At 41.9% G+C, this 72,089-nt stretch overlaps 1 protein-coding gene across 4 annotated transcripts; it reads left to right on the top strand.

Annotated features, from left to right (window-relative positions):
• Positions 1-23,074: 23,074 nt before the first annotated feature.
• SEMA6D (semaphorin 6D) lies at positions 23,075-54,691 on the top strand. 4 transcript variants are annotated; one of them, XM_072871214.1, is made up of 19 exons: positions 23,075-23,174; positions 39,777-39,933; positions 40,293-40,404; positions 41,004-41,064; positions 41,176-41,238; positions 41,329-41,430; positions 41,651-41,741; positions 42,019-42,138; positions 42,595-42,683; positions 43,449-43,666; positions 43,775-43,906; positions 44,103-44,258; positions 44,342-44,515; positions 45,263-45,403; positions 45,505-45,582; positions 46,423-46,484; positions 46,827-46,883; positions 48,744-48,911; positions 51,035-54,691. In XM_072871214.1, the coding sequence occupies exons 2-19, from the start codon at positions 39,825-39,827 to the stop codon at positions 52,336-52,338; spliced, it is 3,237 nt and encodes a 1,078-aa protein (XP_072727315.1). In that variant the 5' UTR covers positions 23,075-23,174; positions 39,777-39,824; the 3' UTR covers positions 52,339-54,691. The 4 variants fall into 4 exon arrangements, with proteins under 4 accessions (XP_072727315.1, XP_072727314.1, XP_072727317.1 ...); XM_072871213.1 differs by having other exon boundaries at positions 46,393-46,484; XM_072871216.1 differs by lacking the exon at positions 48,744-48,911.
• Positions 54,692-72,089: the final 17,398 nt, after the last annotated feature.

The following is a 72,089-nucleotide window of genomic DNA, read 5'->3' as shown; positions in this document are numbered from 1 at the left end:
CCATAAGCAGATCACAGCTGCTTCAGAAGTGTTTACTATTCAAAGCTATTTTAGAAATAGGTTTTTTTTTTTCCCCAATTCTTAGCAGTTTGGATTGATTGTAATTTGTCTTTGAGGCTATAAGGTACTTGTTAGTCATGTAGCATTGATTAGCTATAGTTCATCATATAGGTATATGATTATCTGTCTCCCTCCTAGTTGGATGTGTTTGCCTACTTTTCCAGAGCAAATATCAGCATGTACACATGCAAATGTAAATTTTTTCTTCACCAAAATCTCTTCAATGACACTTTGAAAGTCATTTACCATGAACGCTGGTGCCAAAAAAATGAGGTTCCTTGAATTTCTGTGAAATGTAAACAAAAAAATCTGGTGTACAAGTAAATGCATTTGAAATAATGACAATATTTGCAGAGTATTTTTGCAATATTTCACTTTCTTTACTAGGTTGTGTCGATGAATATTCAAATTTGAAAGAAATTGGATAGACAAAGAAGCCAAATAGTCGAAAACAGTAAGTCTGACATGCAAGATATGCAACAGATAGCAAACATCTGCATTACAGTTTGCAGTGCTTTGCTACAAAAGGCATATTTTGAATACAGAGACCATGACGATATTTTTCACAACACTTTTTTGTGTTTATGGCTCCACTGAAGTCATTTTCCATTAAGTGCAGTGAGATCAGTATGTTACCCGATACAATTGACCATTGTCCTTTGTAACGGCCCAGTGCACAGTGTTCTGCAGGCTTCCTCCTTCAAATGATAGGATCCCTCATGCCACATATTTAGCTTTCCTCTAGTAGTAAGTGCTGGTATCTGGTTTGAGATCAGTGGATTAAAAGCTTTACAGGAGTGCTGAGAATTATTATTATCTTAGTTATCACTATTTTTCAGAAGTATTTCCCAGGAGTGCAGAAACTCTGGGCCTCTAGATTGTAGGGTCAGACAAAGCTGAGTGCCTGACACTATAATAACAAGAGAATTCATTCAAATAGAAATGGTGGTTGCCTCCTACTAGTTCTGACAGCACTCAGGTAAAGGAAGGATGTCAGAGGATGCCTGTGGGAAGAGATCCATCTCTAATAAAAAGCCATCCAAAAAATCAATAAAATTAATTTCTCATTCATAGCTGATAGAGGAAAAGGTGCGTTTACAGTAAAATAGAGATATGGAATCCCACTAGCAAAACAGCACACGCCTTGTACTTAAAAATATATAAAGCTCTCTCTGAATGCCTTTTCAGAGCTCATGTTGCCAACAGTTATGCCTTACCTCTTTTACGTGACAAACATGCCTGCACACCTGGCAAGTAGCGAGCTGTGCTCTTAGGCAGAGGTGGATTGGGTTACAAGGAGGGGGCAGTGCTGGGAAGGTCTCAGGAGGGATGTCTGAATTATTTTTTAAGAAGAAAAGCTTCAAATGGAAAGTGTAACCCAATACTTTCTAAATGTGGAGGCATGCTTAAAGAGCAGTGCTATTTGGTTTCTCTCTACTTTAGAGAAATTTAAATCCTCAGTAAATAAATCCTGCTCTTCAAGTACTGAACAAATGAAAATCGCCTGATCAAAATTTAGAGACGCTCCTGCTGCACTTTCCAAGAGCAGGAGGGATGGGGAAAGAGCCAAACTTGCTAAAGGAGAACTAAAGCTCAGCCTGTAGCACCAGAGATTACAAGGAGCTAAATTCTGTCCTTGGGTCAAACTCAGTGGAGCCAGGATAGCCTGGGTGTAAGCTGAGAGCAGAGCCTCACCTTCCTGGAGGAAGATCACAGCCAAAGGCAATGCGCTTTCCTGTAGTAGGAACAGCTACTTTCAGAATAAGAGTCTTTCTCACTTTGAAGCCTACATGCATGACAAGCATAGGCTTAGCAAAAATAGACAAGGAGAGAAAGCCAGGAAAACAGAAAACTATTGGAAAAATTTTAAAGCACCTGATGTATGTAGAAAAATTCTTTCATGTTCTTGTGCAGTTGTGATCTCTAGGCACAGGTGTGAGCACAAACACATTCCCCCGCAGTGGAGGCTGTCAGCATGGGAGAGGAAGTAAAACTGTTCAGGCTGATGAAAGGCTCTTCTAAAACATTGCTGGCTGGGACGCGTTCTTATAATATTTTTGCTTGAGTATGATCAGGTCTGTGGTCAGAGAAGTAGCAGGGATGTGGTAGGGCTCGTGCAGAGCTGGTCAGGCCTCTTTCAACAAACAGTTTGGTTTAGGGTTTCTTTTTTTTTTTCTGGAAAATGTCAGTCAAGCAAAAGCAATCCCAGTCCGGCAATTCAGCCATGCCTGTTCACTCTGAGGAGTCATTGGAGCAGAGACTCAAACCTGCATCAGTGACACGGAGGTGAATGCTCAAACTTGCTGGACTGTAGAATCCATCTCTCATTAAGTTTAATGAATATTTAATTATTCCTACAAATTGGAACAGCTGAGGAGTGACAGAGAAATCCTCCTTTCGAGCAACCAGTTCGTAGTAGTTAGAACACATATGTGGGATGTAAAAGTTCAGGTTTTGAGTCTTTGCTTTGACTCATTCTGGGCAGACTTGAGACTATGAGGTGGAAGATCCTACCAATGAAGCTTACTGGCTAATTCATTGTCAGGCCTTTTCTCTACTCTTTTAGGCAAAAAAAAAAAAAAAAAAGGGCAGAAGATGTAGTTCCTCCTCATACAGTAGAGGATCACTTGGAATCTCCCAAATATCTGATAGGTAGAAAATCTTTTACACTCCTCTTGTTGTAGGCAGGAGCACAAGTACATATTTATACTAAGCACAGCTAAGTGCTTCAGGTGCCAGGTAGCTAGGACAAATGCAAGGTCCCATCTGGCAAAAACCATACTTAAACATCTGGGATGAACTCAGCCTTGTGTAGAGGGCTCAGAAAATGGCTTCTATACTATTTGCTTCATCTTTAAAGCCAAATAGGGGTTTAATTTTTTCACAGCAATATCTTTTCCCCCCATCTCATGCCCCATTTTACCTTCAATAGCAATTCTCTTCATTATTTTATCTGCTATCACTGAAAGTAGTTGGGGATTAAAACCGGGAAAGAAGATGCAGAGGTATATAACATTGCTACAAGGCACACACAAACTAAACTTATTCTGCATCCTCTTATGGCCCTTAGAGACTGTTGAAAGAGGGCCAAAAGAGGTCCCACAAGAGCAAGGGGCCTTTAGTGTATTCTTCATGTTTCCTCCACAGATAATTTGGAAGAAATAGTGTACTTTTGTATGCCCCCAAAGTAAACTTACAACCAGCTGATGGAACTATCTCAGCAGCAACAACGAGAGTCAACTCAGAAAGGCAGGGTTTGTTGCCAAATAACACAGATTGTTTATAATGAATATAAACAATTACACTACTGACCAGATTCCCAGTACACTTCCATCCACAGAATATACAAAATACTGCTCTGGCACTGGTCTCCCAAATATTTGCCATATATTGAGCATTTTCAATGAATGAAATTCAGTGGAAATGTAACAGAGGGAAATCCACACCACACTGTTCCCATTTCCCAGCATTTTTTGTTCCACATACTTATTTTTGCCTTTCACATTATAATCCTACATAAGCAAAATGCTTCTTGATCCACCATGATCTCTCCCTAATTCTTTGATCCCACTATGATTTTTCTTGTCTTCCCACATAATGACGTTAAGATTGAGCACAGCCAAGAAGACAAGGGGGCATGTTGTGGGAGCAGATTCCATCACACTGCAGCTTCCTCAGCCTGATAAGTCTTGCTGTTTTTCCTCTTACCTCTTTCTCTGTCACTTCTCAGTGCAGATCTTTACAATGTGACTCATCTTGCCAGAGCTGAGACCATATGTAAACTGGTGATAGTACAGAAGAAAGGCTTTCCACAGTAACATCCACCCAAGTGGACTGAGCCTGGACACCACCAAGCATTTATCTGAATGTAGAAATTTAAGAGGTTTCTAGTGCGCTGTAAAATTTAAACCCTTCTATGGGACAGTATTGAGGGAACAAAAGTATCCACAACAGACAAGAGAAGAATCTGGCAAAAGAAAACTCCTTTCAAAGGTCTAGTGATAGAAATATATTATGTATGATGTTAACACAGGTAATTTGCAAGAAAGGTCCATAAATCATCATTTCAATGGGTCATGAACTTCAAACTGTGCATTCAGCTCAGCAATTTCATTAGAGCAGAATAACCTTATTTCCATATGAAGAGCAGTCAGGGTGCTAATTGTAAAGTAACAAATTGTTCTGTTGTTTCAAAACTTATTAGTACTATCACTGACAGATGTGGGGGAAAAAAAAAAAACAAACAAGAAAATCTGGCCTTTCCAATGTTGTCCACAGAGGGGAAGTTGAAGAATGATGAAGATGATGGCCTACTTACTGCAATTTTCTGTTGGTGTCAAAGGAATGTGTTTTGCAGGGAGAAGATAAGTTGCATTAGTTATTACTGAAGTCAAAGGCAAACTCTACATGTACCTGTTTGGAGCACAACATCTATCAGCTGCTTACAGATTTCAGTACTGTAGTTCCTGAATCACATTGAGATGCAGACACCTATCAGTCAGTACTAGTCCACACAATGCCAACTTGCAAAAATAATATTCCTTAGCCATAAATGCCTCTGACAGAGTTTTATAAATAATAAACAAGCTGATGTTTCCCAGTTGCTCCCTATATAAAATAATCACAGAATCACACAGAATAGCTGAGGTTGGAAGACACCTCTGGACATCATCTAGTCCAACCCCGCTACTCAGAGCTGGATCAGCCAGAACAGGCTGCCAAAGGACTGTGCCCAATTGGGTTTTGAGTATCTCTAAGGATGGAGACTCCACAACCTCTCTGGGCAACCTGTTCAGTCTTTGACTATACTCACTGTAAGAAAAGGTTTTTCCTTATGTTTAAATGGAATTTCTTGTATTTCTATTTATGCCCATTGCCTCTTCCTTGGGCACTGCTGAGAAGAGTCTGGCTCTGTTTTCTTTACATCTCCCCCATCAGGTAATTTATACACATCGGTAAGATCCCCCTGAACCTTCTCTTCTCCAGGCTGAACAAACCCAGCTCTCTCCTTGTCTGGCAGGTGCTCTGAGACCTTAATCATCTTCTCAGTCCTTCACTGGACTCAGTCGAGCATGTCTATGTCTTCCTTGTACCCGGGACTCCAGCACTGGATACAGCACTCCAGATGTGGTCTCATCAGTAAAATATAACTGTTAACTACTGTGTCCTTATACTGTATTCACATATAGTCCCACATATCTTCCTTTTTCTTCCTTAGAAAGCTGCTCTTATCTCCAGAATGTTTTTCTTGTAAGAAACAAGAATTAGTGTAGCACAATTATGCAAAAGATAGGTTTTCTCTGTGATTTCCTCAAACCACTCCCACCAACTTATTACGAGTGTTAGGAAGATACCTGATGGGTGAGTTGTGGATTAAAGCTGCATCTGTCTTTCTAGAAAGCTGTATTTCTGATGCTGCCCCATCATCTCACTGCTACCGCTCTCCTTGCCCATTTCCACCTGCCATCCCATTGGGGTCAGGCAGTCAGCAACAGGCCCTGAAGTTCTGACCCTCATCTCAGCTAAACTCACTCTTAATATTGAAGAGGTTTCTCAGTTTTCAGTTTTATTGAGTGCAGATCCAGTTGTGCACTTACCAAAGCTGATGACATTGACATTGACTTTATCAAAAACAGGACTGGGCCTGTGATGCTGTGATTAAAGTTTCAGGTGAAGATACAAACTCTCTTGAAAACAATGAACTGTCATACAATATTGAGTGCCAACCAATCAGTCAAGTTATTTTCTTGGGCTCCCTGTAAAACACTGTACAGCGTTGGGTAGAGCAAATATGAAAACTAATGATAAAGTATGATACACTTGAGTCTGGCCTTGAAAATCTGCAGCTACTGCAGCTGTGGGTGCCTTACACTAACTACATCTGTTTGTAAACAGCCAGCACAAAAATGTCATTTTTCTGATTTGTAGCCATTTGCTGCAGCCAAATATTTATTTCATGGTAACAAAAGTGTCTTAGCCAGTTAGAATTCATTTCTCTCCCCCTGCAAATAAACAGTAATCAGGTTGCCCATTGGTGGCTGTCCTGGTTTCAGCTGGGATAGAGTTAATTTTCTTCCTAGTAGCTGGTATAGTGCTGTGTTTCGGATTTAGGATGAGAATAATGTGATAACACACTGATGTTTTAGTTGTTGCTAAGTAGTGCTTACACTGGTCAAGGACTTTTCCGCTTCCCATGCTCTGCCAGGTGCACAAGAAGCTGGGAGGGGGCACAGCCAAACTGGCCAAAGGGCTATTCCATACCATAGGACGTCATGCTCAGTATACAAACTGGGGGGAGCTGGCCGGGGGGCAGCGACCGCTGCTCAGGGACTGGCTGGGCATCGGTCAGTGGGTGGTGAGCAATTGCATTGTGCATCACTTGTTTTGTACATTATTTTATCATTATTATTATTATTTTCTCTTCCTCTGCTGTCCTATGAAACTGTCTTTATCTCAACCCATGGGTTTTATTTTTTTCCAGTTCTCTCCCCCATCCCACTGAGGCAGGGCGGGGGGGAAGCGAGTGGCTGTGTGGTGCTTAGTTGCTGACTGGGTTTAAACCAGGACAGTGGCAGTTGCTCAGTTTGTATATGCAGCTCTGTCTCCCTCCTGCTATAAATATGCAGATCTCTCCACTCTCGTTAGTTTCTGAAGTGCCTCTGCTCACCCTGCTTGCTGTAGTTGGCATTTTTGAGCCGTTTGGGTGACAATACCACAGCTTATCACCCTCTGCTGAAGACAAAGATAACTTTAAAATGTATATAAAAGAAAAAAAAACATACCATGCTACAAATCAAATAAAGCTGACTGTTTAATTTTGTGTCTTAGCAATGGATTTTCAATGCTAAGAAAGAGTGGTAAGAAAACACCTCTTGCAGATGGGTGGCTCTTATCTGTAAGGACTGGATCAGGCAGTAACTTTGTCCCATGCCAGTAAGCCTGGTGGAGTGTGTTTGCAGGGCTGGGTCCGAGTAAGGCGCATTCTCAGAAACTAAGTTTGGTCAACATATATGTTCTCAATATAATAGTCTGCCTTCACAGCACTGGCTGGTGCTATACTTTCTGTGTTGTTCTGGTTTATTTTTTAATGGAAGATAGTTTAGCAGACTGCATTAAGTTCCAAAAAATATATTTGTGTTATTAAAAAAAACATGAATCAACAACTTCTTGTAGGCTTACAGGCAGGCTGCATGAGCAGGTTTGTGAAGGGCATGTACATGCTGATCTTGCAGAGATTTACATCTGAGTGTAACCTCTCTCTCCTCTAGTAGTCCCAGAGAAGTGGTTGTGAACCCACAATATCAGTTAACAAACCATTACTGTGGTTTAAGACATCACTGCTTTACTCTCCCCAGTTACCAGTCCAGTGTCAGAAATTTCCCCACATTTATTCAGCAGAATGGTCTCCAAGACTTCTCCCTGTTTTTCCTCTAGGCTGTCATGGATTTAAAACTACCTTAGGTTTAAATAGTTTAAGCAGGCGGTTAAGCCAGCTGCCTGATTTTGCCCAGAGAGCACAGGGAAGAGGCACGTGATCTATTCTGCTGGCAGAGTTACGGGGCAGCAATGGTTGGCAGAGGCGCGGTAAAAAGCAGCTGGGCCTGGTAATGAGCATCAGGACGCAGGAGGGGATGTGTGTGCTCAGCCTGAGCACCTGGTCCTGCACCAGCACTGGTCCTGGCAGACTCCTCTGCCCAAGCAGAACCCCAGCAGCAGCCTGGGACAGGTTTGGAAGTCCTCTGGTGTATCTCATCACAGGACTGGAAACTGGTCTCAATCAGGAAAACTGCTCAGATCATTAATAATTCCAGTCTACGTCAGTGGGCCTTAAATGCATGTTCAAGGCTTAGCCATCTGCAGGGAACATGTCCAGGGAATTTAACTAAGCCACAGGACTTTGCACTGAAGCAGCTACCAAACGCTCACACGGTCTGCTCCATCCACTCCTTGGTGGGACGCAGCGTCTGACAAGCAGGTGGTAACAAACAGCTTGAGGAAGTTGCTGCATCTGCTTTGTTAAGTGAGCATGTGTCTGAGCCCTGAATCCATCTTTCAATCAAGCCTTTAATAGGAAAATGTAATCCTGAAAATGATATTTCTGAATGGGACCCAGTAAGGAATAGATGGACATGTAGGCATGGTTTAGAGTGAAATCAAAACAAAAAATCAAAGTGCTGTAAAAAAGTCACACAGTGCTGAAAGAAATCATAATTGCACAAGTCAATTATGAAACTGTAAATTGAAGTTTGAAACTGGCCAATCTCCTGTCTAGTTTCATTTGCAAGGTTGAGTCTAGCTTGAACAAAGAAAATCAACAATAAACCAAAGAAAAATAATGGGGTGACATGGATCCAGTGTTTACATTGCCATCCCTTTCACTGGGCTATGAAAAGAGAGAGACTAGTAAAAAACAAATTGTAACTACAATCTTATCTTGCTTTTCCCCTTTCAGGATTGATGAGTAATAAAAGCAATTAGCCAGAAATGTTTTTAAAACTTGACAAATATATTCATAAATCATGTATCTAGTCACAAACTGTGTGAGCTCTGAAAACTACCTCATCATTTTAAAAGAACTTGAAAATCTCATTTCATCCGTTGATGAATCACCTGCCCATATTAGCAATAAACTTGCACAAGCAAGACAGAGACATTTTTACCCTTCACATCATATAAAGTGCATTTCAGGACACTTACACTTTGCTGAATTTGAGCAAAGGCAAAAAAGGCACATGTGTGTGTTTTGAGAGAGTGGATGCACACGCATAGGTTTAGGGCAATTCTCTACATCTGTGCGAGATCCCACTCTGGTTTCTCTGCAAGGATTCTCCTCTGCACAGGGAGCTGTGGAGACCCGTAGGCACAGGGAAAGCTGAATCTCTTCTCTCAAGTGATCCCCAGCCAACCTGCAGTTTCTGAATTAGGAAAAGACCCACTTAGTCCTTTAGGCACCCAGAAAAAGAAATTATTATAGGCCAAACTTTACATTCTTATAAACAGCAACTTTAGTCTTAAGCGGTCAGGTAGCTCCATGCAGACGGCTCATGCAAAGAACCTGTATCACCTCCAGTGACACAAACGCATCTCTTTAGAAGGCCCTTTCTCCACCCACCCAGATGGCACTCATTGGGGTTGAGAAGCTCATTGCCCCCTCATTCACCTCTTGCTGTAGACCTTGACAACAGCTGAATTTGATAAAAGTGGGAAGAACTTTAAAATCGATATTTCTTTAACTGTTTGTGTAATTGCAAGAGTGCTTGTCCTGCACAGTTAACTGACAGTGGCTTTCAGACCGGCTGGACGCTTCATCTGGCAACTGGTTTTTGCCTCGTATACTGCTCATGACCATGCATTGTCACTTAATTAGGCTGAAATTAAATAAACAGATCCAATCCAATTCTCCAAGGTCAGGGACTCATATCTGTGTGCTGGACTGTAGTAACTGGTTGCTTTGCACTGCCAGGGGATGTAAATTGTGTGCTTGGTTTGGTGCCTACCCAGCATGTACTGAACTCCTGCATACTCCTCAGGGAGTCCCTAAGCTGTGGCCAAACCCAGCTTCACCAGGTACTTCTCCAAAAGAAAAGTTAAATTCTCAGTTCCTTGCAGTCTAAAATACAGTCATTTATGATACATCTCTGAATCACGGTCAGTTCATGATGCTTCTACTATCCATTATCAGTACGCTGATTATACTTTTGTGCTTTTTTTGTCATATACTCAGTGACATTTGCAGATGAGCCGGGTAGAAGTATGATGTTTTGGTGAGGGAGAAACAGTTCACAGATATGCACTGGTTTTCACAAAAATTTCAGCTGGAAAAGATTTGGATCTAGGAAGAAGGGAAAGAGAGGAAGAAAAAAGAAAAAGAAGTCCTGTATTCAAAATTAAATATCTGAAAGCATTTCTTTTGGTGCAGAGATGAGTGGGAACCCAGTACTAAGCCTCAGAAGTTGCTGCAAAATGGAAGTATTGCCTGCTGCATCATTTTCTCCATTTCACAGACTGAGAATGTCAGGTCTTAGCTGAAAAAGGAACCCAAGTCTTCCCATCTTGAAGTCAAGGTACACACTCTCTCTTGCTTTCTCCTGAGCATTGTTCCGGCTCATCTCTATTAATTCACAAGAAACCATACCATATATTAATAGACAACTTGGCCTTGGAATTTATTTTGCAGGAGATTTTGTTACTGCCTCATAAACATAGAGCTCCCTTAAATTGTCATCAAAATACATCACCATGAAATTACTGAAGCAATAGAAGAAAAAACCTACAGCATTGCTACACCAAATTCTGCTTCAAGTATTATGCTGCTTTTCTGTGAAATTCACTGTACTTGCAGGGATCTAACAGCTTTGCCATATTCTTTCACTGATACGGGTAGTCCAAAAGAAGCAATCACATTTTCAGCAAAAGATGATTTAATTTCCATGGACTGTGGGCTCCAATCTAGTAGGACCATCTTAACTCTTCTTATATGCAGCCAGCACTAACTGCTGTTCTTCACTACTTTGGACCTTAGATAGACATTTATGTCTGAGTAAAGTAGCTGTAATTTATATCTAAGTAAAGCAGGGCTCTTGATTTGAAGCACTTTCCACGGGTGTAAATGACAAGCCCAAGGCAGCAGCAAATCCAGCCCAGGAGATACAGTTAGTCCATTTCAGGGAGGAGGGGAAATGAGACTTTGATTATTGTGATCTGTACTGGGTAGATGTTAAAGGCTGTGTGACACTTTGCAGGAGAGGAAAATTTTGGTTTTGCTGAGCCACGGTGCCTCGTTTCCCACACTTGGTGTGCAACGTGCGGTGCAAGCAGGGAGCCCTGCGCACACCGCAGGTGGAAGCATTTCCACGAGACTTCCTGCACCTCACTTTGTGAAGGGTTTTGGGAGCCTCCCAGATGTGCAAACACAGATGATGTTATGATATGAGCACTGCACTTCTCGGTAAATAAACTGTTGGAAAATGGCACTACCAAATTAAATGGCAATAAAGCTTTTGTTGTTTCAGTTTTATGCAGGTTTTAAGACAGAATCTGTGATGAACTGCATGGTGTATGTTTGCACCAAAATAAAGAGGGTAGCATGGCATATAAATAAGTTTAGCATTAGACCGGTATCTTTCTCCAATTATGACTCACTAACAGAGTTTTACAGAAATTTGATTACAATTTTACTGCATGGAGGACTCTTTTGCATCTGTTTCACAGATACCCACCTTTTAAATTTTATTTAATTTGTATTGATTTTTCCTGCACTTTCATAAGCAGGCATCGCACATCTGAGCACACACAAAAATGATTGCTTAAGTGATGATTTAAAAATAATGGATGTACATTAGCACATAAATGATTAATTCCTTTTTGTGAGTACAAGCATCCAGGCTATGGCTGAGTAAAATATTGATGGTACAAAGGAAATGAGCTGTTTCTTAATTTAGTTTTGTTCTGGTAATGTGTAACTAATGTTGTTTCCTTCTAGCAGTATGCATTTAGTGACCCTTTTAAATTTTAATACCTAGTGATAGCTAAACTAATAGCTTCATGGGACATATAAGAGGGGATTTTGAAAAGATGCAGAAATAGTTTACATGCATTAATTTGAGACTCTGTAACACATTTAATACAAATAGGTGCTACAGAAGAACCTAGATAAAGTCTCCACACACAGGCTGGCATTTCACTAGAAAGCTGAGGCTTTTTTTGCACAAGACGCATTGAAAGGTGGAGATTTCATTGTCATATTAGTCTCATGAGGCTGTGGCATATGAATCCCAGTTCATCAAGGCCTGATGCTCCTGTGACGCACTTGAGAGTGTGGGGATTTGTGAAACTAGTACAAAATGAGAGCAGGACTGTTCTTACCACCTGGTACTTGGGCATATGTTTACACTAAATGTAGGGGGACCTGAGCACTGAGATTAACCCTGTGCTGGACTCCTACAGCCCGAGTCAGAGATACCTGCTTCGTGGTTTCTCACTGTTCCCACAGCTGTTGAGGTGTTTCTGGAAGTTTTTGCCATGACTACAGCATCCTGAAGTGTTTTCCCACATATTTGCTGGGAAACGCCACAGCAGGGAGAAAGGCACTGAAAGACAAGCACTACTCACATGGTCCGGCCCACACCTTCATTGCAGAGCACGGCAGGCCAGGCTCACCCATCCAAAACTTAAACCTGGTGCCCGGTCGAGCAGAGCAGTATGCGCTCAAAATCAAATAGAAACGTTTTAAATACTCTGTAGATGTGGCTGGGCAGCAACACATGTAAGGACACAGGTTATGGTAGAGCACAGCTAGAGGCTTTGATGTTCTCAGATGGGAATACAACCTTGTTACTCAAGGTTGATATACAGACTGAATCACTGGCACTGCCCATCTGTTAGAATGGCACTTTGCCCACCTACGTGGTGACACGCCAGGTTTCATTTGAAGTAGGTGCCTTCTAACAATGGGTTTAGAAAGCAGCCTGTTGAAGACAGCAACTGACACTTCTTTCTTCAATAGGCTATTTTTGGAGCGGGAACACTTGCTGGCAGCAAGTGCAAAGGGCCTAAATCAGCTTCTGTTTGTCAGCTGCAAAAAAATCTAATTTGCTACAGTAACAGAAGGTTTGGGCTAAAAAGTAAAGCGATTGCTTCCATTTGCACTTGCTGGCCTCACATGGGTATGTTTATTGTGGCTACTTAATCCCACTTTACCAAACTGCATGGCAATTTGCAGGTGAGAAAGGAGAAGGAGGAAGAGGAACAGTGTATTGCTTTTGAGACAAGAAAGGGTGCTTTTTGTTTAATTTTAAACCATGATCCTTTGATATTTTCCACTGCTGCAATGGATATTATATGGTAATCCTGCCAGGACATTTTATATGTGAGGAAGAGTTTGAGGGTTGGTTCCCCAGCATGACATTTGAAAAATATAGTTCATATTTTTTTCTTTTGGCAACTGAGAGAAAAGAGGGATCTTCATGCAGTCCCAACAAAAATCAACAGGCTTTCTGTCATCAGGTCTTTTTGAAAGGGTTTTGAAGATCCTAGGGAAAACACAGACTTTGTCTCCGTCAAAAGTCCATGAAGGGGTGTAGATCAGAGAGCAAGTTAACTCATGCAGTTCTCCCTGGTGACGTTCTGGATACAGGATGCCTGAAACGTGGGCAGGGTGTAAAACCACACGGCTTTAAGAGCAGCCCAGATGGCCAGCAACCCCAGGAACACATGAACACGTGCTACCCTGATCCTTCTAGGAAGGATTTTGAATCTAAATTGTCAGCCTGACATCAGCGCTGTGACATTACTGATGGGCAGGAGTGATATATGATCCAACCTGCAGACAGCTACTCACTTGGGTATGTAGTAAGGAGTAATATGGCCTAACATCCCTCTTCTGACACGTCCAAAGCTCACTTGAGCTTGAGTCCTGGCAATGTGATGTGATGGGAGTCCGAGCTTGACCATGGCTCTGACCTGCTCACCTGGCTGAGCATTGGACAGTCTGCTTTCTCCCCCCTCTGCCTCTACTGTCTTCCCCCAGCTCCGCTCCCCTCTTCATTGCTCTGCCAGGACAAAGCGCTGTCCTACCTGGCAGCGCACTCCGAGCCTGGGGCAGTGCAGGGGGACTTGCCAGGTGGCAGGGTGCCAGCTAAGCCTGTGCTTCATGCAGCTGGGTCCCCCATACCACATATGGTGAGTGTTTCTCTATGGTCTGGCTACATGAGGAGGTGGAGACCTTTCCATCCCTCTCTGGTTCAGTGTCGAGCTCTTGGCCTGATGCACATATATGGCTAATGATGACAGGGAGAGGAAGGACCAACTAGGCATTCTCCACCAGCATGCAAAGTACATATGCACAAAATAAACAATTATCGAGAGTCTTCTGAACGCAGGAAGTTATTCAGGCAGCATCTGAAGTACTCAGATAAAATATCCAACTCTGAAAGAGCTTTTGATAGGAAAGCTGAGAATAACCTGTAGTTATCTTTGGCTACAGGACAGTAGAGACTTTATTATAAAATGATTTATTTGCTATAACATGGCTGCTAAAATCCTGGCACCTTGTTATGCAACTTATTAAAAAAAGTCAAATTTATAAAAGGAGCTGGAAAACTTCGGCTGGAGCCACAAATACTGTTTCTTCTATTGCTTCCCAGATAGAGAACCACTTTTCGTGCCCTCCTTTTATCCACAAAGACACAGAAAAGAGGAGATCTGTAGCTAACAGCCACAGCAGCTATGACTGCATCACTCCAAGCAGCAGAGGGAACAGAGTGCCTGCAGCAGTCTCTGTGCTCTGCCAAGAATGGAGATGTCATGGCTTACTTTTTTTTTGAGCCACGTCAGATAATAGTGTTGGCATTCCTACCTGAGCCTGTTTTTCCAAGTCAAGCACCGTCCAGAGGATTTAGTAATAACTTGATGATCACTGGTTGCTTCTTTGTTGTATATTTTTGCTATATTAATTCTTCTAGTATGTGCTGCAAATAGGAGATTTTGTGGGATAGAATAGGTGCCACTGATAATTTATATTGCCTTGGATCCAAAGCGCTTTCTACACTTTTGACCCCACACACACCCCTCTTCTAGACCAAGCCTCCTCCCTGACAGCTCCTTTGCATGACTGTTTCCTGCATGACTTGTCACAGACAATGGTATTTCCCCAGACTCCATGGAGCTTTGCATCACTCAAGATTAGTGGGTTGACATGCACAGTCATACAAGCAGCTGGCAGACTGTGATCAGTGAAACAATGTGGGGATGAAACAGGCCACCTATCTCATTGTCACCTACTGTCACCTCAAAGGTGAAAATATGTCATCTTCCACCCACCAAAGAAAAGTAGTAAGATGTGTCCCAGGATCAGTAATATGAGAGTGGCTCTCGGACATAGTGCACCATTTCAAATGTTGCTGGGCAGGAAGGAGTAGCAGTAACTCCAAAGGATCAAAGCCACCTGCACTCACTTTCGACTCTTAGTTTTGATAATGTGGTATATAGAGAATAATAATTGTTTGTTCTCACTCACCTTCTGTATGTGGAAATTTTTCTTCTGCACTAACATGCAAAGCACAGAACAGAGAAAAGCAAACCTTTCACGGATGGCTGTTACGGCTACTCAGCAGAAAGGATTTTGCAGCCCACAGCTAGCACACAAGAAGGAACACTGAGGTACACCAAAACTAGAAGTCAATTTTTCAAACAAACTGTAATATTAGATAAGGCCATAAGTGTTGAAAAAATAATTAAAGGTATCCACCTATGCCTCAAGAACAAAATATCCTAGGCTAAAGTCTGAGATGTCAAGGGGCATACACTAAACAGAAACTCAATTTAACATGCCAAAGGCAGCAACTCCTGTCATTACTGATTGTGTGTGGGCTACGAACTTTCTGCATGTGTCACAGAGGTAAAAGTAAATAGTTTGATCATCTTTCTTCAAACCTAGGATGAGAGTCTACCCTTTTGCTGGATAGGAATGCAGTGGAGAAATGTGGTAAGGCTTTATTTCAGAGTTCAAGCAGATACAAATTTACAAGCAGTTTGTTTACCTTTCTATTCTTAGTGATTACTGGTATTAACTATTTTCTAAGCACCCTCCCTACATCAACCGTGAATAACGTCTGTCTGATCCTTTACAACTGTTTTACTGTCACCCAAATGAGGCAGGTTTTTGGCTCCCGAGTCAGTGTTAGGCTGGACAGCTGCTTAGCTGTGACAGCCCGAGGAGCTACCTCAGGCTTGCCCAAGGGATATTCAGACTGTACTAAATTACATTCTTAGAGCCTTATTTAAGGCCTTAATCCATGGAGTTATATTTGGTGGGACAGTGAAGGAGCAAGGTTTATGTGTGCCTGTGGATGTGTCTGTGTGAGGCTATACATGCACACATGCCTAATTGCTTGTTTTCTGTAATACTATAAAATGTTATATAAAACATTAAATGTCATGGTACCTGTACATGTTTTAGGTACCTGTCATGGTACCTAAAACATCAGCTGGTACCTGTGGACTCACCTCTGTGTAGGATGTGATTGTTGGTACACGAAGCCAAGCTGATTCATGTTGGATTTTATGGACTCTGGAATGAGTAATGTGATACTAATCTACAGATAAACTAATCTGCTGGTATTTATAACCAGTGAGCAATTGCCTCACCCCTTAACTGCAAGTTTTGAGATGTGACAGTTACAGTAGATAGTAGCTTTACTGTAGCTCTGAGCTGTTTGGGAACCTGTATGATTGGCTAAATTTCTAAGGGAATATATGATTTACCTTAAAGAAAACATCAGTCTTGTCTTTGGTCATTCTTACTGATAGGGAATAATTTTTCTTCTGGGCCAGGACATAAAACACTTAAAGTCTGAGCCCAGTAAGTGAAGTAAATAAAAAGATAAAATTATCACGTGTTCCCATCCTACATTATCTTGTAATTTACACATAAATAACAGTGAAATAATAGAATGTTTTCAGGCCTGTTCCTGTTCTGAAGGTCACTGGGCCTCCACAGGACAACGGGGACTCATCACACAGAATCAATTACAGGATTAGGTAATCCCCTAAAATGGGATCGAAAAGTGATTTTGTGTAACAGAATTTGCTATATGTAATATAAATAGATAACATTAAGTGTCTCGTCATCTTGTGATTATATGCCATGAACATAGATTTGTTACTAATATGTCTTTTCATCTGTCTATGCTTGAAAAAGGCATCACATTTTACTAGTAGTGAGGAAAAGTGTAGGTAAACACAGCGGATGGTGAATCTGTACTGAGTAGCAGTATGACAAATGAAATTTTGGAAATTAAAATTGCAGGCTGTGAGGAAGATCACCTATTAATCTTGGAAGTATGCCATTAAATGTAATTACAGTATTTTGTTCATATTACCTTAGATGTTTGAAATGAATTCCCCACCAAACGATAGGTGATGTAATATACCTAACTGAAAAGCTAATCATTGTACAGAAAACGGAGTTTTCTTGCTTTCACTGATCCCTGTAGACATTTAAAGTGCTGAGAGGAGTTAGCAACACCTACCACTCTATACCTGGCCCCAAAGGGCACCACGGCAATGCCTTCAGCTTGGCTTTTCTGTTCCCAGCTCACTGCCCTGTACAGCTGTCCCTCTCTGGGAATTTATTTACAAGATTATTCTTTTGCAAGGACCAGGAATTAATCACATTTTACTATTGCAATGACCTTTGCAGGAAAGTGCCATGGCCAGAATTGTTGGCCTGAAAGAGCTGGGTTTTCAAAGTCTGAAGGGGAGCTTGCAGGCAGGAAAGACCAGTTTTACAAGAGTGTGCCCAGTTATGTTTATTGCTGGAATCCCTTTTATTAGCTTTGACATACAGTCATCCAGATTTCACTCTAAGCACATTTCAAGTAGTAAAATACACAGGACAACACATTGCAAACATTGTGTCTATGTCTTTTCCATCTTTGCTGACGCGGCCCCACAGCCTCAGCAGAGGAGGAATTTCTGGCCTTCCGCTGCCTCAGGTTCATCTGCGCAGGATCCCACGTGATCCCCGCTGGCTGACCCACACAGTATACCGCCAAAGCATTAAAAAAATTATTTGTTTTCCAGTTATTTTTATTAATTACTGGCACATCTCCTCTACCTCCCCAGAGGTAGATGGAGGAATTAGAGAGCCAGCGTATTGAATTTCAGTCGGACTTTTGCCTAAGTAGGAACTGAGAGCAGCTATTAGATTTATCACTTAAATATTCAGTATAGAGATAGCGTTCTGTATGCTTCTCAAGGTAAACTGATGTCAGATGATCGTGGGTGGGCATGGAGTAGCAGTGTGGACCCATTTCTTACACCAGCCGGAAAGATAAATGACAAGAGTGGAAGCATATGCACATGCTGATCCTATACAGAGCCAGGATAAAGTTGCCAAGTTCAGACACACAGCCCATCAGTGTTAGCAGAAAATTATCACTACGCCTTCAAGTGACAGGCATACAACCTGAGATTTCTACACATCCCTCTAAATGAGGAGGCAGATTAGGAAGACATAAAAAAGAGAGAACAATGATGTTAAATTGAAGTTTTGACAGTCAGAAATACTTTAAAAACAACTCTCAACACAGTACCCAAGAAGATGCTAAAAGAAAGTGTTAAACTGTTTTGTGTCTTCCTATATTTTACAAAATGCTAATCGCTTAAAAGCACCTCCTATAATTTTCTGACAACTGACAAGGGTGAAAAGGGGGGTTTCACATCATTTGGAAAATACGAGAAAATTATTTTCTTTCCTTTAAGCATTATAAAGAGCTACACTTATGTGCTACCTGAATTGGATACTATTTACAGGGACAAAATTATGATGTCTTTTCTTAAACTTACCACTCTTTCTACAGTATTTGACTTATAACCAATTATTTGCCTGTATCAACACAGTACAGGCTTGTTATATTAGCAATTTGCTATTTTTAGCCTATTGGTGTAAATCATGAGCGACAATGTTCTGAAATGTCTCACTTCTGACTTGCGTTGATACTGCTACAAGCTCAGGACTCAGAAAAGGAAAATGGTTGGCTCCGTTTTATTGCTTTGCCAGCCAAAGCAACTGGGATTTTCACCTATATTTCCCCAGGCAACAAGGTTTAAGGTGATTGAACAGGGATGGGATCTAAATGCACTCCAAGCAGACTAAAGACCCATCTTCTTGGGTTCTAAACCATGGGGTATGGGGGTGAGTAAGTGGCTACAAATAGGGCAATAACTACAGTAAGGGTTCATGCAGACTGGATGCTAAAGCCAAGAACAGTAGGCACCCATCTAACAGAGGTGAGCATTAGAAAACACGTAATTCTGCATCGTGCAGGCTAACAGTGGAATACTGTAATGAGCTATCAGTTTCAGCTTATGTGGCTTTAACCCTGTTCTGGTGATGAGCTGTGAAGCATTACAGCTTGAGCTTCCTATTTTCTACATTTATGTTCTTAAAAAGCTGAAGAAGAGAATTCTTCACCAATCGATAGGGATGAAAAGCCTGTTTTTCTTGGAAATTGTTCTACATTTATTCACACACTATACGTGCCTGCCCTGGCCTGTGCAATAGCTCCCCAGATATTGAGAAGGCACGACGGCACATAAAACCAGAGCTGTATGAAAATAACTTTTCTAGGTTGTTAATAGAAACTAATATTATCAGGCAGACTAATATTTACTCCTGCTATGGGAGCATTACTCATTGAATAGCACCTTAAATTGTCCAACTAATTTTATGCACTCATAATAAATAAATTCTATTCTCTTTTATTATCAAACTTAATTACAGTCAAGGTAAGTCATAACATCCGCACTTTGCAACTTAGATTTAAGGACAGTGAATATAAAAACTGTGCACGTCTAATTCATCGGAAATTATATATCTGATCCATATTAAATTACCTACCAGTTCCTCTATACAATGCCATGCAGCAGGCAGATGTCTGTATGCACTGGTGAAATGTGGTGCTTTTTGGAGGAAAAAAAGAGAAGGGAGGAGGAAAATATTTAGCTAAAATATAATTACTCTTATGTGATGATAAAACATCATCACATCCTGGCACTACTGTGATTTGACCATCCTTCTGGAACTGACGTTTGCTGTTTTTATTGGGAATGACACAGCTTAAATGAACATGTCCTCAAAATACAAGTTTCACATTTCATTCAGAAGCCATCGTGTCCATGCGTTAGTATGCTGAGTCACTGATTCAGCTCTGGCTCAGGCAGAGGAAACCATCAATACAATTTTCCTCAGCACTTGGTATTTCCTAGGGATGCACCGTTTGAACAAACCTTCCTGGGTGACCGTGCTCTGAAGGTGGTTTCCCAAACGTGCAAACTGCCCTGCACTGTGTGCACTTGCACTTCCTTACCAAATCACCGTGTGGCTGAAGTCGTGATTTTAATGAGCGCTTCTGCTTGCTGAAATCAGTTCAGCCTTGGTTATAAACCCAATGAATGCATTCGAGCAGAATGAAATGTCTGGTTTAAACACATATTAGTTTAGTATTATCCGTATTTTAATGAAGCAAAAACTCAATTTGTTGTTCTAACAGATGGTGGTTCTTTTATCTGTATGTAAATTTTGAATATTTTGCTTACATTTTCAAATTCGTGAACAACCGTCGCTTAAGTCTGTAAAACACTTAGAGGGTGAAAAGTCCTTCAGACAATAGGAATAATCCATAAGCCATACCCATGAGATGGGGTGAGTAAGTGCTCTCATTACCATCTCATACAGTCTCATCGGAGCCAAAGCGGGTCCTCGGGCATTCCTGGCTCTTGGGCTGACACTCAGTCCATTTTATTGTGCCTCTGTACTTTCAGATTCTGCTGATGTGTTTCTTTTACAAATCAATCATTCTAGCGGTAATTAACATTTAAAAGCCAGGTTTCTTTTAATTCCATTAGTATATTTGTGACAAGAAATGTGTTGGCAGAATCCAAAGGTTAAGAGTTACAATGAAGAACAAGTTTTAGGATAAATGAAAGTTAAGGCCTCAAATAGCCTGACAATACCCCATTAATCTGCACACTATTGACACAATAGTGCTCTGTTGTGTCAATGAGGATTTAAGAAGCTTTGCAGCACATGTTACTGATAGTTTATCATATCAATAGGAGCCTGCATATATTTGTGTTTAAAAACCTGTGGCTGTGTAATTCCCTGACTGCACACATATTGTAAGTGCACATACTTTAAATCCTTACATAAAGTCGTTTCTAGCCATGCAGCAAATTTTGAAACTATAATAAACTACCATATTTAAGTGTAGACACAAGATATTAGTCTTGGCTATACCAAAATCTTCTAAAATGCTGTACTTCAAACTGAAACCCTTTGCCCTACAGGAATGCGATCCGATTCTCAACATTGTGTCATCTGCCTAATTGAAGCAGAAGGAGATTTAAACCATATTAATCTCTCATCCTGATATACGGAAGCCTTGAGTCAGCTTCTGGCTGGGATGTATAGCGGGGAAGAAACGTCCCTTCCCACAAGCAGCCCCTCAGAGCAGAGGGGAGTGTGCAGCCACAGCCCAAGCAGATGCCACAGGCTGTGCCATGCCTCCCATGCCCCCGCTGTAGAGATAACCGAGCAGCATTGCTGCGTAATTTCTACATGCCAGTCGCAAAAAGGATGTATTGCATGAAAATATGGGTGGCTCTTCTAGGACTGCAGTTTTTCTGGCTGGCACCACCATCAGGCATTTAAAAATCCAAGAAGCAAATCCCACATTTGTAATGCCCTGGCGTGGATAGCTTGCACCTAGGTACCCGTACTCTCTACAAATCCACACAACAGTGGGTCTGCTCCGAGTGTTTGACTTCCAGTGAAAAGGCCACAGAGCTATTCTGGGAACCGAATCCTTCGCTTTGAGGCACTCTAAGCTTTTTTGTCCTCAGGTTGCAATTTGATTCCTAACCAAGCGAGTAGTCTCTATCACAGCATTTTCATGCGCTGTGCAAATTTTGATGGTTTTCGGATTAGGGCTGTTCCTGAGAAAGAGAAAATAATGTCCTTACACCTTCAACCAGGCAGCAGCTCCTGGGGTGCAACATAGCTGTGCTGTGTTTGCTGTGAGGAAGCCCATAATGATCTCGCCTTTAGCCTGTCACCACTAGGAAACATCAGACAGAGACAGCCAAGGGACTGAGTTGCCAAAAACGTTCTATTCCCATGGCTGAGAGATTTCGTTGGCACCATCTCTAAAGAGAATTTACTATGGGCCAAATCCTGGCGCCCTTGCTTAGATGAATCAGTTCTCAAGAGGCAACACTCCCGCTGCGAGTGGTGCGTGCGTAAAAACCTGCAGGATCAGCCCAAAATATTGCTTGGGAGCATCAAGCGCTTGCCTTCCCGAGGGGCAGGAGCGCTGTGGGGAGCAACGTGCCCAAGGACTTTGCTGTGGAGGCAGTGCAGGGCTGAGGGGCAGGAATCTGGGAATTGCATGTGAATGACAGAGATGTTTCCCAGCAAAAATCTCTAAATTATTTTTACTCAGAATTTTTCTGATTTCCCATAAAACAAGCATAGATGATACAGTTTGGCAAGTAATCCTTTTTTTTTTTCTTGCAGGGGCATCCAAAATATTTCGTGGCACTTTAAGCCTTAATTAATTTATCTTTCATGTGAAGAAAAATGAATTAGTGACAGCTATTTCCTGGACTTCATTTCTGGGATTAAACCCTTTGTTTCTGGAATATCTGAGGGGATTTTGGACAGGCACTTAAAAAGATGTCATTTCAAGGACACCCACCACCACCACACACGAAGTACTCATCTGCAAAATTGAGTCTCATTAGCCTGCGAAATTGCATTGCTCGCAATGACTTATTTCGCAGTAGAAATGAAAATTTCTGTGTTAAGAAGCGAAGGTAGCGTCGGCGAGGAACAAAACGCCTTCTTGATGGCTTCGCCCCAGCTGTTTACCTCCGCGGCTGCGGAGGCGGGATGGGCACGGGGCTGGAGGCAGGGGGGCAGGTTTACCGACGTGGTTTGGCAGGGGTAGAACTACCGGCGAAGTTTGCCGGAGCTCCGCGCACCGCACCGCGCCGAGGCCGAGGCCGCTGGCAGCGGCGGGGGTGGGGGGGAGCGGGGCCGCGCCCGGCGCTGCCCGCGGCCGGGGAGGGCGGAGGCGGGGGGGGGGGGGGCAGCGGCCCGGGCGGGGCCGCCCCCCCCCCCCCAAGGCGCGGCTCGCCGCGGAGCTGCGCCGCCGGCCGGGGTCGCGCTGCCGCCTCCTGCGGGCCGCGCTCCTGGGTGCGGTGAGAGCCGCGGCGGGGCCGGGCAGCGGAACCGAAAAGTTGGCCGCCGCGGTGGCGGGGCGCGGGCCGGGCGCCGCCGCGGGCGCGGCAGGGGCGGGGGGCGGCCCGAGGCCGGGCGCCGCGGGACGGCGCGGCGAGGGGCGGGCGGGAATAAATACATTACGGGGAGGGGAGGGGCGGGAGGGGAAGAAAGGAGGCAGGCGGGAAGGGGTGGGCTCTGCGGGGCGCGCCTCCCCCGCGCTGGCTCGGCACCGAGCGGAGCGCTGGGATGGGGCGCCCGGCGGGGGACAGCGGGCGGAGGAGGCAGCCCCGCCGGCGGGCGGCGGCCGTGGGCAGCGGCGCGGCGGCAGGTACGCGGGGCTGCGGCGGGTGCGCGGCGGCGCTGCCGAGCGGAGCGGGCGGCCGCTGTGGGAGCCGGCGCTGGCCGGAGAGGGGGCAGCCGGAGCGGAGCTGCTCGGTATATCCCCAGCGAAATCGCGCCGGGGCACTTGGGGTGAGTTTGGGCTGGCTCTGGGTCGGGGGCTGAGCCGGCCCGGCCCCGGGGGCTCGGCGCTGCCGGCGGGGCGGCGGCGCGGGCGCCCAGCGAGGCGTGATTTACGGGCTCCCCGGCAGCAGCCGGGCGCTGGGAGGCAGAGGGAGCTGTGTTTCAAGCTCCCCATCAATTATGGATGGAAACAAATACTAGAGTCAGTTTTGAATTATCCCCGTGCAGAGGCAGGGATAGCTCCGCTCCGTGAAAACAATGCTGTGCTCAGGTGTACAGCGGAGAAACTTTTTTTTTTTTTTGGGGGGGGGGGGCGTTTCAGCACTGCAGAAACCGATACAGCAGCTTTCAGGGAGTAATTAGAAAGGATTTAAAGCCTTCTTTATTATTTATAAGCGCTGGATGGAAATGAAAGGTCACACAAGATATTTCTAGGTGGATGTTATGCCTGTGTCTTAAAGGGTTGTTGGGTTTTTTATGATTGTGTTTTATCTTGTGAGTTGAAAAATGCAATTAAGTATGCTCTAGGTTGATGTGTTAAAAATATTGTCATTGCGGTGGATATCCCACTTGTTAGCATGAATATAGCTAGTCTTAAATTAGTGGTTTTCTGCTAATCTTTGAGTTGTTTCTTACTTCTGGTCCAGATTATGTCTGTATCACAAGCGTTAGCCTGTGAGTAATTTGAGCAAAATTCGGCCCTCAGTGTGTAAAGTCATTTGTGTTTTGTATGTGTGTGTGTGGCTTAGAATACGTTTACTTTTGAGCATAGCAGCAGCAGCAATGGTGGTTCATAATGCTCACATATGTGGCACTTGCTGTACAGATGGTATTGTAGCTTATCCATGTACACACACACACACGCTTCACACATAATGTGCAGGAATTACAGCAAACTTCCTCTAAAATACTGTTCAGTGCTCTGTAAATGCATGGCATTTTTTTCCCCAGTTGTTTCCTTTGGGGAAAAACAGGCATCTTTACTGGGATACCTTTGTGTTCTAAGTTGTTAGTCTTTCCTTAATGATGTTTATTAATTCACTTAAATATTATTTGAAGGAACAGCTTCCTACTGTCTTAGAGGCTTTTACTGCTGGTCTATTGCTCTCACATACAGATACTTTCACAGAGAATTTTCTGAGGTTCTCTCCTTTTTCCAAGTCCAACAGGAAGCTCATTGTAAAGCTTTGCAATCACTTTTGTGGTAGGAGAGAATAGACGTTTTTCCTGCTTTATTCACACTATAAAATTCTATGCACCTCTAAAGTCTACTTAAGTTACTATTCAGTAAATTAAGCTGTACGTAATCATGTTTGATGTAGTAAGTGACAGGCGTATTTTGTTATGTTGGCAGATATTGTATAAACACTTACTCTGGCTTAGATAAATACAAATTGCCAGCTGAGCGCTCCGATTTCTATATAATCATGAACTTTAACACTTTTCATATTAACTAATATAAAGCTCAGTTGTTTTAAAAACAGGAAGAAAAAGTTTGTAGTAGGAATTTATTATCATTCTGAATTATGTAGCACAGATTTGTTTTCAAAAGGACAGCCAAAAAAGTATAACCCAGAGGCTCTAAATTGGTTTATTTAACTGGCTTCTCACTTTCATCTGCACCTTTAGTTACAGTGAACAGCTACCTTCCTCCCTCATATCCTGCAGTCTGTCACTACCTGTTCTCATTTCTGGTCGAGATGCAACAAAGATAACATCATCTTCTAAACGTGCTTTGTGTGATGCAGGAGTGTGTGCCAGGAATACAGTGATGGCCCTGTCAAAGCTCTACAAACCAGCTGTATGGCTGCGGGTTTTTTCCCCCTAGCCTCTCGCACCCTTTGAGCTGGACCATCTGAACGTTTCTACCTCTTTTGTATGGCTGATCTCAGCCGACTATTAGAGCAGATAGATACTTTAGCCCTTGGAGCCGCCAAGACTTTGATGTAGACTTATGAAGAGCACACATTTAGATAGAATGCTTAATTATATATGCAATTAATTCTGACTAAACGGTCTTCGATCTGATCGGTCCTGTTATATGAGATATGTGAAGGTAAAGAAAAGTACGTCATAGAAGCTCACTTCAAAGCTCACAGGCATTTGTAATAACATATCTTCTGGTCTTAACTGTAGTCGGTCACGTGCAGATTGCAGCTCTTGATTTTTATGGGTTTTAAATTCTTTTAAAAACACTATTGCGCTTAATGCAGGATTCAGCATCCCTTGAAGTCAGGTGAAGCCCAGTTAGCTGGACAGAATCTGTATAGAAATGTTTAAATGCTTTGGTTATGCTTCCTTCTGAAAAAAAGAAATGTGAAATATGAAGTCAAGTGGAGATCATATGTGAATACGGTCAGTTTTCATAAAGTGTCGTACAAGTGATATGACAGACTGTTTTGATTCTAGTCTTTCTTTGTAAGACAAAGGAAACAGTTACATCAACAGCTTATGTGCTCATATAAGCTTATGTTGAGCTTACTTGTGTTGCAGTCTCTGATATTTTTCAAGAATACACTATGTGTTTGCTTTGCTTACCGAACAGAGGAGATGGTGGTTGATTACATACTCCTGTGTTAAACGTACCTGTAATTCCAGTTTGAAAAAAATCAGATGTCTTTCCATTGTAAATAATAAAGTAATAATTTGCTACACAAGTAATTAAGAAAAGATGGAAGGCATATTACTTGCATTGGGTAGTACAAGTTATTTTCAGTCTTAGCAGCTCTGTATGTAATTAAAACAGTTCAAATGTTGCTTTCGTCAAAACTGCTGTTAGAACAGATGATCTCTTATGCATCAGATAAGCTACTGCAGTTACCGTTAAAATCCATCTAAGCCATTTTATTAAGTTGTTACTTGTTCTGTGAATAGCTGCCAGCCTTAAGTTCAAAAGAAAGTAGCTTCTGATTTGTTCCCATGTCACATGGAAGAGGTGTGCAGTGAAAATAGTATTATTGCCCTTCCGATGCTGTTTTCCGGAGCTCTGTGCGTTGTCTGCTGTAGCCCACTTTCTCTCGTCATGCCTTGACAGTAATTACAGTACAGCTAATATCAGAAGTTGATTCTGTTTATTCAAACAGGAAGACTGTTGAATTGTCCCACTTCCAAAGTCAAATGTTTCTGTTAACCACAGAGATCAAATCTGTAGCGCACATACATAACATATGAGTAGTGTTTATTTCCCTAACTTTTCTATTCCATTCGGCTTTTGTTAACTAACCCAGATTAGCATTTTAACAACCCTGAAGTGAACTTCTGCCATTCTCCCTGCTTGGACAGTGTGTGTAGACCATCCATCATCCTGTCCTTGGCCACAACAGGCTACTGGCTCCATAACCATTTGGAGCTACACAGAAACCATCCGACTGTGAACAGCACAGCTGGCTACAGCAATTTTTTCTTCCACACCACTGGCAGCATTGTCTGGCTATGGTAACTAAAGTTAACATCCAGAATGTGAAGTTTCTTTAGTTTTGGCACCCCTGCCCAGCCCCGCTGCAGCTCAGTGGGCACACCTGCAGACGGGCTACAAAATGGCTGCGAGGAGCGAGGCAACTGCTGGACTCTTTCTTTTCAAGGTTCCAGTTTGGAGACAGCAACCTGTTGTTTGGAGTGGGATTACATTAACTCCGCACTTACTCGAGAGGGAGCTTGCTAGCTGAATCCTGCACTCTTTCAATTTGCAGGTCAGGGTGTGCTTTGAAAGCCGCCAGCTAAAGAAACAGAACTTGCCGCTTTAACTTAGCCACGCAAACTGCCAAAGAGCACAGAAAGAAATGGAGAATTTCGGCTGTGTATTTCACACATTCTTGTAGAAGCCTTTTTAGTTCCACAACGGAAACCATGTGATTTCACAGGATCTGTGCCCAGACTCTAATACTTGCTACAGATGCTTTCCTTGGTTTGTTTTGCAGATCTATGAATGCAATAGGAAAGAAGTCGTTACCGGATTTATTGTTTTAATTCTGACATGTGCTATGAATGGCAGGTAACCAGCAGGTTAGTGTACTTGTGGCTCTGTGCTAATTTTACTTGTTGAGATTTTTGCATAATTTAAATAAATTGGCCTAGCATGGCTGTCTGTCATGTGTGAGCCACGGCTTTCTTGCTAGAAGAGAACTCTTGCTTTCAAGAGCAAAGGAGGTCAAGAGGTGTTACCAGGCAGAGAGGGGCTGGGTGGAACAGGAGGAGCAAAGAAGTGGTAGTGGAAGAAGAGGAGCAAGGAGCTCAAGCAAGTGACATTTGTTCTGTCCAGAACGGTTACAGACCTTGTAAATGAAATCAGTCCCTGGACAGCTTTGATTTATATTCTCACACAGCAGATTGGCCTTGGTCTGCCTGACCTTGGTAACATTACAGAGGTTGAATTTGCACACAGATACTCCTCTTGCAAAAAGGTTTGTTGTTGCTGTTATTTTTTAACTGTTGCATCTAAGAGCCAAATTGCAGGCCGGGTTTCTAATTCGATAGGCACTGGATAAACACAGACTAAAAAGGATGGATCCTGTTCCCCACAGTGGATGGTTTAAGAAGAGACAGCAGATGGATACAGTCAGGCAGTGGCCTCTAGAAGCAGGAGAGCCGTGTTGGCCTGCATAATCAGCAGCCGTGTTAGTGCGCAAGCCGCCTAAACATAGCCGAGCTGCGTGTGTCGGGGAAAGGGGGCACGCATGCTTGTAGGCATCAGAGGCAAAGGAGAGCTTTGAAGAGGGCTTCGGATGAGAATGAGGAGTTAATTGGCAGGTGTGTGCTGGGGGGCTCTTCAAGTGCAGGAGGGACAGCAGGGAAGCAGACACAGAGGTGCTCGTCTGGAAAGGTAACGAGTGAGCAGCGGGGACCAGCATCACAGACTGGCTGCCCACCAGAGCTGGGAATGAAACCTCAAAAGAGATGAGAGGTGATCAGCTGGTCACTCAGCTCAGCTACTGCAATAACAGGCTTTTCTTAATGTGAGCCACATAGTCCATCTCTCTTATGCCAAATGGTCATGACAGCTGGGTCTCTGCTTTCCCAAGCAGCAATAAGGTACCAGCTCACACCTCCGTTGGGTGGGACCTTCCTCAGAGCTTTATTGTGGCATGAAACAAAAGGTATTTCCCTCAAGTGCTGCTGCTGCACTTCCCAGGCGTGCTGATGGGCGCTGGTGCTGGATAGGGACTGCAGCAGCTACAGCACCAACAGAAAGTGTTGCTGCTATTTCTGTGTACGTCTATCATGACAGATGCACTTTGGGGTCAAAAGAAAATTCTCACGCTTGTATTTCAAGCCCTTGTTTATATATCCTTCCACTTGGGTACCCCCTTCCCATGTTGTGTGAACACTTATGTGTCCTATCAGGCTGTGTAACCATCCTGTTTTGGGAGACTACAAGAGAAGAAGAATGTGTATTTAACTTACAAAAGCCTCAGTGTATAGTTAAGGCTACAGTATTAAAATGTAGATGTTGTTTGAATGTAGTCCAGTGTTAATGAAGGAGCTGAGACTCTGCCTGTTAGTGTAATGGTAGTTAAAAACAAGAAAGGGCTGTAAGCAGTCTGCATGTTCCCCAAGTGGTGCAGCACCCAGGTGTTAAGTACCAGAGTACTGCCTGGTGGGTCAGGGAGGCTCAGTGCCCTGTGGAAGCAACTTGAACCAACCAAGCTGCAAGGCAGGAGAGGGCCCTCTGCCTTTCCAACAGTTGTCCAAGAGCCAGCATTGGCACCCCTTGCAAATATAGCTCTTTTGTGTATTGCCACCTGGAGACAAGTGCCGAAGAGAAGGATAAGGATAACAGAGGAAAAGCAGTGGTGTGAAAGCTGTCAACAGTGTGTGAACAATGTTCCCAGGTGTCTCATGAAAGGAGTAATAAGGGGGGGGAATCATCTTGCAGAGTTGAATGGTTTCTTTCAATTTGCAAACTTATGCTCTCTGTGACAGTTTCTTTAACCCAGCACGTGTTTATCAAAGATTAACACTGAAAAGCCAGTAATTTGGTTTTGCTCAGTAAATCATATTTTCTTCATAAAGTAAATGCTGTGTGGATATTTTTAGCATTATGTAGGTTTTTTTCCTTAATGATAACCTCGGACAAAAATATCAAATCCCATGCTTTGGAGATTAATCTGATTCCCTGCAAGGGTATGGATAGTTGTTTTTGTCTTGTGTACCACTATACAGGTTTTACTGTGAGAGTGGATTATGGCTTTTCCTCCTGCTAAAGCATCAGGTTTTCATCCTCGCCAAAGACATAACAAGCACCGCTCATGATTGAACAGTGATCTTGCATGGCAAACTATGCCAACACAAACCTAAATGTATTTGGTGCAGCTGTAGAGGAAAAATAGACCTGCAGACATATATAGTGTGTGGGTCAGATATGATTATTTAGTCACATTCTTACACTGGCCTAATATTACTAGTGATAACACGAGGATTTAGGGAAACATTGCAATTGTATTTGGGATCTTGGTACGCCGGTATGGAGGGGAGAGCAGGACAGGCTGTAATGCAGAGCTTTAAAGCCCTAACTCTTGTTCCCTGATTTGCCACAGATTTCCTTGTGACCTTGATTCAAGCACTTGCAGTCCATATGTTACTGATTTGATTATTTTTTTTTTTTACTTTTAAAGGTCTGATCTGTGGCTTCTCTGTGGCTCACTAGTCAAAATGCCAAAGTAGTGTGATGCAAATACTTCCCTGCCTTACAGAGGGTGAATGTTATCATGAGGTGATGTAGCCCAAGTAAAAGACAGAGGGGAGGGAGAGCTGGTGCCCAGCACGGCTGCATCCTGTTCCAAACAACTGCTGAGTGTGGGCTCTGCAGGTTGCATTTGGCCCATGGAAAGTGGGCAGTTCTGTGAGGCAGAGAATTCCCCAAACTGATGTGATGCAGCACAGGGACATGTCCAAGCTTGGGACCCAGAGAAGGATAGCCATGGCTGCACATTGCACCAATCCTGCCTCCAACCCCAAACTGGCAACAATATGGGTATAATTTACCTAACTGCATTTATATCAGTTTAATAACTTCAGCAGACTGTAGGGCAAGGAATCAGCTGGATCAAATCCTGCACTAATACATCTGGTTTTTAAATAAATAAAAATACATTTCTCACCACTATCCTTCTGTGGTTTTGATAAGCCAGGAGCTCCCAGAAGATGTTCAGCACAGCACATCTCTCAAGACATATCTCTGCCCCTCCAACTGTCCCCAGGGTCTCACAGCACAAGCACCAATGTTCCCCGCCTCTCCCCTGCGAATATGTATATGCATACATTTACAAATGCATGCTCAGAGACTACAAAAGTAGCAAATGTAATAATGTGATCCAACTGTTCAGTGCTAGGCTAGAAAGAAGTGTTTTCCTGCCATTATGTGAAAATTTAGCGTGACTGGAACAGAGTCTGCATTTGATTAGGCAATTTAAGAAATGTAAGAGACTTCATACTGTAGGGCAGTGCTGCAAAACAATTGCTCGGAACATGTTCTAAAATTGGTTTGCCTTCACCAGATTTCCATGTGTTTCTGCACGACATCTCAAATGAAAATATGAGCAATCACGTGGCAAGTGACTACATTTTGATATTATGGTAAATAAAAGCACCAGTTTAAACAATTATTCCAAATGCTGAGTAGCCTTTGAGACAAAAAAAACCCACAAAACTCTCCCTCTATTTACTTTCCAGCCTGGGAAAGACATTTCGTAACACATCCTTTCACTGGCATAGTTAATCTTTAATGCTTAACAAGATAATAGTAATAGTTAACTTTGAGCTCAGGCTTCCTCCAGGTTTTCATGCCTGTGTTTTGTACATGTAATTGATTGTGCCCAGGAAAGTGGCAGAGCACACGCTTTGCATATACAAATAGGTAACTGGGTGGCCAGCTACCAGATTTGTCCGTGCAGAAGAATCAAGACTGGTTAAAAACATGTTGTTCCCCAGTCTCTATAGGCAGTATTCCTGTGAGCAAGGCTGGCTGACCATTCCAGCTCCAAGAATGGCATACTGATAATACCAGTGCAGTGCTTGAGATGTTCCGATGTATTTCTTGCCAGTTGATAGTCTTCTGTCTCTCCCCTCGCATTTTCCAGCAGCCATTTACTTTCTCTTTGAAGCGAGAGTAGTGGCATACAGCAGCCTTTTTCCCCAGCAGCAGCAACTCAAGCCAGCAAGCCCCATGCTTCAGCAAGGCACAGCACTGAGATGCTGGAAGGATGTTTATAGCAGGGGAAAGAAGTGGGTGGGAAGAAGTGATGCTTTCTGGAGTGAGGTTGACAGCAACATTGTCTGGGGCACAGCCTGTTGAACAGCAGATGTGCCCTCTCCACAGTGCAAATCCCTTTTTTCTTCAGCTGTCCTGCTTGTTGGGGCATATTCTTCCTCTCAAACCTCCCCTTCCATTTCAAAACATCCCATTCACTTCATCCTGCAGGCAAACCCTGACCTCCTGGGCTCCAGCCAGGTCTAAAATGGGCAGCGCTTATCTCGGGGATCAGGGCTGGAGCACTGCTCAAGGTGAAGGCTGCGTTCTCCACTGCTGGGAGGTAGCAGGGCCTGCAGACAGGAGACCCAGGGGTGCTGCCAGCAATTCACTATGGCTGTGGCATCAGCTGGTCTTGTGCAAGTTGTGCCCAAGACCTTCGTTAAGTCCTCACCTGCAAATACTGGTTTATACCTGTCCCAGAGCTGCCTTATCAGATGATGCCTAATCATGCTGAAATGAGTGGCAGTTGTGCTATGTAAATCATGCACTGTAGGCTTGCAGAAAGAATACTTACTTACTTCACTTATGGCACTCACCCAATTTGTAGCCAACCCTCCTACAGGGAGGAAGAGGTAATACTTTGGTCTAGGTTTTAGGCTTTTGTTTGGGGACAGTTTGCTTGTTTCCAAACCTACATCCAAGCCTACATGTACTACTGTAAGTAATTAGATCTTTGCCATCAGGGTTTAGGAGTTCTCTCTAGTTTTCAGGATAAAAGTATTTCAGACTGAAAAGCACCAGGCACCTCTGACACAGCTGTGAGCTGGAGGCACTGGGGTGACCCAGCTGATGAGCCCAGCTGCTCCCCCCAGCAGGGCGGCATTGCTTTCCTTGGGTTGGGGTCAGGGCAGGGGCAGGAGCTCCTGCTACCAGTGCTGCCCACGGCCAGGAATTAATGGAGGATCAGTGCTGAGAGTATAGAACAAACCCTGAACATCACTGTATTGACATTCTCTGCACCAGTCCTTGGACACTTTCACGAATAAATTTAGTATTTCCTAGGGCAGTCTCAGTTGGGCACGAGCAATTTGCATTAAATAAAATGCAAGCCTGCTAAAATGGTGAATCCAGAGTACTGTTTAAGTGAAAGTACCTTGCACTTATCAGCGATAGCTCAACCCTGGTAAACTTTCAAGGGGAGCATGTCCTGCAGGAGCTCTGTAAAACAGAACAGATTCAACCATAGGCTTGAGCTGAAATCAAAGGTTGGTTTCAGCTGGAGGACTTTTGTGTCACCCTGGTAAAGGAAGGTAGTTAACATTCACTCTCAAAAATTAACTTAAAATAAACATAATTGAAGCAATCACTTACCGTTTGCTCAGCATTTTATTTCCTTCCCTGCTGAAACTACCTTGTGTTCAAGTAAATTTTTGATCACAGGAGAATTTAGCCCTCAGAGTGCATCTAATCAACCAGTAAACACTTGCATCATTAAAAGTCACCCTATCCATTTTGCAAGCATTCTGTCAGCTCATTCTAGAGCAAGAGGGGTGCGCTTTCTGTAACATTAAAAGCCTGCAAACAACTGAAGTGTAACTAGCAATACCATAAGCCAATTAAGATGAAAGCTGTGATATTCAGTGGTAGGGTTTCATCACTTTTATATTAAACTATCTTTTTTTATTTAGGCATAGATCAAGAGGTGTTAATGCAGAATCCTTAAAAGAAGTAAAGTATTATCTTAAAATAACAGACCTGTTATTTGCACTTTCATGCTCAATTAATATCATGGCTCCAAGTATCCTAATTTTTTTCTTCAGAGCTGCAGATTTTAAAGTCGTTATAGAAAGTAAGGATGGCTACATACTGCAAGTTTAAATTTGAGGGTACCTTTATAGGACAGAAACAGTTTTTCTTATCTATTTGTACAAAATCATGCTGTAAGTTTCTAAAAGGGACTACAAGAATTAAGTATGTTTCTTTTATTACAACCACAAATATTTTCCTGTGGTATTTGATAATTAGCTGAAATGATCTGTCACCAAACTCCACAATATGGATTTATCACATCATAGTCAGTCTCTGAGATTTGAATGTACAGTAAAGCCCTGTGTCAGTCATTGCCTTCAGGAACTTTACTGAAGTCAGCCTTCATTAGAACAAACACATTTATACTGGAATGCCATTTGGAAAAAAAAAAAAAATGAAAATTACACTTGGCTGTTGTACCCTTGTTTTTGGAGGACTTACCACACTATAAAGCAATTGCATCATTGGAAAACCTATGCGTAGATATGACATAAAATGGGAATCTAATCCCTTGCTTCTCATATAATAGATACTGATACAGATTTTTAAGGTAAATGTTGCATTCTATGTGGAATACTTTTTGGCTTGTAAGCAAATGACTCATTATACCAATTTCACGCAGTGAGATATAGAAAAAAGGACCAAGACCAAAAAATAGAGGTAGGACAAAGACTTGTTTGCTCCCTGTCTAGAGTTCAAGCTACCAGACCCTGGGCCACGCTGGTCTTGTATTTTGGCTTGGACGATACAAAAGTGCTGCATTTTCATGTTTTGACTACTAAAACACACTTCGGCCTGGTTCCCCCAGTGTGTGGCTCTGCTCTAGAGTTACTTTATTCCATGCACAGCAGGGATAAGGTGCTATTCTGAGTGAATATTCTGGTGCATCTATGGTTGCCAATGCATACATTTCTACAACAGGTCTAGAGCACCACTGAAGGTGGCCTGTCACATTCTTATATTTTCTCCTAAATGTTTTATCTTCTGAAAAGATTAACCTGCTTGACAAACCAAAATTCAGCAACAACCTACCTTTCTGCACTATACACTAGTGAAGTGCATCTCTGGCTTCTACACCAGCATCTTGCTGGCAAGCTGTTCTCGCTGCAGCTGGCTCAAGAAGTTGAACTTCTCCCACCTGGTACCAGTTACCATCAGCAAGTAAACTCATGTACAGATCCTTAGCCCCCTCAAGTAGAGTCACTGCCAGCATGCCTTTTAGCTTCATGAAGCCCAGAATTTGAACCATACCCTTTTCAACTAGTGTTTTCTCAACCTCCAGTTAGTGGACCATAAGTGATTTGTACATCAAAAGATAATCCATGAGGCCTTAGTAAACAATATTTTTAACCTTTTTACACTAGTCCTTTGCACCCAAAAAAAAAAAAGGGGGGGCGGGGTGCTAAGAACAAGTAAGTTCCCATTCGGAGACCAACATAACTTTTATTTGGTTGCAAGTGAAATCTGTGACTTGCTCTAGCCCGGTCAACAGATCTTTGTTGTTTCAGTAGTCTTCTGGTTAAAGAGCTTCAAAGCACTGATTTGGCCAGCTGCTCAGGGCCCTGAAGCCACTGTCCCAGGATGCACTGTGACCCTCACCAGGGGGTTGTCTCAAGGGCTAAGATGAGTCAAAGTTGCTGAGTGTTGCACAGGATCTGCTTTGCTCTCCATCATAAAGAGGAACTGAAGTCTCAGCTGTAGGCCCCGAGAAACTTGTGAGGATATATGAACAAGCAGCAGTAAAGGATTTTTTTGTTTTGTTTTGGTTTAACTTTTATCTTATTATTAGAGTGGTTTCATACTCAAAATTTCAGAAGGTACCATCTCAGAAATGCACTAGTTAGTGCATTTGCACTAATTAGTGCCCTCAGGGAGCCATTTGCATGCAGGAAGGAGCAGAGGACAACAGGGATTTCCTGATCTGTCAAAGTCCAGTCACTTGGGATTGTGGGAAACCACATCACATAAACTGACTAAGCTCAGCATATTACTAATCAATTCTGCCTGTCCCCCTTCAACGTTATGGTTAACGCATACCTCCAAGCACAGAGGAGATCCTTGATCTCACCAAACAGCCTGATTTTGCTCTGTGTCTGGTGGAGAAGGAAGACAATGTAGTCATTTAAGCCTTCTCATGTTATATGCCTGTTTTTCTGCTTTTATTATTGCAACCCTTTTCTCCTTTGCCTTGCCAAACTCTCCACAAGTGAACTAACTTTTAGGCTATGTCTTCTGTTCTGACCTATCTTAAACTTCAGCCTGGATTTGCCATACCACACTCCTGTCTGTGCTTCGCATTTTGAGAAGCATTTATTGTGTTAAGAAGATTTTTAAGAAATTTTTTTTTTTTTTTTTTTTGAGTGAATAGAAGGTATTGCATCAGTCTGGTTTGAAGCTATTTTATGTGTTGCTTCTCTCCAGCTGGCTGAATGCCCTTTCCCTTCCCCCTCCTCTTTTACGTGGCAGCGCACAGAAAGATGATCGATGGAGTGTCACCAGTGCATTGTCAAAGGCTGGAGTAGATTAATGGGCAAGAAACACCAGCCTGTTCCCCTTCACGTGTGATTGTTTGAAGGAGGGCTCATATTTTAACAGAAATGATGTCCTGCTTCTCTGGATTCCCCCAATCAGGAATTGAAGGATGGGGTTCGTATCTGAGATTGAAAGGTGCCAGCCACAAAGAACCAGTTTATTACCTGGGACAACTGCCTGCCTTCCACTTGACCAACAGCACTAGCCCTGAGGCCTGTTTCAGTCAGGCTGCTGTCCTCTTTACTGGTGTGGATTTGTGCCACCAGTTAACATTTATACCTCTATTTCTTTGTATTTGCAGACACAACTAGTTATGGCGTAGACCAAATGGCCAGAAGATCTCTGATCTGTTACTACCTTTTCCACCTGGGTGACACTGGCCAGTTTGCCTGCGCTGCAAGGAACGACCACGTATGACCCAGAGCAGCTCAGATCCTTTGAAAAGGCTTTTTTGGTGGTTGGTCTTGGTCACAAATTTAGCCTTGGTCCATGCCTCAATTCATTCCCCAGCTGCAAAACAGGGATAGCAATATGGTAATTTTCAAACATTGCACTTGCTGTGAATTGTTTCCTAGCAGAAATGCTAGGAATGCAATTTATAAGAGAAATTAATCAAAGACTGGTCTGAATCCTGGCTGGGGAAAAATAATCAAACCCAGAGTATGATTGTTTTCTGCATTTTCTTGAAGGTAGACATTGCCAGCATTTCGTAATCAGCTATTCTGGTCCAAACAGATACTTCAGCATTGTTATTTGTAGTCCCCAGTAGTGGCCTCCATTAAAAGGTTTGAATGTGGCAAGAATTATGTCTTTCACACCAGCCTATCTGTGTCTACCAGAAGCATACACCTGACTGTCATAAACCCCTGTTCCAAGGGCTAGATGGAGCCCATTTTTCTGATTATCCAGGGAACAGCTGTTCTTCCAAGTTTATTCTCTTTTCAGTGGTTCTGATCTCAAGCCTGTGTCCAACCAGCTAAAAGGTGCATTTAAATGCCTCTTAAAGCAGGTGCATTTTCATCTCATATGTAGCTAGAAATCAGAGCTACCGTTCATTTTCTTGTAATATTTTAACAAGCAAAATAATAAAGAAACTTGTACTTCTTACCTGGCTGGTAAGAAGTGATTACCTGCGGCTTGCTGATCCAGTCCAGCTCTGTGTCTGCTATTCTTTCTTGTCATGACAAAAGTCTGTGCTTCATGCAGGCATAGACTTTTGATAGAGACTTGTGACAAGTGATGTTTAGTTAAAAGAGATTGCTGAACGTAACTATTCCCACCTTTTATGTTCTCAGAGTTAATCTCTGGAGTATATTCAGAGGTTTGGGGGTTTTTTGAGGAAGACATAAATGTGAGTTTGTTTCTGCTCTGGATGCAATCTCTAGGGAGACACATCCTGTGGTTTTACATTTACAAAACTTTGCCTTGTTTTAGGGAGTATGATACACCCCCTGGAATTTGAATCTGATTGAGAGAACTGATACTCTCTTTGTTTACCTGGCATTTCTGTTGTTTCCTTTTTGGTTTTGTGACAGTTCGGTTTTAGGTCGCAATTGTTGTGGCCAATACACCGCAAATTGCCCTTTTGTGCTCTGCAGCCATTTCCTCGAGTCCAGAAGACAGTATCTGCCTTTGTAAGGCAGGTTACATTTGTTTCGTATTTGTTGCCCCAGTGAATTCTTCCTAGATAGGATACTGGGAGGAAAGAGAGGAAAAAAGAGACTTCCTAATACACGCCCATGCTTGACAGTGGCAGAACTCGTACCGTTTGCAGGCTGTGCACATTTTGCAGCCAGGCCAGGGTTTCTTTGAGTCGTGACGTGTGGGCCATGAACAGCCTCATCTTCTATGCTAACTGAAGCCTACGTGGCTGGGGGAGCTTCTTGCTCTTTGGCAATTTGTATTCATTTGTTCTCCAAGAAAATGAGGCTTCAGGGAGGACTTTTACTAAGCACCTTACAGATGTTACTGTGCACTGACTCAACGTACAGTTTATGTGCCTCCCCTTTCTCTTCTTTCACTGGGTCAGCAGTGGGTTGGATACTTGGAGCCTGCTTTTCTTGAAAAACAGACCAAAACAAAAGATTGGGTAACCATTAATGATTTGTTATTGTGTCTGGGAGCCACTGTGCTGCAGGACTTTGCTCTAATGGTGCTTTCACAAGAAAGAACTAATTTGACTAACTTTATTAATTCCAGTTTGTTTTAAGTTTGCTCATTAGTAATTTAACGCAAGATGCTTCAGCTGAAGAGGCCATGTCAGGACAAGGAAGAGCAGAGGGAAAGTGCCAGGAGTCATTAGTGTTTATTAACCACTGCACTCATCAATCTTGACTAAGAGCACAGCCTATTCGTTCTGGACTGGTGGACTGAGATACAGAAATATCATTAACAGTGGAAAATGCTTCTTTTCAGGTCAGTCCATAATGGACAGGCATTCAGACAACACCCACAGTCCCGTCACCAAATATTACCAGCCTTTAAGTTGGTCTCCTCACAGTCCAGCCTGAACTGACAGAGCTCAGCAGCCTTGTGGAAGGAAGAAGCCCTGTCCCTAGCCGGCCATAGTATCAATTAACAAATACAGTATTTTCATCCCCAGTAAACATTACTGAAAGGTTAAGTGTTGTTATGAAGGGGTTTTTTAATTGCTTTTCAAATTATTAAATGATTAATACTTGTGTGCTTTGCTGGATCAGGCCTGGCACTTTGTGCTGGCAACGTGTACATCTCACAGCAATTCTTGAAACATTTTTTCTGTTTAGACAAAGAGTTTAATAACCAATGTCAGCAACTGCAAGGCATGGAGCTGGTGACTCAAAGCTCTGACCTGTGAATCAGGGCTGAATGAATGCCTCCAAGAGGTTGGAGGAGGGAATAATACTACATTTGCCAGGTTTCTAATGAGAAATGTGACCCCTGCCCAGACCACTTGTGGTCATTAAGGATTGCATTTCACTTTGAGATGCGTTTTCTTGCATCCTACCCAAATTGCAACTTGAGTAGTTACATTCTGCTCACTAAAATATCCCTGCGGTTTAATTGGAGATGTTATGTTTCCCTTCCTCTCTTAAAAGCTTTGTTGTATAATGTTGTGGTGCTATCATAATATGTGCTGTATAATCTATAGTGCACACACACACACAAAAATCCCCACCGTGAATGTCTCTGAAGTTGCTAGCTTTCTACAGTAACAAATAGAATTAGGGGGAAAGTAGCACCTCGGGAACCCAGTTCAGCATTGTGCTCCCATTTGAGTCTCTTGCCACCCTTGCAAAGCCTGTGACAAGCACTGTCACACTGCAGAGGCAGCATTTTTACATTTATTTTGCACATGTGTAAATCGCTACACAAGGCAAAGCACCGCGGGTCTGGTCCTAGACATAAGGTCTTTTGCAATGAGCATGTTAGGCTTAGTATTATGATGGCACAGCCTGGAAACAAGCAATAATTTTAAAACATGGCATGGATGTTCAGACAGATTGTGTGTGTCATGACTTTTTGTAGATAAGATTTAGGTATTTTATGGGGAAAGGGTTTTATTGGATGACATTCAGTGATAGAGGGGATGGAAAGAGATTGCAGTTTAATTAAAATTCTAATCCCAAGTTTGACAATTTTTCTTGCCAGGTCAGCAGCCTGCATGTTCTGTTTGTGATTCCCGTGAATTAAATGGGCTGACAGTCGTCATCTTCTTCGGAAATGCCTGTAAATCCAGCTAAAAATTAGCAAACATCAATATGTTTCAGAGCAGCTTTGAGTGGAGATATGTCACGGAGCAGTTTTCCATCAATGTACATACAAGGAGCCTTTTGTAAGCACCAGTTGAGCACTGGCAGCAGTGGACTAAAATACAAACGAAAAAACCCTTCTGCAGTAGGAATTCACGTTTCCTGTCCTGTGCTGCTGAAATCTCACTGGCGTGTTCCTGTTTTCCAGGTAGTTAAACAGTGTTGCCACAAAGGTAGTACTCATCTTTCACCAGCCATGAGGCTTCCTCTGCTTTGTGCCTCCGTGATGCTAATGAGTCTGTCCCAGTGCAGAGCTGTCAGCTTCCCTGAAGATGAGGACCCTATTAACATTGTTGACTACCACTGTAAGTAATCTGCAAATGGTGCTAACTGCTAGGGAAAAAGTTTTAATGTGGTTTTTTTTTCCTTGGGAAGTTAAAAAAAAGGTCTGTTTTCTTTCAAATTGAAATGTGTTTACTGGCTTTGTATCTTTAATAGAACACTTAATCATTTTCTTAAAAAAGCAATCAGAAATACAGCAATAACTTTAGGAAAAAGAACATTTGCTGACATTAGCCATCTTTTTCTCATTTATATTCAAGACATTACTCAAGGAATTTAGTTTAAACCCTTCTACACCTAGTATATACAGCTAATCAATGCCATATATTGATTCTTTAGCTCTATAATCCTGAGTGATGGTGTAGCCCATTTTTACTTGCAGATTCAAGGCAATATCCAGTATTTAGAGGACGCCCTTCAGGCAATGAATCTCAGCACAGACTGGACTTCCAACTGATGTTGAAAATTCGAGACACACTTTATATCGCTGGCAGGTAATTTTCCTTCACTCAGTTCATTAGATTAAAATTCTTTTCTCTTCTGGTTTTGCATTAATGTGTAAAATTCATTTAGAAAAATCTGCAGAATATGACAAAAATTAGAACTGGGGGAGGACTTCCCAGAAAAATATACCGTATCTATGGCCAGTGCATGAAAATTGGATTTGAAGGCTGCAGTTACTGTAGTTATGCTAAAACCAATGATCAAATACTCTTTTCCCTCTTTTATATTACTGCCCTGATAAAAACCTCTCCTGATCATTTTAAACTTGGACTGACACATCAGGGGTGTAGGAAGCAAGGATAACACACTTGAATATTTACAGTCTGGATTAGTCTTCAGCAGAACGGAAAGACAGAGATGGATAGCTGGACACCATAGGTGCTGTCTGAGGACCACACCAATAAAAATCAAAACCATCCCACGTTGCCCATGACCAACCTTCTTCAATTTATATAAAACACAGAAAATCCATAAGCATTTCATAGAAGTTTCTGGTCTAACAAAACACTCTAAAAATAGATTTAGGTTATCAAAAATAAGGCCAATGAATTAATGAATTTACTTGTGTCCTTTTACTCTTTGCAAACAGGGACCAGGTCTACACTGTAAACTTGAATGAAGTTCCAAAATCGGAAGTTACTCCAAGCAAGGTGAGTAGATATAGGTGCTGGCAAGGGAGAGGTGTTTTCTTTGGTTTTAATTTTTTTAAAATTTTTTGGTGGAAAGGAAATCAAATGTTCTTTTCTGGCTTGATTTAACAGAAATTAACATGGAGGTCAAGGCAGCAGGACAGAGAGAACTGTGCTATGAAAGGCAAACATAAAGTAAGTTTAGCACATACATTATAGAAAAACAACACTAATATTTATTATATATGTCAAGTCTGTGATTAATACATCTTACTGTCTTTTCAGGATGAATGCCATAACTTCATTAAAGTCTTTGTTCCAAGAAACGATGAGATGGTGTTTGTCTGTGGAACAAATGCATTTAACCCTATGTGCAGATACTATCGGGTAAGAATGTTGAAAATGTCATTAATCTGTTACTGGTTTTGCTTGCACTAATTATGCTATAGCAAATGCATCCAGTGTGATTGGAGAGTGCTTCAAGGTGAAATAAAAACAGACAGAAGCCAATGTGCTGAATTAAGTTTTCTGGAAAGACAATGTTATGCTTTTGTGCCAGTGTACAAAATAGAAATGACACTATCACCCATTTATTTTTCTTCCCCAGCTGAATACCTTAGAGTATGATGGGGAGGAAATTAGTGGTTTGGCAAGATGCCCATTTGATGCCAGACAAACCAATGTCGCCCTCTTTGCTGGTAAGAACTTTTGCTTGTAATGAGTCTAAATGATTAATGACACCAAAGGAGCCAGAGAGCTTTTAAAGCAAGCACAGGAAAGCTAAAGGTGTCATCGTGCCCCTGCTCTTAAATTTTTTAAAGGGCCTCCAAAGGATTAGAAGCTGACCTGTTAATAAATAAGTTACAGCAACTTGGGGAAGAGTGGCAGTAAAGAAATGGGGAAAAAGACAGGCTAGTCAGAATTCTGTAGATTATTAAAGGCCTCTTAATACCACGTTTTCAACTTCCGTTTTAGATGGAAAATTGTATTCGGCAACAGTAGCAGATTTCCTGGCAAGTGATGCTGTTATTTATCGCAGCATGGGGGATGGATCTGCCCTAAGAACAATAAAGTATGATTCCAAATGGATAAAAGGTAATTTGGGGGAGTATTTTCCCATACACACGGCAAATGTAATTTCAGTGGCACAGAGGGCCAGGTAATTCACAGCCAGTGTGCTTTACACGTATGCTACAATGTCAGCATATATGTGGCTTTCGATACAGTATGGTTACAATAAGAAAGCAGTTTACGAATAAAGCAAAATTTTTGTTAAATACATCAATGAATGAATCTGCAGCAACAAAATACCTTAGCTGAAATGCAATTCCTCTGAGGCCTTTTTACAGTCCATCAGCCAACGTTAAAGACTTCAAGTTCATTTAAGCTCCAGTGCACCCATATTTGGACATCCTAAAGTATCTGGTAGACTGGAGCTCATGTTAGCTGGTATGGACCCGTGGAGAAGCCACCAAGTCACACAGCGTAGTCAGTGTCGTGTCCCGATTGAGTAGTTCTTTGAAGCAACCTTCTCCTTGCTCTTTCTTGCAGAACCACACTTCCTCCATGCCATAGAATATGGGAACTACGTTTATTTCTTCTTCCGAGAAATTGCTGTAGAGCACAATAATTTAGGCAAGGTAGGTATTGTCCCAGCGAGCTGTCAGGTAGCCACAAGTCGTAGCCGAATGAGATCATCCTAAAACAGTATCAAGTAAAAAGCACAGTTTGCAATATGAAATAGGGACTAGTACAAAGTTTGCACAGTTTTCCCATCATTATAATTTATGGGGGGGGAGGAATAGAACAGTGCACTCTTCAACCAAAAAGTTTTTTCTGTTCTCTGTGCCTTGCTGTTAGGCAAGCTCCCTACAGGTATCTTTTAGTATTGTTGTTGCCTTAGTGTTGCTGTTGCCTTAACACTTGTGGCAAGTAATGGAAAATCTGAGGGTGTTTTCATGCTTATTAAAGAAACAAAAGAAAACAACACAAAAGAAGAGTTTCAAAGAAGTTTCTCTAATGTCCCTGGATATTGAATAATTCAGTCATGCCAGTACAGAGTATAATACTCATGCCTCACCATGGAAGGATGTTCTATAATAAATTATTAAATCCTTTACACATGGTTAATTAAAGTCTTTAAATCTCACTAACAATATGATTTTGAAGGGAAAAAAGGGTGGGGACAAGCTGCAGGGTTGCATTTGCTTGGTGATGCATTAAGATGCCTGTGCACTACGAGCTAAACACCGTTTGCTTTCATCCTTTCCATGCAGATAAATGGCAGCTTCCTGTTAACAGAATTATCTTTGGTGTTTTATTAACAGCTCAGAAACAAAGCACTGTTTTCCTTGCATCTCTCAAGCCTTTCTCCCTTTTCCTTTTGTTTTTTTTGCCCTTCACAGGCGGTGTATTCCCGTGTGGCACGCATATGCAAAAATGACATGGGGGGGTCCCAAAGAGTCCTGGAAAAACATTGGACATCCTTTCTGAAAGCTCGGCTCAACTGCTCGGTTCCTGGGGATTCATTCTTCTACTTTGATGTTCTGCAGTCTATCACAGACATAATAGAAATCAATGGAGTCCCCACGGTTGTCGGTGTATTCACCACACAGCTTAACAGGTGAGAGATGAGCAACCTTACATCAAAGGTAGTTCTCTGGTTCTGTCTTACACTGAGATTGGTGCCATTGTAGTCTGAGTTCTTGCAACTATTTTTCTAATCTTACAGCATCCCTGGTTCAGCAGTGTGTGCTTTCAGCATGGATGACATTGAGAAAGTCTTCAAAGGGAGATTTAAAGAACAAAAGACTCCTGACTCTGTTTGGACAGCTGTACCTGAAGACAAAGTACCAAAGCCAAGGTAAAAGGTTCTTACTCATGATGCCATAATACTGTCCTTGTAAAGAGCTACCTTAAATCAGCTGCACTTTTGAGTGTCTTGTCAGGTAAAAACCAAAGCAGAGCTTTACACTTCAGCCATAAGGATGCTCATTAGCAGGCTGCCTTCTCTCATTAACTAAAATACCAAGAGGAAAACAATGTTGTTCTCCTTTCAGACCTGGCTGCTGTGCAAAACACGGCCTAGCAGAGGCTTACAAAACCTCCATTGATTTCCCAGACGAAACACTCTCCTTCATCAAATCTCATCCTTTGATGGATTCAGCTGTTCCCTCAGTCACTGAGGAGCCCTGGTTTACCAAAACACGTGTCAGGTATGACACCATTCAAAAATAACATGTGTGAAAAAGAAAACAAGCAAATGCACTGTTAATGATATGCCTTTTGGTCTTGATAGATATAGATTGACAGCAATTGCTGTGGACCACGCTGCTGGACCCTACCAGAACTACACAGTCATTTTTGTTGGCTCCGAAGCAGGAGTAGTACTTAAAATCTTGGCAAAGACCAGGCCTTTTTCTTTGAATGACAGTGTATTACTGGAAGAAATTGAAGCATATAATCATGTAAAGTAAGTATTACCAGAACACCTAAGCTCTTCATCTAGTCCTTGGTACCTAGCTAAAAAAGTTATGGTAAACGAAACCAACTCATTATAACCAACATCACAACTTGTTTGTCATTTCATGGTGTTCCTCGTGTTGAATAACCTGAAAATATTTGGTCACTTGCCATTTTGCATGGGTTGAGTGAACAACCTAATTCCACTCTAGTGACGTCAGTGATACAGTCTAATTCTTCCACAAATAGCTGCACTTCTTCCTGAATATGAAACGCCAGAACTATCTACTGCTGTTAAAAAGAAATGATGTGAGCTTATCTTGAGGGTTTCTCAAGAGTGACCAATAATGTATAAACTACATCTAATCATTTTAAACTTGATTATTCTGTCGCAAAGAATTTGGGGATGGAAGCATTCCAATTAGACTCTACAGGTGTCCAATACAGGACTCCTGTTCTGCTCTGTTGAGATCTTTATGCCGACTGAGAGAACAAAGAAAATGGATTTGGATTTTTTTCCTACATAGTTCAGCAAAATTGTCACCTAGCTGTAAATAAGAGCCAGAAGCTGGCACTCAATAACCCATAAGTTTGTTTAGAAATCACTCAGCAAAGACTAGTAAGTTACATTTATATATGTAAAAAGTCTCTTTTCAGTATCTACACAGACAATAAATAAATGAAATGTTTGCAGTGTGCACTGCACAAAGTACTACAGTTACTAAAATAATGGCCTCACGTTATTTTTGCTGAACAGGTGTAACGCTGAGAGCGAGGAGGACAGAAGAGTCATTTCCCTTCAGCTGGATAGAGACCACCATGCTCTGTTCGTAGCATTCTCCAGCTGCGTCATTAGAATTCCTCTGAGTCGGTGTGAGCGTCACGGGTCATGTAAAAAGTACGGCCCCGTTCCTGAACTCCCCCTTAAAGGAAGGGCACTAACATCTCTTGGGAAGGAAGTAAAAAATGCATGATTTTTTGGGGTTTTTCTCTTGCAAGGGCATGTATTGCTTCACGGGACCCATATTGTGGCTGGCTAGACCACGAGGCATGTGGAAGAGTGACACCAGGCATGCTGTAAGTACTGCTTTTCAAATTAGCCCAGCATCTCTACATATGCTTTGTAGACCACATAGGCTCATATCCTATGCCTGTTCCCTTGCACTCAATTAATAAATCTCCATTTTTTTAGGGATGGTTTTTCAGTGTACTGTATATGTAAGAGAACAGAATGCTAAAGTCTGACTTAATTCTGCAATTTTTAGGTGAAGACTTGCTTTCAGTGGGAGTTTTACATGTGTGGGAGGACAAGCAGACCTGTAGGAAGAGCAGTTGGAAGCAGGAAGGCAGGAAATTGCTGCCTGCAAACCTGAGCAGCTCAGAGAGGACAGTACACAGTATCCCCTCCCAGGCATGCTCACGGCCAGGGCACAGTCAATTGCAAATACGAAAGCACGGGATTCAGAATGGGAGGAGAGTAAGATTGTGCCTCCATGCTGGAGCTTGGGTGATATATATGCATACCAAAGGCATTTTGCACAAATCAAGTCTGTAATATACAGTGCGTTAGCAGCTGTATCTTAAAAAGAGGCCTTTGTAGCAGGCCAGTGCAAACTTTAACTAGTATAATTGGACGGTTGTATCCAAAACCAAGAGCACGCCCAATGTAGAAGACATGATGAAGTTGTTGAAAAATGGGATTTTTTTTTTTTTCTATTTCCTGGCATAAGCACATATATAGAGTTTTAAAGCCTGCTTATAACTAACTTGTGCATTTTGTAAAACAATTTTTTGGGCCATACAGTAGCTCTTGTATATGTTTCCATTTGCTGCTTCCAGAAAAAAAAAAATCACCATTTGTTTCCCTGCTAATACTGTTAATTGCAGGTTCTCTTTGTTTGTTTCATACAACCACAGCACTGGAGGATATGCACAAGATGTCGAATATGGCAACACAGCGCAGCTTGGGGACTGCCATGGTAAGGCATAGTCATTGCTGCTCGTTTATAATGTCTCAACAGTAGTCTGTGGCCACACCTCACTATGGATGTTAAATTTATGATGAGCTTTTCAGTAACATGATGAACACATCACCTGGTGTTACTGTGAATGTTCACAAAGCTGAGCTTTTTGGTCCTGGGTGGCAATTTTGTCTTTCCTTCACCAGTTTACAACTATTTGGGGTCTACAGCAAAGTATTGAAGAATTTATTTTTTGTAACCAGTAATATTTTAGTTTTTATTTTCCATTACTCAGGTTTGAGATCTTTTGCTTTCTTTTTGTTACTTTTTACTGATTACTTGTTCCTTTAATTCTTTTAGAAATTTTGCCTACTACAGCTACACCAGATTACAAAATATTTGGCGACCCAACATCTGGTTAGTTTTTTTTAATTTTTTTGAATTAATGACCTTTACTTTCCTTCAGTTCAGCATTTTCAGCCCTTTTTTCCTTCCTTTTGCACAGTTGGCAATCCTCCATTTTTGTGCTTTTACTCATGTTCCCACTGATGGTAAAGATAGTCAGACTCTTCTCACTCAGCACTTCACCCTGTGTAGCCGCATGTTAACAGCTCATTATTTATTGAGACATCTTTTATTAAAGAGCCTGATTAACATAGATGACATCTTCACTGCACGAAAGTCCACTAAGCTTTACTCTTTATCCCCAGCCATGCATTTGTGAATGCCCCTATTGGTCATCTCTAGTAGATGAATGGCAGAATTTCATCATCTTCCTTCTTACCTCTCCTTTCCTCTTTTCCTTCTTTCCCAGCAAGCTTTTTGCACAAATACACATTTTCTAAAATGTGTATTTCTATATTTTTGAAATGTTTTAAGTAGTTTGTGCTAACGGAAAAAATTTAACATCACAAACTGTGCAGCTGAATGAGGACTTGTGTAGACAAAGGTGGCTTAGAAAAAACTTTATGCATTACTGTCAGATGGACTTTCACATCCTTTTCTTCTTCAGTAGTTTTTCTAATAGTGTTTTCACCATCCAGCCCCTGGTGTTCAGGAAGACAGGACCCAGTGCTCCTCTGTTGAACTCAAAAGCAGAGCCTGTGTTGACTTCAACAGGAGCAAGACTGAGCCCTCATTTTCCAGTCTTTGCTCCCAGCACTTGGTCTCTGCTTTCAAACCAAGGGCACATTTCTGATTGACAAATATGAAAATAGTCTATTTGTATGTTAAATTTGTAAGAGTGCAACAAGAACAAGAACATTATTTTGTGTTTTGATTTCTTATGATATTTGCACTTCTGTAACTTGACAAGAAGTAATATTTGAGACAAATATTTTCCAGATATATTTACCCATAAGATAAGTTAGAGACTCACTTAGGAAAGCAAAACAAAACTGTGTTACATGGAAATGCTACCTTGCTTGCATGAGTGTTTACCTTATCAACTGAATTTTCAAAGTGATATTTTAGGACACAGATAAACCTGAACCTTATTTTCAAGTCCTGAATGAGTGTGCTTTTGAAGTACATTTCTCGGTTAGATCTCGAGCCATAGACATTCATGCCTAAACCTACTGGGAGAGCGAACACAAAATACTTGAGCGTGCAAAGTAGACTTCGGATTGTAAACCCAGTTTGATGTATTTCCTCCTCATGTGTGTTTTCACGTAGGCTATGGTGGTTCTGTTCAGCAAACGTACTACAGAGGAACCAGAATCTATGCAACATTGTTCCTTAGGAACCATTACAAAATAGAGGTTAAAAACATTCCTTTCATCCCCACCTGTAGAAATGGCTCATTCAGCAGTTCCTGGTATACCGTAATAGCACTAATGGAGCTGATCTGGTTTCTCAGGCATAACCTGTCATGAGTGTGTATCTTTCCAAATAACTTTTTTTTTTTTTTTTAATATGTCTAAAAGGCAGCCAAGTATGTTGTCTCCAGTGAAGAATATAGTAATTAAGTAGAATAAGTTGTGCTTTTCACCTCCACCAGTTGCTTACTTTAACTTTTGCGCTGCTTTCGTGTTTGACTTCTCTGGCTTTTTGGCTAGCAGCTGTTGATGTTTTAATGTATTTTTTTTGTACTTGAAGTTTTCAACCAATTTATTTTAATCGGCCCTCTGTACTTCTACAGAGTGTAGGGGGTCACATTTTGCTCTGACATGTAACTCCCATTAAATACTGTCTCCAGCTATAGCTCAGATGTGCCATGAAACAGTGAGGAAAGCCTGACTGTAATACACATTAATAAAAATCTGTTTGCCACCACAGACATGGAGTTCTCCTCAGCTTCCATTACCACAATGGCAAGTATCCCAGTTATATCACCTAAAGTGATTGGTTCCTGGAAACCTAAAGTGACTGGCTCTCGGAAATTTGTAGTTCAAGATGACCCAAACACTTCTGATTATTCTGATCCATTATCAGGTGTCCCAAAGGGTAAGGCCTTACCAGGGAATACATTGCAGCTGAATGGAAACCTGATAGTCTCAGCATTGTCTAAGGCTTAAATGTAACAGCCATGATTGTTGGGCTATATTTTACACCCATTTCCTGTGAATATGCAGACAGTGCAATCATGTTTTTCATACCTACTTATCCGGTGTACAAAGTGCTGCTTAGAGCTTGTAATGGGAAACACAGATAATAAGCTCAGCCTTTTATTCCTGGGGTGCTCCAAAGCTCCCATTAAAATCAGTGGGAGTTCTGGATGCATTAAAAAAAATTACATTCAAGACTTATCTACACCTCTGGTGGTTGTTTTCAAACCAGTCTAGTTTGGATAAGGCTATTAGTCCTCATGAATGGTTGCTTACAAGAGCTTAATGGTGGGGTTTTTTGTTTGGTTGTGGGTGGGGTTTTTTGGGGGTGGGGGGAGCAGAAAACAAAGCACAGCTCACTGACAGATCCATACATTAAATGGGGCATATCCCAAACCCTGCCTGCCTGCAGCATGTTTCTGAAGAACGTGGGTCAGATCTGAGTAAGGATGTGCTAATTTTTATTCTCTGGATATGAGCATCAGTTTACAGATGATCTCAGTACATAGAGAGACACACAGAGGTTTTAAACCGAACACAAAGAGAAACATATTCTGCATGTAATTCATCTTTCTGTAGCCATTCTTTCAGCTAAGTGAACCTTTGATTAGGCTCTTACAGCGACAAAGACTGTAATTCAGTAGGACTATTGCAGTCAACCAAAGAATCGAGAAGCTTCCAATCCCATAACCAAAACTTAACACAAGTCTTCATCAGTACACAGAACAGCTGGGTGACAGACATGTTTGCACAATTCTGTATTTACTGAAAATCTCACCAGCCAAAAACCATTTGTGTTTTATTACCATTCACCAAAACATATCAGGTTTCCTGTCAGCCATTATGGCAGTGCATTTGTCATTTTAATTTGTTGCAGTTATTTTCTGTTTTGCTTTAAGTTTTTCTTATCATTTGCTCTTGGTTCGGAATCACATTTTGTGTCATAGCTATTAGCGAACTTTCCTCATGTTTTCTTTCTCCTTCTGCACAGTGCCATTAAAACCTATAACCCTGAACATTAACAATGTTCAAAGGCCTTGCCTCTAACAAAAGTGAATCTGTTCCTTCCCTCTTGCTCTCTTATTCTAACATCCCTTGGGATAGTTAACAGAATAACTTTCATTAAAAACTAACATTGTCTTAGCTGCAAGATGTCTGTGGTTGCTTTAAAAATCTCAAAAAACAAAGGGAGCTTGTTAATACACAAATAAAAAACTAATCCAATATTCAACTTCTTGGTCTAAGCTAAAAGTTTTCTAAATTTTAACATTCTCTAATAACTTAACCTTGCAAGTTGTTTTTTTTTTTATGTTATGCAAGTATTTATGTTCATTATTGACTAAAAAAAGAAAAGAAATATTAGTGCTCTAATAGAATGACATAATCTTGAACTTTGGAAATTGTACACTTGTATAATGCAAGGTGTGCCACTCCAAGGCTAGCAACCTTTGGATGTATTAGTTTAAAAGTTTTGCACCGTATTACATTAACATAGTTACAACAATGCAGTATGTACATTATACAGTTTTACGCAACATTTGCATAATCCTGTCTCTATTTTGATACTGATTTATGAGTTGGGCAGAAAATTGAGAGAGAAATCCATCCATGAGTTATTAATTGCTGTCTGGCCCAGTAGCACCTTCTAACCTCAATTTTCCAGCAGAAATCATTAATGTTAATAACATTCAGGCCCCTATTTGTGAGCCTTAAAGGAAATCTGGGGACAGGCTAAACCGAACGTAATATGAAGGGAGAAGCTTCAACAAGCATTCCTCATTATCAAAGAAAATGAACAGTCTTCATTTAGACTGATCAATGCTCACACAGTCATTTTTATTTATAAAATTATTTGCGTTCACCAGTGCTGTGGATTGCAGGATCCAACTGAGTTACACTAACACTAGACACAGAGCACTTACGAACACTTACTAGACGCTTCCCTGAGGGAGGCTACCTTCTTCTGAAATGTATCAGTATGAAGTACATGTAGATTTATGATATACTGCATGTCTTTTGCAGGTGTAAGGTGGGAAGTACAATCAGGAGAGTCCAACCAAATGGTACATATGAATGTCCTAATCACTTGTGTCTTTGCCGCTTTTGTCCTGGGAGCCTTTATTGCGGGAGTGGCCGTTTACTGTTACCGGGATATATTTGTACGGAAATCCAGAAAAATACACAAAGATGCAGAATCGGCTCAGTCCTGTACTGACTCCAGTGGGAGCTTTGCTAAACTGAATGGGCTGTTTGATAGTCCCGTCAAGGAATATCAGCAAAACATTGATTCACCCAAACTTTACACAAACCTGTTGACTAGCAGAAAGGAGTTGCCCCCAAACGGTGATACGAAGTCCATGATGATGGACCACAGGGGCCAGCCTCCGGAATTAGCTGCGCTTCCAACTCCTGAATCTACACCAGTTCTTCAACAAAAGACTCTGCAGGCTATGAAAAGTCAGTCGGACAAAGCTCATAGTAACCTCAATGCTTCACGAAAGGAAACCCCACTAAAAAGCCCTCAGTTTTTTCCTTCCAGCCCTCCACCCCACTCTCCTCTAAGTCATGGGCATATTCCTAGCGCTATCGTTCTTCCCAATGCTACCCATGATTACAATACATCTTTCTCAAATTCTAATGCGCACAAGGCAGACAAAAAGATGCAACATATTGATCATCCACTTACAAAACCATCCAGCAAAAGAGACCACAGGAGATCTGTTGATTCCAGGAACACCCTGAATGATTTTCTGAAACACTTAAATGAAACTACTAGTAATCCCAAAGCAATTATGGGAGATATTCAAGTGGCCCACCAGACTTTAATGCTGGATCCAATGGGAAATATGTCTGAGATCCCACCTAAGGTTCCCAACAGGGAGGCATCTTTATACTCTCCTCCATCAACTCTTCCGAGAAACAGCCCCACAAAACGAGTGGACGTTCCCACCACTCCTGCAGTACCAATGACCTCTTTGGAAAGGCAGAGAGGTTATCACAAAAATTCTTCACAAAGGCATTCAATATCTGCCCTTCCTAAAAACTTAAACTCACCAAATGGTGTTTTGTTATCCAGACAGCCTAGTATTAATCGGGGGGGGTACATGCCTCCCACAGCAGGCACAAAGATGGACTACATGCAAGGGACACCTGTCAGCGTTCACCTCCAGCCTTCCTTGTCCAGGCAAAGCAGTTACACAAGCAACGGCACCCTTCCTCGTACAGGAATAAAGAGGACACCCTCCTTAAAACCCGATGTGCCACCAAAACCCTCATTTGTTCCTCAGACAACTTCAGTCAGACCACTGAACAAATACAGTTACTAGGACATGTCTGTGCTAAAAATGAGTGGGGCATTGACCTGTACAGGTTGTGAGATGATGTTGTGGTAGACACATAAGACAGAGACTTGCTTGTTATTAAAGAGAACAAAGTGGCCAAAGAAACTGTCTTTACTTCAGCAACATCTGTGTCTTGCCACATGTAGCTATAGCAAGACTTCGTGTACTTGCTAAGAGCAAACACAAAAAACAAAGGAAAGTGCTGGTCATTACATTTCTTTTGTTTGGAGCTAAGGAGACATGTAGCACAATGGGGTGGGGGCTACTTTACTGTTCTAAATAGCTAAAAAAAGTTATTGGGAAAAAAATCAGTAAGCAAATACTTGAAAAATGGGTTCCATTTTAGACTGCCATTAAGCGTGGTCCTTCCCATTAAATGTGAACATTTTAATATGTATGCATTCACCTTGCCTCTTGCACAAATGTCAGAAAATGGTAATGTCTCAATGAATATCTGGGTTAATAATCAATTTGCTGGAATTCAGTCTCTGGCCCAACTGTAGCATTGTTATTTTTTTCTCTCCATGTGTGTGGCATTTTGTTTGTGCCACAGATAAAGCTGTGTGTGTGTGTGGATGTGCGTGTGTACTGTACACACTAGGATGTACTTAGATCCCCATTGCATCTTCTATGCTATGGAATTGTTTACATTGAGCATGACTGAACAAACAGATGACTCTGCCTTCTGCAGCCCGTTGGGTTCAGTTTGGAGACAGCTAAGGATGAACTGCGCATCTCTGCCAGCCTTCTGAATGATAACGCCTTGATGAAATAGTCACCCAGTGAAAGAGCGCAGATATCTTTAATTCTTCATAACTCTGTTGTGCTGCTATTGATTCAGAGCTGTGCATTTCAAATCTAGTGTTTTGGGCTGGAACGGGGGAGTTTTACTGTGTTTCCACAGTGCCTCCATCCAATACCTGGACACTGTGAACTTGAGCCCCTGTACTTCTCATTGAGGGCAGCTAATAATCAATTCACTTGGCAAAGGCCTGTGTAACTAGAGAAGGTTACGTTTTTGTTGCATTTAATAATGCCCTACACACTGATAGACTCTTGTCAATAAAAAAGAAGACACAATTGGCCTGGCAGAAGCAGTCTGTGAAAACTCAACAGTAGTGCAATCAATTTGTTTTTGTTGTGTAATGTAAGGTTTTTTTTTTCCAACGTCATGCAGGTAATGACAATATTCTGTAAATATTATGTGTGAGTTTACCTGAATCTGTGCATTTTGTGCCTTATTCATGCAAATGATAAACGTACTAAAAAAAAAAAAATAAATCTGTCAAGTGTTCTCACTATAGCACATATCTCCCGAGTGCCAGTTGTAAAACCTCTCAACAGCACCCAAAAGAAAAAAAAAAAGATAAAAAGCAAGAATAATTAATGGTAACTAAAGGCAGCCTACAATCCAAGAAGACAGCAGCATTAAATCACCTTACCATGATAAACATTCCACTCCAGCTCTCCGAAGGATCAAACAGTTATAATGTGAAATCAAATGAGGTTTCTAGGGTAATGGAACACCTGCTAAAGTTGTGTAAGCTATTTAGTAGGTTTTACAGAATCCACTTGCAGCTGATGTTCAACACAGATGGCTATTTTAGCTTGCAAACTACACACTACCACATTGTTTATTGAACATAACTATAGAAATAACCATGGCAGAGGAATATTCATGAATTAGCGGGACAAATAACTGCAATGGGTTTCAGAGATGGTGGAGATTTATGTTATGTGTTCAGAGGGGAGAAGAGGTTAGTCACTGAAAACTGGATCTCTGTTACAGAACAAAGAATAAAGGATAGAAGTAGTCATTTTTTCTTGTAAGGCTGTAAGGGACATTTATTTCCTGAGACCTCTGGATCCAAAAATCAATGATCTCTCTTCCTAAACACTTCTGTCTTGCAACTAAAACACTACAGATTAATAACTATTAAAAATATACTCAGTTGTCAAAAGACACAAACTGATCCGAATTCACTTTACAAATATTAATTAATACAGACTTGTGTGAAACCGAAAGATAAATGTATGTGAACCCTGATAACCTCCTGTAACATTGTGCTGCCTTGTAGATGGTAATGTGAGTTCTCTCAGTATTTATGTTGAAATTTCTAACATTCAACCTAGTCCTTATTCTGTTAATTTAATAATAAAAGATGCTTTATCCATTTGTGCAAAGGTAAACGCAGATTGTATCTTTTTTAATGGTACGGCATAAAAAAAGTAACCCTTAAATGAAGCTGCTCTATACTATAGAGTACTTTAACATGTATAGATATCTTGTAAACTTGTATTGTGGATGTGTAAATAATACGTTCTTTGGGTTTTTAACACCGCATGTAAAGTCAAAATAAAATATTCCAATGTACTGAGTGTCCAATTTCATTATTGGTGAAGCTAGTTTTAGGTGCATTGTTGTTGGGATTACAACAGAGAAGAAACTCTGCTTGCTTTAATAGCTCTGTGAAGAAGGCACAGAGACATCCTCTCACCAGCCTTTCAGGGGACTTGCAGAGGCAGACAGCGATGCACACAGATGTCCGTCCATTTTCACTGCAGCCACATGTTGACATGCGTGTTCTTGAGGGAGAGTGCGCGTCTATAGATGACTTTCAGCCTTCTGAGTTAAGCATAAAACATCAAAAGTAACTGGCATGCAGTGGTAGAGTGTAGTACAGCATCAGGCTTGCCCATATGACACACCAACAAGATGCACTGAATTTGAAAATACATAATATATGCCCATATGATGCCTTTATTGGAGCTTGATCCAGGTTTATCTGGGCTCTGGTTCCTGCGAACCTTTCTTGTTAAGGTTAGAAAAATACCAATTTTGTGCAAATACAGTACAGTTTTGAAAGAAGATAGTGTGTTCCTTCTAAAATGTAGGCTACAAAAAGATAGAGATCATTCCTGGCAAAATTAATGGCAGACCCTACATAGCAGGACATTCCTAAACACTTACTAATGCTTAATAATTGAAATTCACATTTCAGGCAGACAGTAAAGCCCAACAGAAATATACATGACATATACTTAGTATGTGCCAACATCACACGTAATTTTAAAATATTCAGGGTCGTTTAGTATCAGAAAACAAATATAATGTATTCTTTTAATTAAAAGTTGATTTTAGATAATGGATAAAAATGATTTCTTATGAGATTATGCTGACAAGGTATTAATCATCTGAAATTACTGTGCATGTTATAACAATACAATGGCACCTAGTTGTAGCTTACTAAAAAAAAAAAAAAAACTTTTAAAGGGAAAAGAAACATGGTGCTAAAAAGAAAATCCCAAACCTATAATGGCTCAATATGTATTTTTTCTAGTGCAGAAGCAAATTTAGATTTCTTTTTATTGATGTGGGGATTTTTCATTGGATGTCTTTACGTATGAAATGAAGAATCGAGCACCTAGAGCTGTCATATGCTGCAAGCCTGTGCTGCTTTTCCACTTCAACTATGCCTTTGGCATGACAGTGTCAGCCAGTATGGCTAACAGTGTTCCCTCTGTGAAGGGGCAGGACCTTTTGAAGCACACCTACTTGAATAATTTTGAGTCAGGCATTAAGGGTCATAATGAGAAATTACAAAGAGTTATTTTAGTGACATAAAAGTGCATCTACAACACAAATGATGGAATATTTTTGTTCAGAAAAATACCTGTATTTATTCTATCTAAAAGGTGTGACCGTTTTCCACAGTTACTTGTTTTGGTCTGTATTGAACCAGCCTTTGCTTAACCGGAGTGATGTGGTGGCTGGATGAGTCTAGCCAGACAATCATCTCTCCTGACATGCTCTGCCAGGCTACATGATGGGTGCAAACACCGGAGAAGTCTATGAAACCAAATATTCACCTTTTGTTAGAAAAATAAGTGCAAGAACAAACACTGCCTTTACTAACAGAGAGGGAACCTGGCAGCCAAAGGCTAACCAGCCATAACAGCAGCTTTTAAACTGCTTTGTCTTTCTTTAATGATGATGCCAAAGGAGCCACCTACAGACTCCCCATTCTGAAAGGGAACTGCAACAATAAGGAAAAGCGTGGCAAGAAAAGAAATGAAAGCAATTTCCGTTTTTCTCCTCAGATGCTCTCCTGGGTCAGTTGGTTGGTTTTAAGCATCCTAAAAGTCTTTCTTGAAGAGCAATCTGTAGCTGATGAGCGTGTGAAGGGTGCTTGATGCTGACGGGCAAGAACACGCTCGCAAGGGGAGGTCCCAGGCCCGGAGCACAGAGTTGGCCGGAGCACTCAGGGCTGTGGAGAGGCGCAGGAAGTCCTGGTATGGGCGCATGAAGGCAGAGGAGAGGCTCCTGCTCATCTCTGGCTTGCTTTGGTTTTTGTAGAAAAAAACATAAATAATTTTTAACAGACAGTTAGAATTTTAACACAGACAAGTAAAAAAGGTGAAACAAAAAAGGGCTGCAGGCCCATAGTAGTGAGATGATTGCAAGAATACCAATTTGTAAAGCCATGAGTAGTTATCATCTGTATGACTGTGCCGCCAGCACAAACCTATGGCCTTTTAAATTGGGGTCTTAAAGTAATCAGAGTAGTTACAAAAAATCAGGATGCCTCTGTCTTAGTGCCATCTTGCTAATGACTCACTCTGTGACCCTTGGAAGATTATGCAGGGTTTATTCAATATAATGGATCCTCAGAAGACAGGATTCTTAGTTGGAGTATGTGCAGTTGGTCTGTTTGTAATGTTTTCCACTTAGGAAGGTTTTCCTATTTTTTCCTTCTCCCTCTGTGATTCTGAGCACCAGCAAGGACATCTTGCAGGCAAATAAAAGGAAAGAGGACTCCCTTCCCATCTGGGAAAGGTTAGTATTTGCAGGAGTGGGAAGGAGTTGGTTGGTATTTCCCCAGGTGCCTATTAATTTCATGGGATGGAAAAATATTTTTTTAAAATTGATCACGACAAAATATCTCATAAATGCAGCATCTGGACTTCAGCTGGGATGTGCAAGCTCTTCATATAAAAAGCAGTACCAGGAGACCAACCGACCAAGACTGCATTTGTTGTTCAAATGTCATCATAGCACAGTATGAAAGAGCAAAAAACCAAAGGATTTGGGAGAAAAAAACCCCATTAAATATTTAATTAGATTCAGCTTTGCTCAGAGAACTAGAGATTTTATTCAATCATACTAAGGTGCAACTGGTGTGAGGGCCTGACTCTGGACCAGCCATTGTTGCCTGCCTGCAAACTTTTTCATAGACATATTGCATTGGCCTGACACACATCTGAAATTATAATCTGTCCTGAACTCTCGACTGAGAAACCGTTTCTACTCTGCCTGAAATGAAATTTATTGGAAGCTCTGATTTTATTAGTGCATTCTGAATTCATCCGATGACCTGATTTATGGTCTGCTTGCTTGCGTTTTTCCTACAGTCACCAACTACTTTTCTGAGCTCTGCTCATTAAAATCGTAACTAGATCCAAGTCTTGTGTCCTACAGTGAAGGCTGCTGACCAGAGTGGAGATGCCAGAGGGTGACCATGTTTAGGTAAAGTTTGAGAAGTCCCTGGGCTGCAACAGTGACACTGCGTCCTCTCTGCCAGACTGGTGCCTCTGCCCTTCATGTCAGCCAGGAAGAGTGTTGCTCAAGCTCCCATAATACTTTAAGGGTAGGCAGGAGAAGAAAATCTACCACATGGACAAGCTGTCCTGACCATTTGCAGGAATGGTCCCCATCTGTCAACAGAAAGGAAGTTTACGTCAGGAAAACTTGAATGGCCAGAAAAAAAACCCCCACAAAAAAAAAACCAACCCCAAAAACCATCCTGCACGCATCTTGCTGTCCTTGTTTTGCAAATCACAGGCTGGTTTTCCAGGGCAGAGTCCCACTGACTTGCACAAAAACGAGCAAAGAATAACAGTTCTCAATGAAGGCTGTTCTGCAGGATTGTACCTGGCTGTAATAGTTGTTTTGTAACTTTTTCCAGTAGCTGACCTTAAACATTGGCAAAGGCAGACCATGAGCTAACCAGTTTGCTTCTGTAGCTGTATGACAGCCTTTAACATACGTCTATTCCTGCACAGAAATGGATGGCTGCCTAGTAAGAGAAGAAAGGTGGCAACTGACTTTTAATTTGGGTCACTTTAAGCACAGGCTTATTTCTCAAATCTTTGATTTACAATACTGGCCTCACATAAGGAAAAAATAATCAGAAGTAGATCAGAGCAGATGAATCATAAAAGCAATGCACAAGCGAGCGGTACCTTCCCTTTCTGTGCAATGAATATCCATCTGATTACTCTGATTTCCTCAGGAATACATGTTGGTCAATTAACAGCTTGAGGTTTTTTTTGTTACGGACTAATGGCAAATTTTTATAATCAGGCCGTGCTGTATAACTGTGAATGGCTATTAGTCACAGGTTATTGTGCCTGGCCAACAATTAGGTGAGTGAGAAGCACTTCCAATATTAATGCTGTATGTGAGAATTGATTTCTGTGAAAGCTTGTGCATGCAGCTCTGACATTCAGTCTCTGTCACTGTTAGCGTGGGTGAAATACTGACTCCATTGAATGAGATGGCAGCACTGCATGGGGCCAGGCCTTCACCCTCAATCATTCAGACGTTCCCAGAAAGTAAATGCTAAGGAGGTGTGAGCAAGGCCAAAGCAAAATGGGATGCATATTTGCAGGAAAGCATTTGCTGCAACAGGACGCAGCCCCAACATCATCTCTGGCCACATTTGTCTGAGAAGGAGAGCAAGGCTTCAGAGTAAGAAAAATGCCTCTGTGGGAATGGTCTGCTTTTTCTGGTTTTTTGAGGGTTTTCGAGCAGGTACTGCAATGGGAGCTAAACAGGCTTGCTGAGGCCAGCTGACATTTTGTGTGTGGAGTCCTTTTGCCATGTCTGGACCACAGTCTGTGTGGTTGTAAGTTTGCCTGGTTTTAAATTTACTAGAAAAGCCCATCATATATTACACCCAACTGGGAAATAAGGCGCCAAACGCCAAACTCCCAGGCCAAAGAGAAAAGCTGTATAAAGGCACCCACTGAGCACACTGAGACTATCCTGTGGGAGCTGCTTGTGCTGACGGAAGCAGAAGAGGGTGCTTTGTGGTGTTTGTTTCACTTCTATTGGTAACACTCAAGTAAGGGGTATCAAAATACCAAAATGACAGAATCACGGAATGGTTGAGGTTGGAAGGGACCCATCTGGTCCAACCCCCTTGCTCAAGCAGGGCTACCTAGAGCTACTCCAGCATTCAGGAAATCACTGAGCTGAATTAGGGCCCTGAACTGAAAGACAGAAAAAATGATTACTCTTCCTTAAAAATCCTTTCTAGGACAATGTTCAGATTAAGCAGGTCTTTCTGCGTAAAGGTGAAGTCTTCCTTCTACCCAGCGGAGGTGAGTTTGGATATCTGACTACTATTTTTATTGCAGCTCTTACTTCTCTTTGACAAGCATAGAGTGCACATCTCAAATAGTCCTTCACTGTTCAGATCCCAGAGGATATCAGCTGATCCTAACGCACAACATACCACTCTCCATGCGTCTTTCATCTGAAGTGACATCGTGATCAAAGGCGAGGTTATACGGAGTGCAACACGCTGTGAGAAAGTCACGTGATATTTCAGAGCTGCTTCATTACTGGGATGGATAGTTCAGAAAGCACTTGAAAATGACATTTTACTATACATGATATGTTCCATATTACAAGCATTCCTTGCTAGTTCCTGCTGCTTCAGTTAAACTGCAGTACTTGGTAAAAGGCTGGATTTTCTCTTCCACAGGAACAAAACTCCAGGTAGAATTTCTCCCCATACTCTGAGGGAAGGGATATGCCTCAAAAGGCTCTAACTACATAAGATTTTCCAGGCCAGGAGGGACAAAATATCACATAGGACACAAAGCAAGATCAGGTGCCAAAAATATACTTTTTGTCACATTTCAGACTAAAACCACTTAGAAACCTGTCATCTCAATTTGATGGGGAGGGGAAAGAAAATGTTTGCCCTGAAACTGGTTGACAGAATGGACAGCTTTATGATGTTGGCTTCTAACAAAATCTTGCACAAATGCCACACAGCTAACAATGTCAGCAGTTTCTATCTAAATCCAGTATTGGATTTTTTTTGTACTCCTCCTTGTGTTCTCTAGAACATAGTTTAACTTGTCCTGCACAGGACAATAACTAACCTGCCTTGAAGCCTCACTTCGGTATTTTAGTGCTCATTTGTTTTTTCATAAAGTCCTTCCAATGAAGGCTTCTCCTCTCTCTGGCTGCTTCTTGATAGGATATCCTAGCCCCGCTCCCCTCTGCTTCAGATGCAAGGTCAAGTCAGGGTCAGAGGAGCCCAGCTTCAAAAAGTCAGACCGCACCTTTGTTATGCCGCCCGATCGCATCTCCAAGTTTGTCACAGCACGAATGACAAGACAGAACCTTCTCCAGGATGGTTCTCTATTAGCTCTTTCCTATCAAGCTTGGGCCCCTCCATCCCATCGATGTAACTTGGGTGTTGACATTTGTACCTCTGAAAATTTCCCCAGATCTCCATCAAACACCCATAAGTAGCTTCTCCATAACAGGGTCAGGGAGAGCAGTGGGGAGTCAGACCCACACCAAACCAGGAATCTCAGAGCAACTCTGGAAAGCCAACAGAAGCCAGCAGGAGATACATGTCTGAATACCACTCATGCCTTTGAAAATCCCCTCAGCTGTTAGGCCCATTTAATCCTTGCTCTCTGTTCAGACATTAACAAAGACGCCAGCTACGATGTGTATCAATCACCCTGTAGGCACAGGGAAGAACCATGGCATCTGGAAAGCATACCAAATCCCCTAATTCCAACCCGAAGAAGCTACAGACACCAACTAGCTAATACCTCATGATGAAGACAGGGCTTCAACCAATAACCACAGACCTATGAAGTCCCTGATACCTTATTCAAGTATTTCTGAACTATCTAAAGTTGCAGAATGTGTTTTCATTTTGGAGGTTATTTTCCTAGTTGGGTTGCTTTGCTGTTATGGCAGTTGTTTTAAAATAAAGCAATTCTGGAATACTAATAAGTCTATGTGAATTTTTTCCCCAAGAATATTACAAAAGTTGACATTAAATGTACTAGCCTGAACTCAGTTTCTGTCTGATTTAATAAATTTATGCCAGCCAACCAGCATTTTTTTTTTTTTTTAATTAACCCCGGAGGTTAAATGGAAGTTTACTAAAATCAGAATATGTTAAATGAATAATTTCTCTTGGCTTCTTTCAGGAAGTCTCTCTTACCCCAATAATCAGTTCAGCTGCAAAGAGATCAATAAGGTCTTTCAATTCAATGAGTAGAAGGCATGCATTAAAAAGCTGGTAACAAACCTGATGATAGACTGGAGAAGATATTACAGCCTCTTATGGGGTTTTTTTGACACTAAATCTATCTGCTAAAAATTCTTGAGAAAAGGTTACTGCCCATACACTAATGTTGCCAAATGGAATAATTTGTTAGCGTTGCTTGAGAAGATTTCCTGGCATTTATCCACAAACACAAGTCTTGTCTGTTAAATCCTCATTACAGGAGAAACCAGACTTCCTTTTAATCCTGAAAGCAAAAATAGCTTCAGAAGCCAACCATTGTTGGGTCTTCCACTCCCATAAGTGGACAAAGCAGGTTATCATTTCCTAGACTACAAAATCCCAGTTAAGAATCCTCCCCTTCCCCATTAAGGAGACTCCCGACCTAACAGCTCACCAGGTGCAGTGTGCACAGCCCCAGATACGCTGCACACACTTCTTTGCCACTTGTGTTAGGAAGCTGTCTCCACATAGCTTAGGGTTTTGTTCGCCCCAGGAGCGGTCACTCAAGACAGTTCAGCCCAGGTTATGCTTGTGAGCAAAGACTAAATTCAACGTGATTTAGTGTCAGTCTCACTGAAGTACGTGGAACAGTATAAAACCCTCCAGTTACATCCTCTCTTTGGCTGTAATTATACTGATAGTTTTAGATCATTAAATACAGCCATCATCATACTTCTATCAATCTCTTAAGCCAAATGTGCAGACTCACAAAGAAAAGGAGTGAGTTTTTAAGAGAGTCGAACTGTAACAAGAACTCAATGACAGCGTCCACGGCAGTGCACCGGAGCTTAGCTACGCAGCTCCCAGCGGAGCAGCAAGTGTTTTTACATCCATCGCAGAAGGCAGAGCTAATGCGCTAGAAGAACTTCATGCTGCAGAATCCCCTCCATGGATTTAAACCCTCAGAGAGAAATGTCTTGGTTTATTCCTGTGATGTTTGTGTAGAACAGAAATCACCTGGCAAATTACTTCTGGTCATGTTTGGCAGGGATTTACCAACAGTGGTTCAGTTCTCATCATAGTCTCAGTTTTCCTCAGTGGCCCCATTTTGTTCTTGTTAAATAAACGAGACTAGCACTCAGAAAAGTGCTCAAAGTAAAGCACTTTATATTAGGTGCCTGACTGAAATAAGCATTTCAATTAGTTTCATTAAGGAAGTTATTACTTGTTAATTGAATAGCAACAGACTGCTAAGGATCACATTGAGGTCTAATAAGTATGTAAGAGCAAAATCTACTCTTCATGTAATTCCATCAGCAATAAACTAGTGTAATTAGCTTCTTACTAACAAACTTAAATTGTGGGGAATGTTGAGGCAGATAATTGGCACTTAGGAAGATACCTATAGTAAGTTAGTGCAGTATCAATTAACATACTTATGAAATGTCAGTTTAAACTCTGAACAAATATTTGATACCAATGGGCTGTGGGTTACTTGGTTAAATGCTATTTAAATGCTTAAACTTTCATACTCAGAAAAAATTAAAACAAGTCCTCTCACTGGTCTTATTACATATGCCTCATTTCCAGGTGTATAACCTATGGATTACCTGCAATAACCATCAGTAAGGACTCCGGGGTGCTGGCTATGCACACTGACACACATGGGAGATTCAAGGACTTCTTTGCCCAGGCTGCTGTCTGCTCAGGAGCCTGCTTTGCTTCTGATCCCTCACTCCCTCACACCGTGTGCAGGTTATTTAGCAACTTATTTTCACGGAATCGTACTTCTAGAAGACTGTGAGTCATCTGAGGACCAGCTAATCCCCACTCCTTGCACTTCAGCAGACAACCACCACAGGACCTCCACCTCCTTTCCAGTTTGATTAAATTAAGGTTCATACCTCATGACTGTGAAGACTCATTTTATACATGAAGAATCTGAGGCACTAAAGCAGTAACTTTTGCCTAAAGGTGACTCAGAGAGATCACAGTAGCTCTGGGATCAATTCCTTCCCCAGGAGCTATTACATATGATACCTTGACACGCTATTTGGACTCCATAACCAGCTGAGCTGATGGAACAAGGTAAAGATCAGTAATTGTCTGGTCAGGACAAGCAGCAACAGAACTGACCTTCATGCCTCTAGTCCTGTGATCTTATCACAGCTCCGTTTCTTCCTCCAAATATTCTCCAGATGTTCTGGAAAGGCTCTGCCTCCCTGATTGAAATGGAAATCTCTCTGCTCTCTCTTTGACTTAACATGCAGTTTGGCTGCAGGAAATGAAACATTTTGCAATGGCATGGAGCTTACGGAGGACTTGTGTTTGCGCACAAAGCCTGAGCCTTCGCGCCCAACGGAGGCCTTGGGAGCGGCGGAAGGAGAGGAAGAAACGCACGCTTCAGGGAGCAGAGCCAGCCCTTGGTGGCAGAGAGGAGGGGCTGGAGCTTCAGTGAAGGTGTTTGGAGAAGAGGTAGAGGCACAGAGGTGGGATGCTGCCAGGGCACAAACCAGGCAGGAGAACTGAGGACAGCAGGCGAGAGTCCCCAGCTGGACACACCAGGGTGTGGGGCAGACAAGGTGGAAGGGAAGGGGAATGCAGGGCTGGGATCTGAGCCTGGGCAAGAAGGACAGGAGGGCCAGGAAGCGGGAAGCTATTGGCAAGGGCAGTACTTGCCATTTTAAGGGTATCTGTGCAAACCAATTTTAGAAACTTCTATTTTAAAACACATCCACCCCTCCCCCTTCCCCACACACAGAAACACACACTGATCCATCATGTGGAAATACTTCAGACTCATCTATTTTAAAAAATTGACAGCATATCCCTGTCAGCTAGGAGTGTGATTTTTTTTCAGCTATGCCAGCAAAAGCCCTAATGTAGACACAGCTGTAATATGAGCAAAAGGGGGAAAAAAAAGTTTCTTTTTGCCAGTACAGCTTCTTTTGCTCAGGCAACTGATACAACCTATATTTTTTGCAGGCTTTTTCCTAGTGTAAGCTTCTGTACTCTAAGTGACTGCACTGTCAGTGCAGCTATGCACTAGGTTTGAAAAAGGTGTCCACAAGGCCTTAAATTGTGTTGGAGAAAGGACAGCACTTAGCACTGTGAAATCCTGTCAGTGCCTGGAGCTTGTAGGTATGGATGCAATAAAAATACAAAACAATAATGAATCCTGAGCCCAACTTTCCCAAATCCTTCTCGCTTCCCCAGCCTTTGTAACAGGCAGCTCCAACCCACTGCAGCATTGCAGGTAATCAATGTCTGCTTAGAGTAAATCATATCTCAAAACTTAGAGCTGGCTCAGTGTCCAGAAAGCCCTGGGAAGTTGAGAAGTATGGGAAGGACTTTTCTGTTCTGTATGAATGGAACAAAACTTAAGCATCTGGGGGGAAAGGCAATCTCAAATAATAAATAATGCAGAAACTCCAACATACCTTTTAAAGCTTCAGTTCCCTTATAATTTAATGTTTGAAATGCTATGCTATTCCTTCAGAAGCCTTTTCTCTCTCCACTGCTGATGATGGTCTGTCTTCTTAGACACTTGAATAATGTCTCTCTTCCTCTTGTAACATCTTCTTTGACTACCCCTCATGCATAGTAATGCTAATAATCTTGCAGCTTTCAGCAACATTTTTCTTCTTTTAAATGAATGCCTGGTTTTATGCAGGGCCGTTTTGTTCAGCGCCTTGTCTCCTGCTTGCCTCTTTCCCTGCACAGTGTACCTGTGTACACAGAAATGCCTATTTACTGCTGCCCATTATGAGCTGTTCATGTTCCATTTAGCAGCATGCAGAAGAATCAGACTAATTGATTACCTATATTGTATAAATTGTAGCAAAACATAAATGATGCAGTCAAGATTAGCTTGCTATTATGTTGAATATTGTACAAATATATATGTAAGCATGATCCCTCCCAAAAGAACTTATACCATCATTAACTAGGGACCTTTTGCATGTGAAATGGACTTGATACCAGCAAATTATGCAGTGGATAATACTATGTGCAGTCATGTAGAAGGATATATTTTATACTACCTGACCACCACAGAGTTTTACAGTTCTTTCCTCAGAGAAGATGAATTCAGATTCTATCACCTCCTAAATGTAATAATATAAATATGGACAATAGATAAGTATTAAGCTCGTTTGTCAAGGAGAACTAGGCAATTCATCTCAGGTCGTGAAGCAAGAAAGGATGAAAAATGCAAATAGAATCCAAAATTTAACTGTTAGTCCAGTCCTGTAACCGGTAGGGAGCACACTAATGTGCTTTGTGCTTCTAAGTTATTTTTAAGTACCTTCTCAGTCATCATTAAATGTTAAAAGGATCTTGTATCTTTTGGAAAGGGTGCAGTTGAAGATCCTGGCTGTTTCCAAAGCTTCCTGAAATAGAAATCCTCACGTGTAAATGGCCAATATAGGATTTCAAATACATTTTATATAAATAATTCTGGTAGGAACCCTGGATGGCTTTTGATACAAGTGCACAGTTGGTCTATGAACTTGCAGCCACTGCAAAGAGTAATCACATTAATCTGAACACTATTCCAACGGCAGCTGACAAAGAAATGAACACCAAACTAGTCAGCTCAGGCCCCTCCTGCTTATTTAACTAGTCCTCCTGCTGCACTTAATCTTATCACTATAAAATCCAGAGAGAACTCTTCTGCTTAAATACAGTCTTGAAACAAAGTCATACGCTGCATTCTTAGAAACAGAGTCACACACCATTAAACATAAGAAGAAAATTATAAGCACGAGCTTAGAATAAAGGTGAAACGCAGACATCTTCAGAACATTGAACATGATTACAGCAAATGCCATCATTCGCTTTTCCTTTGAATTGATGTTAACAAGTAAAGCATTTTACTTGTCTTTGTTTACCGGGAGAACATAAATACTGCATAAACTACATCTTCTTGCCAACTAAGCTTTGTCTACAGAATGGCAGCTTGTTCTAACTATGTTTATACTTTCGAAGAGTTGAAAGCTCAACGGTTGAGCAGGAACAATTTGGGATGCTATATACATGTGAAATGTGCTTGTCATTAAATAAGTACTTGAGAAAACCTTAAATGTCTCAGCCTGAGATTGCCCAAAGATCTGCAGCACCACTCAACAGGATCTATCTGCAACAAGTATTTCATGAAACACCTGAAATGCTGTGGGAGCCTACATCCTAGCCTAAATAACAGCTTACTAAGGGATTTAAAGCCACCTTTCCCCTGGTGAAGTAGGATGGTAACAGACACCTAGAAAGAGGATCACAAAAGCACTCAGGTCTTTTTGAGGTGCTAACGCACTACTAGGCAACCCAGCAATGCCCTGCCTAGGCCTTCTGTGTGTTCCAGCTTCCCTAATTTTGCCCCCAGAAGCCCCTCTTGCCCGTGTGACAAGCGGCTGCTCAGAGCCCTGCACTCCCTTCAGGGAGCCAGCCGCCCCATACCTTGCTGGTGTCACACCAAACCTCCCAGTGCTGCGGTCCTGGCAGAGCCTTCCCGACACGGGTTTATCGAACTCCAGAAAATACAGCGTAGACGGGCAGTGCTGTATTAACACGTACAGTGCTCAGGAGCTTCGCAGGGCCACACGGCTAGTTTGGGGAAATTTTATACACAAAAACTTCAAGATGCCGCTGAATGCCAGCACAGCTGCAGCACTAGGTGGGCTCCTTGTGGAGATTCCTGCAGAGCAAACATTGAGTGATGTTGCAGGGGAAGCATCTTGCAGTACTGTGTGCTGTTTAGTGGGGATAGAAAAAAGCCCTGTCCTTACTCTCCCACCAGGCAAGCGTAGGGACTTTTGCCAGTTCAGCATGAGCCAATCTAAACTTAACTGTTTCTATCTGCCTATGATGGGCTGGTTCTGCCTCCAAAGCTGCAAGCTGGCTGGAGACCTGCTGTTAGGACCTAAGGATTGAGAGGAAACCGGAACAGTTTCCACTGGTTTTGTGCAAAGCCGGAGCCTGGCTCGTGAAAGAAATGACAACATACCGTCAAAATGTATCTTTCAGTCAGCCCAAAGATTAAATGCCCTGGGTGCTTCTGCCTTGCTTGAACACCCCAATTCTGATCTCCCATTTTACATGGAAGCAAAACAAGAAAATCATATGCCTAAGCATGGTTGCTCTGTCTAACACAAACTGGGCTGTGCTCCATAGATTACTGAATGAAATATTAGCATCAAGTACCACCATGCAGTGTGCAACATCTGGAAAAAACTCACAGAGCAATTTTCATTATTTTTATAGAAGAGAAAACTGCAAATGGTAGAAGGTATAAGAGGGAATTCTAACAGATTGTACATTGTGGGGGACTCTCTTTCCAGCTGTGGAAAACCTCATAATAAAACACACAATCACCTCAAAGCTCAAACATCAGCAGAAACAAGGCAGCCCCCATGGAGAGCTTCCATGCAAGACAGGCTTTCAAAATGGCAGCTCCCCACAGGTAAGAAGCAGTCTGGATGCTTTGGAGAAAGTCTGAAAACATTGAAAGGATCAAGGTATAGCCTTGAGTGAGATATTCCTTTTTTTGTTTCTTTGGGGGAGGTTTTCCTTGGTTTGTGCATTAAATAAAAGAGAGAGCAGACACTTTACTTACTTATAAGAATATCCTCGATAAGCATATATTCTTAGGAGAAGAAGGCGAAGATGATTAGAAAGCAAAAACAAAGGAGACAGGAGGAATTCTAGGGACAAAATGTTCTCGACTGGCTATGGAGGAAAAAACTCAAGAGCTGCAAAACAGCAGCCCCTGTTATTTGCAGACACGTACCAAGGAGGCTGAGAATAGATCCAATGACAGCTGCAGCCTAATTGATAGGAGACTCGCCTAACAGGTTGTCAGACTGCTGCGTGGCTTCAGTCCAGGCCACGTTGCTGGAGGCGCAATGTTAGAAACACTGACAAACGTTTACTAAAAATAAATAAAAAAATATTCCAGGGCAAAGGGAAAAATGGCTCCAAGTGACTACTTGCAAAATTGCGTTAGATCTCTAGGAAAGAGGAAAGTAAGCGGCAGAACGTGTGAGAGTCCCCCCAGGGCCTGCAGGACAGATGCAGGCAGCCTGCCAAGGCACTCCAGGATTGTGCTGCCTGTCAGGAGCATTGGCTCTGGGTGTGCTGAGAGCAGACCTCCACAGAGGCAACGAAAATAACTACCAGATCGGCAAAGAGCACAATCAAGAGAGTTGACTAGCTGCAAAAGAAAATGATATTTGATGTATAGAGATGGATCTGTTTAATGGTAGGAAGGAAACCACAGGGGCAAGTCTTTGAACTCTTCTTTTACTTACCAGGAAAAGGATGTATGGCTTCCTTGGCCAGTGGGGATGGGAAGCACTGTGAGAGAGTTGAAAGTGGCTTAGGTACAGCCCTCAGCCCATCCCAGGCAACACACTCACAGCCAGAGTCGCATCTGGGATACTTTGAATGTATTCAGCTACATGCTAGGACAGAAAGCTTGAAAGAATCTTTGGTCTTGAGCTCCCAAGTCAGCAATGCATCCAAGCAAGCTGCAGCGCAGACAGGTGAACAAGCGAAAGCTAAAGCAGAGGGAGGGGGAAAAAAGAGAGAAGCCATATGGATGAAAGCCTGTTAGGACTGTGAAGGCTGCTCTCTTTGAAGGAGATCCAACCTTGGTAAAGCTGAGACTCTATGTGGGAGGAAAACAATCTTCTGAAGGTAACACCTAGCACTATAAGCAGCACCTAGGGCAGGAATATTACTGTGCATGCGTGCCCAGAAGGAGCTTGAGCCATGGGTACACAGTCCCTCTGGAATTCCTAGCACTACTAAGCAGACAAATAAAGTCAATGCCTGAAGAGGGCCCTTCCACAGCAAGGGGAACAGAGCAGAAAAAACCAATGCTGGCTGAGCACTCTGTCTTCAGCTGCTCTCCAGCTCTCCTCATTGGCTTGGGGTTACTGCACTTGACACTTCTCTGTCAATCTCTGGTTAATAGTGAAGATAATCAGCAAATTAACACATTCAGAATTCATTCCTAAAAATACTTCATTAATTTCTATAGAAAGGAACTTCAGAATAAGCACTTTCTTTACTTGGTCACACCATGATATTCATTTCTGTCTCTGACAATATCCAAAAAGGTTGTGAAATATCCATAAACAACGTTTTACAGAACTAACCAAGTGATTTTAACAAATAAACAAATAAACTCATAAACCTCCCTGCCTTCGCACGCTGCAAAACAAAGGCAAAATGCACCGAGGAATCATTTGCTGGTCTCTCCTTTATGGAAAAATGACATTAGGTCTTTATGATCCCTGAATTAAAACTCAGAGGGCACTTTTTTTCCACAGCAACATACAGAGGTCTAACACAGGGCCACCATGAAAATCAATGGAGCAGCAACATGGCTAACAACTCTCCAGGGTACTTTCAATGTATGCTCCTCAGCACTTAGCACATCTGTGGGTAGCTACAGGAGAACAAGAAAATTACTCACAAGCCAGGGGAGTCTGGATGAGGGGAGTTCACCACAGCCACGGGAGCTGCTACGTGAGAGTGAGACACTGTCAGAAATGGGTTTCAGAGGTAGGTTTCTGCAGCATTCTCTGAAATCCCAGCCTGCTCATCACAATCTCCCCCTGAAGAGCAACCATTAGCAGACACTTCTCCTTTATTAGGCAAGTTCAGCAACACGGTTTCCAGTATGGGAAATAGGGAGTAACAAGGAATTCGGAGCAAGGATCATGAAACAAAAAGTTACCAATAAAGGGAGCCAAAATTCTCAAGAGGCTTGTGCTTGGTGGACACGTGTACATACAAATAGGCAGTTTATGCATGCAGACAGATCAGAAGTCTTCCTGATAATTACAGTAGGAGGTGAGCCTATTTCCAAGCTTTACAACCAAGCACCTCTGGATTGTGCACATTCTGAGAGTATCGGATTAAGAAAATTAAATCACTCAAAACTCTGCTACACATTCACAGCCCCAGATCTGGCTTAAAATATTAGTTACCCCATCTCCTATTAACTGTAATGAAAACCCAGTCCCTGGACTACAGGGAGTTTAAAATCCTGCTGAAAGTTAGCCTTCTGCTTCATAAGGCCCAGTACTCAATACAGTTCAAGGTGCTGTGTGGGAGAAAAGGCTGTAGACAGAACCACTATTTTTGTATTGTTTATGAAAGAAACTCCCTGAAGAGTATACTTGCATCACATTACTGCAAGAGTAGAATTACTGCTTATGCTGGAAACCAAGCGTCTCAATTTTTCATATAGAAATTTTTTGCCCCCTATAAAAGACCCCGACCCAGACTGGGTGAAATTCAGAAACATGATCCCTTTATTGACTTTAATAGAAACAGGATTGAGCTCTATAATCAGCTTTTATTTAAGGCAGACATGCTCTTATGTACTGTGTTTCTGTAACTTCACTAGACCTTAGAAAGCATTAACCTGTTTTGAATTCACAACACTACTCCTTAAATAGTGGACTCTCACCCCAGAGACTAAGGACACTGAAACACTGACCTCCTGCATCCAATGATTTTTATCATGAGTTTGCATCCCAGAACTGCAGGTCAGGTTTAGATCTCAGCTCAGTATATGAGCACATAGTGGGAGTGAGGAGTTATTTTCTAGGGCACATGAGTCAAATGCTCCATGCTGATAGAGAAAATGGTATGGTTACTGAATGTAAAGGAGTTGCTGCTTCTTTACAGCCAGCCCAGTTCAGCAGAAACCTCTGTAGGAAATCATGTAGAATCACTTTCTTACTGAGCAAACCACTGAAAAGTCTTGCTTATTGACAGGGAGCAAGAGATGGGAGATAGCAGAGCAGAGGAATATTCAAATGCAGTTTGGGGTTTTACAATGAAAACAACTTTTGGCTTTCAAATGGAACAAACTGTAGTTAGCCCATTTCCCCAGAGAGCAAAATCGGAATTTTTGAAATGCCATAAATTATTCATAAGTTGCATCTGTGTCATCCCAAGAAGCTCATCTAGCCACAGTGTTCAAAATTCAGAAAAGGGTTGAGCATGTCAGAAGGGGATCCAAAGCCCCACTCACCAAACTACCATAGTGAACGTTGGCAAAGAAATGCACATTTGAAGCTTCATCCCTTGTTGGAGCATAAATCCTGGGCAAAGGCTGCAGGCGTCTTTAGCGGGGCTCCAGCACCCAAAATGGCACAGCCATCTTCTGTACAGTTACTTGGACTCTCAGGTACTCACCTGGGCTCCAGCAATGCTGCAACCAACCAGCATTTGATGCACCTTTCAGGTAAAGACAAGCAGTTCCTACTGTGGTCTCAGTTCTATGGTTTACAATGCATTTATAACTCAAATTCAAGTGATTTGAGTTTCAGTTACCATTATTCAAGGCTGACATACAGCAGGCATTGGGACCATAGGTCAAGGCCATTTGTTGACCATTCCTGATGCTCTCCAACATAGCAACAGAATTGCTCAAGAACATCCTCTTTG

This window comes from Ciconia boyciana, chromosome 8, assembly GCF_034638445.1.
Source record: "Ciconia boyciana chromosome 8, ASM3463844v1, whole genome shotgun sequence".
NCBI lineage: Eukaryota > Metazoa > Chordata > Aves > Ciconiiformes > Ciconiidae > Ciconia > Ciconia boyciana.
The sequence above is the reverse complement of the archived record's forward strand: the minus strand, read 5'-3'. Positions and strand labels throughout refer to the sequence as shown.

Coding starts and splice junctions, on each gene's coding strand:
- SEMA6D (XM_072871213.1), top strand. CDS start 39,825: ATGAGGCTTCCTCTGCTTTGTGCCTCCGTGATGCTAATGAGTCTGTCC. Junction 45,583..46,392: donor AGAGTGACACCAGGCATGCT/GTAAGTACTGCT, acceptor TGTTAATTGCAG/GTTCTCTTTGTTTGTTTCAT. Junction 46,485..46,826: donor GCAGCTTGGGGACTGCCATG/GTAAGGCATAGT, acceptor TAATTCTTTTAG/AAATTTTGCCTACTACAGCT.